The sequence below is a fragment of the Macaca fascicularis genome, chromosome 6 (genome assembly GCF_037993035.2).
Source record: "Macaca fascicularis isolate 582-1 chromosome 6, T2T-MFA8v1.1".
In the NCBI taxonomy this organism is placed as follows: Eukaryota; Metazoa; Chordata; class Mammalia; order Primates; family Cercopithecidae; genus Macaca; species Macaca fascicularis.
Window position 1 is genome coordinate 61,357,142 of NC_088380.1, and position 66,018 is coordinate 61,423,159.

The 66,018-nt window shown below is 38.3% G+C and overlaps 1 protein-coding gene across 5 annotated transcripts; it reads right to left on the bottom strand.

The window, feature by feature from the left end:
- Positions 1-2,998: 2,998 nt before the first annotated feature.
- Positions 2,999-60,670, bottom strand: IL6ST (interleukin 6 cytokine family signal transducer). 5 transcript variants are annotated; one of them, XM_045393723.3, is made up of 17 exons: positions 60,436-60,670; positions 49,161-49,248; positions 42,607-42,685; positions 35,961-36,266; positions 34,664-34,784; positions 30,622-30,788; positions 29,820-29,974; positions 26,947-27,106; positions 23,747-23,829; positions 22,567-22,777; positions 21,336-21,518; positions 18,849-18,950; positions 18,529-18,675; positions 18,058-18,198; positions 13,751-13,847; positions 8,944-9,025; positions 2,999-8,120 (listed from the first exon to the last, which is right to left on the bottom strand). In XM_045393723.3, the coding sequence occupies exons 3-17, from the start codon at positions 42,668-42,670 to the stop codon at positions 7,383-7,385; spliced, it is 2,757 nt and encodes a 918-aa protein (XP_045249658.2). In that variant the 5' UTR covers positions 42,671-42,685; positions 49,161-49,248; positions 60,436-60,670; the 3' UTR covers positions 2,999-7,382. The 5 variants fall into 5 exon arrangements, with proteins under 5 accessions (XP_045249658.2, XP_073849559.1, XP_073849560.1 ...); XM_073993458.1 differs by having other exon boundaries at positions 42,607-43,031; XM_073993459.1 differs by lacking the exon at positions 30,622-30,788.
- Positions 60,671-66,018: the final 5,348 nt, after the last annotated feature.

Below are 66,018 nucleotides of genomic sequence, written 5' to 3' on the forward strand. Positions count from 1 at the left end.
TAGGCAGCAGGCCCGGGGAAGTCTGCCGACAGAACCACCTGGGACTGGACCGTGGACTGAGCACCCAGGAAAGGCCCCTGCCAGAGATCCTCCTGTCACTAGTTGCCATGGGCTAGATTCCACCATTAGAGGAGTCTTTCTTTGGCCAGAAGAATGAGACTCTAGGGGTCATGTGAGGGTGCATTCTCAGGAAAGTGGGACACATTGACGTCTTTGCCAGGTGTTGCTCTATAGGGTCAGAGCAAATTTATGTGCTAGTAGGGGTGGGGAGCCGGCCGAGGAGTAAACCTTGAGGGCATAAGGAGAAACACTGCTCTGGGCTCAGTTAGGACACCTCAAGGTAGGCAGTGGCAGGGGGCTGCTTGAGGGCATGAGGTGCCTCATATTCACAAACAAGGGTGGTGGGGAGGGAGACGACGAGGGGAAGAGAACCTCAGAGGAGTTTGAAGGGCCTGGGAAGCAGATGTGCATTCTCCACAAGTTAGCCAGGGCATGACATCATCAAGGATTTTGCTTAAGTGGTTGGGTACAATTGGCGTACACATCAAAGAATGCGGACTTTGGATCAGGTTGGAGTTGGAACTCCACTGTTTGTCAACCACATGACCCTGGGCAAGTTATTCAACCTCTTGGAGCCTGCGTTTGTAAATGGTGCAGGTATTTACCTCATAAGTTTCTAGGATTTCATAACCCACAGTAAACACTTCATAGATGGCATGTATTTGCTCACCTTTGGACACCCTGCTCCGGCATGTGGCCCCCAGCAGGTGATCAGAAAGGTCTTCTGGTTCATTTGAAGAGGAGCGGTCCTGCACCCCCAGCAACAATGTCTAGTCTCGATTCTGACCGTGGCAGTTAGAGTTTCTTGGGGGTCCTTTCTAGGCACTAATGCTGGCTGGGTAGCCCTGGTGTTCATATGTCTAGATTGAACAACTGGCAAAATCCACACTGACCTGAAGAGTGGCTGACTTTTCATTCTCGGAATGCTTATGCAGAATTATGGTTTCTACTGTCAGAATCTCAGTGCCTTTTTATTTAAATATTCCCCTTCACGCCATGTATTTAAAAGCATTATCCCTCTCATAGAAGCTTATAGAGCCTATTTGCTAGAATTTTCTATGAATTCATTTAAAAGCTATCATTAGTCAACAGGCTGCTTCTGGCTACAGGCAAGACTGCAAGGAAAACCCTTTCCTACAAGGACAGGACCCAGATGTATACTTAATAGTTGTGTCTTGGACCTGTTACTAAGTGAAGAGTGTTCTAGGAAAGTAGGCCTGGACTGAGGTATTAGATTTCTAGTCAACAGGCCAGTCTCATTCAGTTCAAACCAGCACTCTGGGGGAGAAACCACTTGTGGCCACTGAATTACTCTGGCTAGCCTGTCTTAGGACCATCCACAGCCAGGGCTAATGAGACAGCTGAAGAGAGAGAAATACTTTACCTGAGGGTTTTTTTTTTTTGGGGGGGCTTTTATTTTTGTGTTTGTGGATTACCACCATATATCTCACCATGTTATCCCAGAAATACTCCAATTTCATACAGAATGCACAGATGTTTAAGTAAGAAGCCATTTAAGTGAGGGGATAACTCTCACTAAAAAAACTCAAAAATAAGAAATGACAATTCTAGATAAACTTTTTTGACATGTAAAATGACATAACCATAGTCACAGGGAATAGAAGAATCAGGTTTGAATGTCCACAGGTTTCTAAAACTAAGCTCTGGCTTCATATCTGTCGAAAATCTTGAGCGGTTGGGGAAAATAGCTGTATTTAAAAATAAATATTGAATTTTGAGTTGAAAGGTAGATTCTCCTCCCTCGATGGAGACAGAACTTTTAAGCTATGGAGAACCCAAGCAGCCTTTCCATGATCTAAGTTGTCCAAGAGCCAACCCCAATCAGCAGCAACAAGACTCGAGCTGTTCACCCTGATTCCGAGTTGGCTGAGCTTCATGCTGCTTTCACACATTCTTCTTTTTCTACCTCAGTTCCTCTTTGCTCGTATTCTGTTCACTCCATTAACTTGCCCAAGCACTGGACTTAAGTATGGAAGAGCCTATACATAGTTGTAATATGTTTCATATTTTGAAAGTGTAGAAGTTTGTATTAATTTAAAAAGAAAAAGCTTAAATGGAAAGTTAAGCAATCCTGAACAAGGAAACTGTTTCACTGCCTTTGGGCTAGGGAAAGAGGGTGCTCTCAAGGAATTACATATCTTTTCCAAAGCAGGATGGACTGTATCCATCACAAATTAGGATAAGATGAGCCACTCACACCTTAAAGAAATCAGGCTTGAGCCTACACAAGCCATAACCAAATAGAAGATTTTAAACAAAGGAGCACATAGCCCAAAGCTGACATATTATTTCTATAAACTGGTATATATGTGAAGGACTTACTGTTGGCTGGCTTGTGGGTTTTTTGACTCACTGCATTTTTTTAGATAAAATCACAATGTGAAGGCACATTAATAGTTGAGATTTTCTTTTCCTTCCAGGTGGACTTGCTGACTGATTCGTTTCATATAATACTTAGTAACCTCAAGAAGTAGCAGGAGGATGCCATGTATCAATCTCCTTCAAGTCTCACTGCAGCAAGGATGGAGACTCCAGCAGTGTGGGGTGGGCACAGACGGCCACAAGATGGCGTAGCACCTCCATACTTGGGCTCTTGACAACCAAGTAGATTTTTTTTTTTTTTTTTTTTTTTTAAAGTCCACTAGGAAGTAGGATGCTGCGATTTCATACCTCAGCTATTAAACAGTAAATCTGGAAAACTAGTGGATAAATCTGCCATCTCCATTCTATGTTATTAAGGCCAAGATAGTGTACTGGTTTTCTTTTAAATCACATTCCATTATGTCAAACATTTAAAATGTCACAAAACCCACATGAAGCACCTCATATATGCTAAGATGCTTATTTACCTAACACCACTAATGATAAATGCTGTTACAAATATGCGTAGTCAGATGATAGTAACCACATACAGAAAACAATTTGAACAAGAATTTATTTCTTAAACTTTACTTAAGGGATTAGAGCTGATACGTAATAGAACATTTAATATAACATTTGGAGTTATGTCAACATAAAAATAGCTGTGGTTACAATTAGCACATGCAATTCACTGCAAAGGTAAAAATACATGCTATACTCTAGACAAGCCTTCCAAATGCAGTTAAGAGTAGATGGAATAAAACAGCAAGTGAACATGAAAGGATTGCACTTAGAAGAAAGTGGGACACAGCTAGGATATAAAAGAGACATACCTAATGCTAATCACTGCATTGTCCTACTAGCAAATTGCACATTTATTTTTAGAGTATATTCAATACACATATACATTGAGACTAGAGAATTTTCAAATACCTACCTTTGAAATATCCCTTTGTTTCTAACACATCACATTATGGTATTAATGTAACAGCACTTAAAACCTGTAGTTATCATTCAAAGCTTGTGTTTAAGAGATAAAAGAGTATCATTCAGACAAAGCTTGTGTTCAAGAGATAAAAAAAATCTATCACTATTGGCCTTAAATGCATCTTATCACGATCCATCAACCTTAAAGAAATGGATAATGAAGTTAAACTAACCAGTTTGTACAAACTATTGACTGAGAAAAAGCCCTTAAAAATTTAGGAACAAATGAATAACAGAAGAGCTCACCCTGAGCTGCCACCTTTTAATTTTTAATATAATGTATATGAGAATATCATGCTAATGCACATACTAGTATCATGTATGATGGAGAAATAGGTTAATGCAAAAGATAATATGCTTGGCTTTGTGAAGTTTTGTTTTGACTTACATCTATCTGAATTCTGTTTGAGTCTGAAAAGGAACTGCTGCCAAGGACCAGTCCAAAGATTAGGCTGTAAGCCTGCTAGTTCATACCTTCTTTGAAATCGATGACAATGCCCAATTTTAGGCTAACCCTAAAACACGTGCCATTTTATGATTCCATATTCTTTTATTTTACAGAAAAGTACAAACTTTTTAGAAAGTAATCTTACCAGAGCAATATAATCTAACAATCCCTATAATAGAAAGCTATCCCAGTAAATTTTTTTGAACAATTGAACTTTTGTCTTATGTAGCTTATAACTTTGATATTTTATTCATCTCAACAAAATAAAACTTTATTGAAATAAAAGTGTATGGTTTAGGAATATGCTCTTAATAATAACTGAGCAAAATTAGAATGATGTGGACTATAACAGAATGAAGGAAGATCTCTCTACTTGATGTACTTGCTCAATGTTAGTAAACAAACATTTTAGGGAATTCTGTATGATTATTCTACTTCTACATTTACATGTCATGGTTTTAACTAGTTAAATGGGTAGAAAAAAGACATCTTTAATAATTGATTTCTATTTCTCAAACTAGATACTCTAAATATGAGCTTTGATAAATGTTTTGTAACATTTTTAAGTTGTAACATTTGTAATTATACTCCACTAACTTCACAGTAAGAGCTAGGGACACTGGATGACTTCATGTGGTAAAATCCCTTATCAAGGAACAAGGCTGAAATTAAATGAACAATTAGGTAGAGAAGAGAGATGAACACAGAATATGTGAATGAAATTTGCTTTTTTTCCTTGCTGCTGTTCGAGTGCTGACTGATCCATCATAAAAAAGGATAGGATTAAAATTTTAGGTCTTAATGGTACAAAGTGTGAAGTTTTATAGTTTTCTAATAATTATTCAGTATTATCCCTTTCAGAGGTGAGGGTAGGATACTACAGACATCAGTAACTGACAAGTTATAATATCAACACATGTAACATTTGGGTCCTTTTTCTATAACCCTGAAGGGAGCAACTGCAGTTGCAGAAGCAGTGAGTGAACTAGTTTTGTCCAGACAAGGTTCTCTGATGTGCTAGTGTTACTTTAAACACCACTTTTAGACTCTAAAGATTTAAAGTGATAAAGTCACTAACTTTATTAGATTAGTTTTTACATAAATAACCAGATTTGTTTCTTTGCCTACCTAAAGTACAATTTACATGCATCAACACACAGATTACTCTAAGACATGCTCGGGAAAGTAATTTTGAATGTAAAACAAGTTTTATAATTTATTTTCTCCTTAGGGCAGAAGATGTACATTATATATTAGTGCTCAAATGAATGTTCATTTCCGGAATGCATTTCTGGACAGTAATCATATACCCATTTAATATGTATCAAGTGTTCTTGGGGATGGGGGTATTCACTCACTGTACCATGTTTTATACAGGCTTTAACATGTACATTTGTTTGTATCATGGCCTTCAATGATCCTCCATTCTCATTCCCATAGATCAAGAGTTCACATTGTATAACTGACTCTGAAATGTACAAACCTCACACTAAAACATTCTTCATGACACTATTTGTTATAAGTTGCAGCTAAACATTACAGTCATGTGACTTATTTTGAGAAAATGGAAAATGTAATAGGTATAAATTTCCTGACACATATAGCAAGACAAATCCAGCCCAGCCTTTGATGACCAACTTAAACGGTGGCAATATCATTATCTTGTTGTGTAAATTTGGGTCTATCTCTACCTTTACTTCTCTGTGCCTGATTTTCCTCATCTACTTTGAATTAGTGACTCTATTAATCTAATTTTGTCTCAAGTGGGAAACTGAATATATCAGAAAAAAGCATTTTTTTTCATAAAGACGATCATATAATATGTGAAAGAACTTTGAAAGGATCAGGTGTTATATAAATGCAAGAATATAAAAGATAAACAGGAAGCCTAATGTGAATAATATTCTGAGAGTAAAAAGTGTAATTATATTTCAATTGTAAATGTATACCAAGTTTTCTTAGCTTTCTATTCTCCAATAACCTCTAGAAACTATTCTAAGCATGCCTGGTTTCTGTAACTTAAATATGGCATTAAAAATCTGTTTCCTTTGAATTCACTTGATAGCAGTAGTCAATCACTAATAATGCTTGCTAATTTCCTCTTACTTTCTTAAGAAAGCCCCTATATTTAGCCTCTGTCTCCATTAATGCCAAGTGGTGGTTAGGGGACAGCATAAGTACACTAGTGGCTTTAGCATTAAACTTGAGGCCTGGGTCACTTCTCCCTTGAAGAAAAAGGGTTTTAAAAATTCCTAAATCACAATGTAGAACTAAGTTCCACCCTACCTCAGAACTGCAGATATTAAAATACCATCTCTTTACTGTCTCTACAATAATGATATTTGCTAAGATCAAGATGTACATTTTTTGGGGTTCTGTTTTGTTTTGGTAAATATTGCCCAAGTCATCTTAGTTTGCTTCAAACATTCACTAAAAATAAAAAGTTTTAAATCTTTACCTACTTAAAAATTTTAAAAAGTACTCTAAACAAATTTAAGCTGAAGATATATACTATATAAAGTGCTTCATCTACCCAATTCTCTGAAGTCTTAAGGTCAATGATATGTGTGTATATATGTGTGTGTATATATATATAAACATCAGCAATTTAAGCCTTTAAAAATGCCATTTTTTTAGATGCTTTGTTTTTTTTTTCCTCTTTACTACCACTTTTTCCCCCTTTATTACTACAATTTAAGCCTTTAAAAATGGCAATTTTTTAGATGCTTGAGATAGTTTGGGGGATCCCTAGCTCTTATCATGGCACTCTGTTGAGTTTGTGAAATAGTTCTTCAAAGAGGTTGTCAATAATATGCAAATTTTTGAAAACTAGTGAGATTACTAATTATTGATGAATAAAAAATGAGTACTTTTAACCTGCCAAGTTAAAGCTCTAGAATTCCTTTTCTCCAGTAATAACTGGCAGCATCACTACCAATGGAAGGGACCTAAGGAATATTGTGTACATTGATATACACGAGGCTGCTCATTTTTTTTTGGCAGATTACAAAAGCTGGGCTCATATAGTTATGGCCTATGGATCTCTTTTTAAGTTATTTTAGCTGAAGTAGATGGTCTACACCTTGCTCCTCTTTTATATTAACTGTCCCTAAGCCACTTTGATGACTCATCAAAATCAGTATAGCTGTGCTCACTAAGCATATCACTGCTTATTATTTAAATACCTTGTTTTTTATGTAGCAAAACAAAAAGTTTTATAAATTTCAGATAAGCTTTCTATTTTTCTTCAGTGCAAACATCCTGAAACAGCACAAAATCATTCAGCTAGTCTGAGGATGAAGTCAGTTTATGTAGTGCTTAAAGTAGAATCCCAGATATTCTGGAATGGAAATAGCTCATGTGAAACTTCAGTTCATTTTTGTCCTTAAGGGCAAATGATCATCTTCAGAGAGTGAAGACTTTTTGAAATCTGAATTCACAGATAAAATAATTTTAGCTTGACTTTATAGGTACTGCTGAAGTTGCAGCAGGAACTACTAGTCCTTCACTGAGGCATGTAGCCACCTTGCCGTACAGTCTGTGGTAAGTAACTTTTAGGCATTCCTTCATCAATGGCAGCCTCCATCCCAATTGTTTCAAATCTTTCTACTTGTCCCTCAGTACCTGGACCAAAAGGATCTGCTGCAGAAACTTCCTGAAACATTTTCATTTCCCCAGATCCACAGGATTGTGAAATATGATCTGAAATCTGTTGTTTAAGTCTAACAAAATCTTCCTCATTGACTGATGAAACTTGCTTTGACCTTTCAAAATGTGAAATATCGGGACTGGATTCATGCTGACTGCAGTTCTGTTTGAAGTACTGTTGCCTGGGCAAAATGTCATCACTGCCATCTACATGATCTACTAATTGTAGATCTTCTGGCCGCTCCTCTGAATCTAACAAGGGTTGGGTAGACTCGGATCTTGAGAAGACTTGCACGGATGGAACTTGGTGTCTGTAGCCACTGTGCACCACAGTAGAATACTGGACAGTGCTCGAAGTGTTTTGTGAAGATTCATTTTCATCACTGCTAGAAATGCTTGGCCTAGAAGATGACATGCATGAAGAACCCCCAATACCACTGCTGTGTCCTTCAGTATTAATTTTTTCCTTTTTGAACAGGTCCAATGATTTCAGATCTTCTGGAAAAGGTTTTTTGTCATTTGCTTCTATTTCCACAACACTTACATCAGTGAAATTGCCATCTGAATACATTTGATCTTTTGAACTAAAGTTGTGCTAAGGAAGAGAGAAAATTGTATATGGCAAGTATTAGTTAAAGCCACAGAGTTAATGCATCTCTGAAACTTCCCAGTAACTCTCAGTGGTACAGAAATAACCTGCATTATGTCACTAAGTCACTGTCAACTACCCAAAATGCAGATACTGTAAAATGAGTCTAAGTAGTCTAAATCAATATTGTTGGTGCTACATTTTGATAAGCTAATGGTCTATAAATAGTATTTAATATTTCATGCCTAGACTAGGCAGCCTAGGATTAACCAGACAGAAAACTAGAAAACATTAAGGAAAATCAAATCTGAATGATGGAGATTTTGTAGAATATAAAAATACATAATACATTTTACTCTGTTAATATAAATTTTAAGGACTACTGGAGGATAATAAATACAAACGAGTTCCCCTTTGGGGCATATTTAAAATTCAGAGTTTAGAGTAGGTTCCCAGAGATCATTTCATCAGTGCTAAAATGATAGACTGTTGAACTTGGTCTTAATACTCAATCCAAAATGCTTGCCTTGAGGTAGTTACCATCACATAGCAGTTTCAGCACCTCAAGTTTTCAGTTTGCAAGTTCAACCAAACATCTGTAATGTTTACTAAACAATTTAAAATATCAGAACAAATACGCTATGATGGTGATACACCCCTAAAATGTGTCATACATATTAAATTTTGATTAAAATTTTCATTTATGTACCATTTTATTTTCATTTACTTTTTGACTCAGCTTGAATATCTTTTGGTACATCTGTAGATACTCAATATACCTACTAACATGTCGGTATATTATAAGCAACTCAGAAGCATTTTCTCTTACCCTTGGAGGAGTGTGAGGTGACCACTGGGCAATATGACTCTTTGAAGGATCTGGAACATTAGGCCAGATGTGTTTTTTAATTCTGAAGAGAAAAGAAAAATGGCCTATGTAAAACCACACATAATAAACGATGAACAGTCCCTATTTCTAAACATGTTCATCAAAAACTTACAAACCAAACCAATCACCTAAATGAACAAAAAATACCTACTCTACCCCAAACAAAAATTATTTTTCTTATAAGGATTGTAATGTATTCACAATGAATTAACAAGGCTAAATCTAATCAGTGTTCAATTTTTTTTTTTAACTCTCAAAATTCTGCAATTAAAACAACTTAAAATCTTTATCCAGGCCACATGTTGTGGTATTCCAATTAAAAGAATCCAGATAACAAATTAATGTTCCCACTGATACCAAATTATTTTTAATAAGAAAAGGCTAACAATATTTAAAATTCATTTAGGATATCCATATAATCAAAAACCTACTGAAATATGTCTTCCTTACAGTTAATACAGTTCCTAGCTCAAAGGCGTTCATAAGTGCACAGGAAATGGGTCATCTTGAGAATAAGTTCAAATATAAAAATCAAATTTTAAAAAGTGACTACTGAGAATGGTACTTCAAAGAGTGAGAGCCTACCAGACTGACTCTCCTGTAGGAAATACCTATAACATTTGGAAGTAATATAAAAAGCAGTAAAGCTGACAACCTAGACAAACCCATGAATGAATCCTCGAAAGACACAAATTACTAAAACAGACTGAAGAAAAAGAAAGCTATGATATATTTATAAAGAAATTGAATTTTAATTAGAAACCTTCCCACAAAATTCTGGGCAAAAGGAAATAATATTAACACTATACAAACTCTTCCAGAAAATAGAGAAGGTAACATGTTTCCATTCATTTTATGAGGCTAGTATTATCCTGATTTTAAAACCAGACAGACAAGGCACAAAGACAGACTAACTTCACTCAAGAACACAGACACGAAGAGTATTAAACTGAATACAGCAAAATCCAAGGAATGCAAGGATGATATATGAAAATCAATAAAATTCACCATATTCATGGAAGGAAGGAGAAAAACCATATCACCTCAACAGATTCAGAAAAAGCACTTGACCAAATTGTGACACCCATTCATGATAAAAATTGCTAGCAAAGGAACACAGAAATAAGAACTTACCCCTGGAAGTAGTAGTAAAGGGGAAAAAAACCCCACAAAGCAGCCGGGCATGGTGGCTCAGACCTGTAATTCCAGCACTTTGGGAGGCTGAGGCGGGTGGATTACCTGAGGTCAGGAGTTTGAGATCAGCCTGGCCAACATGGTGACACCCCGTCTCTACTAAAATAAAAATACAAAAAAAATTAGCCGGGCATGGTGGTGCATGCCATGTAATCCCAGCTACTCAGAGGCTGAGGCAGGAGAATCGCTTGAACCCAGAAGGTGGAGGTTGCAGTGAGCCAAGATTGTACCACTGCACCCCAGCCTGGGCAACAAGAGTAGCAGTCAGTCTCAAAAAAAAACAAAAAACAAAAAACAAAAAAAACCCCACAAAGCAAAAACTTCAACCTACAGCTAACATCACATGTGATGGTGAAAGACTAAATACTTTCACCTCTAAATTAGGAACAATGCAATGCTCTTATATGGTCTAGATATATGTACTAGAGGTCTTAGCCAGTAAGAACTAAAAGCATAAAGATTAGAACAACTATAATTACTCCCAAGAAGCATGAATGTGTATGTAGAAAATCCTAAAGAATCCAAAAAGCTACTAGTAAATGAATTTATCAAAGTCTCAGTATATATGATGAATATATTTTAAAAAATCAATTGCATTTCTACATACTAAGAATTAGAAAATATTTTAAAATATTCCACTTATAATAACAAAAAATACTTTTGTCATGAATTCAAAAAAAGTTATGTAAGGCCTGTCTACTGAAAACTACAAAACACTGCAAAAGTAAATTAAACAAAACCCAAATACATAAAGAAATAAACCAGGTTCACAGACTGAAAGACTCAATAGCGTTAAGATTGCAGTTCTCTCCTATAGATTCAATAAAATCTGATCTATAGATTCAACAAAATCCCAATCAAAACTATAGTTTTAAAAAAAATTGACAAGCTGAATTAAAATGTATATGAAAAAGCAAAGAAATCTAGCCAAAATAACTTCTTTTAAAAAAGAACATACTGGAAGAATTCTACCTATTTTCAAAATTTACTATAGAGCTATACTAATCAAGACAATGTGGTACTGGCAGTACTGGCATAAGAACGGACATATATACATTTATGAAACAGAACTGAGAGTATGGAAATAGATACAGACTTATAAGGACAATTGCTTTTGGCAAAGGTACCAAAGCAATTCAATGGGGAAAGACAGTCTTTTCAAAATAAATGACAATGGAATTAGACATCTGTAGGAACAAAATGAACCTTGACGCTGACCTCCCACCATGCACAAAAATAGCCTGAAATGGATTATAGACTAAGAGCTGAAACTATTGCACTTGTGGAAGAAAACATGAGAAAATATTTTGATACTGGGTTTGGCAGAGACTTCTCAAACAGGACACAAAACTCAGGAACCACAGAAAAAAACTGATAAAATGAACTTCATCAAAATAAAAAATTTATGCTTTTTTTTTTTTTTTCAGATGGAGTCTCACTCTGTCACTAAGGTTGGAGTGCAGTGATCTTGGCTCACTGCAACCTACGCCTCCTGGGTTTAAGCAATTCTCCTGCCTCAGCCTCCCAAGTACCTGGGACTACTGGTGTGTGCCACCATGCCCGGCTAAGTTTTTGTATTTTTAGCAGAGATGGGGTTTCACTGAGTTGGCCAGGATGGCCTTGATCTGACCTTGAGCCGCCAGCCTCAGCCCCCAACGTGCTGGGATTACAGGTGTAAAACTTCTGCTTTTCTAAAGCCACAGTTAAGACAAAAAGGCGGCCGGGTGTGGTGGCTCATGCCTGTAATCCCAGCACTTTGGGAGGCCAAGGCGGGCGGATCACAAGGTCAGGAGATCGAGACCATCCTGGCTAATATGGTGAAACCCTGTCTCTACCAAAAATACAAAACATTAGCCAGGTGTGGTGGCAGGCGCCTGCAGTCCCAGCTACCAGGGAGGCTGAGGCAGGAGAATGGCGTGAACTTGGGAGGCGGAGCTTGCAGTGAGCCGAGATCACGCCACTGCACTCCAGCCTGGGCAACAGAGCAAGACTCTATCTCAAAAAAAAAAAAAAAGACAAAAGAGCAAAGCATAGACTGGACAAAAGTCTGTAAAACGTATTTAATAATGTTGTAATCAGAACATATAAAGCACTTTTATAGCTCAATTGTAAACAAAATAACCAAATTTGAAAATGGGTAAAATATTTCAATAGACACATCACAAAAGAAAATATGTAAGTAACACATGAAAAGATCCATTACTAGTCATCAGAAAAATTAAAATTAAAATGATACAGTATTACACACTCACTAGAATGAAAGAAGTCTGACAGCACTAAGTGTTGGTAATAATATGGAATACCGTTGGCGGCAATCCAAGATGGTGTAGCCACTGTGAAAAAGTTTGGCAGTTTCTTATAAAGTTGAACATATACTTACCATATGACCCAGCACTCTCACTCCTAGTTATTTGTTCAAGATAAAGGAAAACACGCTCACAGTTTTGTATGTGAATATTCATAGCAACATTATTCATAATAGCTGAAAATTAGAAACAACCTAAACTTCCATAACAGATGAGTCTAAAAGTTTTGATGTATCCATACTACAGAATACTAGTCAGCAATAAAAAGGAAAAAGGTAGTCCAGGTGCGGTGACTCATGCCTGTAATCCCAGCACTTTGGGAAGCCAAGGTGGGTGAATCACTTGAGGTCAGGAGTTCGAGACCAGCCTGGCCAACATGGTGAAACTCCATCTCAACTGTAAACACAAAAATTAGCTGGGCATGGTGGCAAGTGCCTATAATCCCAGTTACTCAAGAGGCTGAGGCAGGAGAATCATTTGAACTCAGGAGGTGGAGGCTGCAGTGAGCCAAGATCATGCCATTGTACTCCAGCATGGGCAACAGAGTGAGACTCCATCTCAAAAAAAAAAAAAAAAGAGAGAGAGAAGTATATGCAACAACATGGATGAATCTCAAAAATATTACGTGAAAGACATACACAAAAGACTACATGCTACTTATTTGTATTTATATAAAATTCTTGGCTATGGCTCATGCCTGTAATCCCAGCACTTTGGGAGGCAGATAAGGGTGGATCACTTGAAATCAGGAGTTCGAGACCAGCCTGGCCAACATGGTGATACCCCATCTTTACTAAAAATACAAAAAATTAGCTGGGTGTGGTGGTAGACGCTTGTAACCCAGCTACTTGGGAGGCTGACGCTGGAGTCTGAATCAGGGAGGCAGAGGTTGTAGTGAGCTGAGATTGCACCGTTGTACTCTATCCTGGGCAACAAGAGTGAAACTCTGTCTCAAAATAGATAAATAAATAAAAATTCTAGAAAAGGCAAAACTATCGTTACAGAAAAGCAGATCAATGACTGCCTGGGGTTGGGTTGTGGAGAGGACAGATTATAAAGGAGAACAAGGAAGCTTTATAAAAGTGATGAAAATGTTCTATATTGTGATTGTGGTGGTAGTTATACGTCCGTATGTAATTACAAAAATTCATCAAACTGTACACTTAAAATGGATAAGTTTTATTGCATGTAAATTACAGCTCAATAGAGCTGGGAGAAAATGCAAAAATATGAATAAGGGTACTTACAGGTCTCGCTTATTAAAGCAGAACAGCACTCCCAGGAGAGTTGTCAATAGGAACGCTAAGCAAACAGGCACGACTATGGCTTCAATTTCTCCTTGAGCTTAAAAAAAAAAAAAAAAAAAAAAGGTGTGATGGGAAATAATTGTTGACACATGCACTAAGGAGATATAATACAACTTCCCAACCAGACTTGCTGTTGAAAAGATAAAATACAATCCTAATTATTTTTCAAGGTCTCTTCAGACTTGATGTTTTTTACCCTCTTCTCTCTTTGGTAAATCACATCCCAACCATTTATGTCTTTCAGTAACCTGGCCGCATAGCATAAAATGTTGGTTGGGGGATAAAAATGATCAGTGTATTGGGTAATCTACCGGGTAGGTTAGAGCTTTCAAACATAACCATTTGTAACATTTATGATCTGCATTCGGTAGAATCTTAGTAAAAGTTTATCTCTCAGTTCTAATATTGTATAACAGAGAAATTATGTCAGAACAAATATAAATACCGGGTAAAATGGAAAAGCTATAAAAACATAATTGAACTACACATTTAACCTTCTAAAAAAATAAAAATGCACTCTCAGAATTTTTAAGAGTTATTTACCATTTTTCAAAAAGATGACATATCTGATACAGGGCTAAGAATTTTAGGAGCTGCTCAACGGGCATGAGGAGTGGCACAAGTAGGAATAAACTAAAAAGTAAACAAGCCTAAGATCCCTAAATACCACACAAATCCTCATCTGCATTTAAAAGAGGACTTATTCATCAAATTAATCACTAATTGGGATAATTAATATTGGAGATTTTTTAAATGACTTTCCTGATGGTTGTTTCTGGTTAATTTTGAATTTTAATTAGTCTTTTACAGGAAAAATGTATGAAAGTAATATTGCAGCCATATACTACTCACTTAATTTTATCCTTCCACCACACATATCCCTTTGTAAGTAACTACTATCCTATGAAGCTCAGTAGAAATCAAGAAATCAGATAAATGCTTGAGAATAAACTATGGGTTGGCAAATATTAACTCTTTAAATGCTAAAGATTATATATATGGGTGGACATATATATATTTATGTGTGTATATATACTGATATATGTGTGTATATATATTGATATGTGTATGTATGTTTGTGTATATATATATACAAAATGCCAAATCTAATTTAGGCAGAAACTTTTATTTATTAAATATCTGCTTTTATGTTTTCAAGCCTGTGCCTTTGCTCATGCTGCTAAGATGCCACCTTCTTCCTATTTGTCCACATATTAACTCAAGGCTCAAGTATTTTCTTCTCCATAAAACCTTCTTTGAAGGTAAAATTATCCATTACTGGTATATTTACATTCCTACTCTATTTACTGTCTACATAGTTCACAGGTTCTCCTTTTTCTGATTTACTTATGCAAAATTTCTTCAACTAAGCTATAAGGTCCTCATTGGCAAGACTCATGCCATGTGAAGAAGCCATAATGGATCCATGAGACTATACATAGAGAACTGAAAAAAGTAGGTTATAAAGTAATACTAAGTATAATTTAATTTTTGGAAAAAATATATACAGAGAAGAGACTAAAAGGATATACAAATATGTTATTTTGGGGTAAGGGACTAGGACTAATTTTTCTTTCTACATTTTACTGTACAGTCTAAATTCTCTATAATGAACACTGTTATAATAAAAAAATGTTAGGCCGAGCATGGTGGTTCATGCCTGTAATCTGGCACTCTGGGAGGCTAAGGCAGGAGGACTGAGGTCAGGAGTTCAAAGCTAGCCTGGGCAAGATAATGAGATTTTATCTCTACCAAAAAATTGTTTTAAACTAGCCAGGTGTGGTGGTGCCTACCAGCAGTCTTAGCTACTTGGGAGGCTGAGGCAGGAGGATCGCTTGAGCCCAGGAATTTGAGGTTACAGTGAGCTGTGACTGCACCACTGCACTCCAGCCTGGGAGACAGAGCAAGACTCTGTCTCAAAAACAAACAAAAAATATATATACGGGTTTTTATGTGTGTGTGTGTATACACATACATATATACAGAGCTCTGTAGAGATGGCTGGTCTCCACAGAAATACGTAAAATATACATTTTTATTTTTTAATTTTTCTCAAGATTATGGTATAAAGTTTTATTTTAAATAACATATCTATTAACATGCCACCATATGGGACCAACCTTATCCCAGAAACTATATTCATTACTGGCCCTAACAGCAGAGCTCAGGATCTTTTTTTATCATTTATTTTATGTAGTCACTCATTCATTTATTCTCTCATTCAGCAAGTATTCAACCAACAAAGCACATGGAACTTACTACTTATTCAGTAGGTTGGCACTTGGGGGTGGGGGTTACAATTATGGTAAAATAAGGTAATTTTCTATAATGATTCAAAATGTAGTGGGAACAAGAAAGAATGTTGGTTAAGTTTGCTTTAGGGAAGATACAGAACAGCCAGATGATGAGGTGAAGACCTCACTGAGGGCAACGCACTAAGAAAAGAAAAGTTAGCACAAGGAGCTTGCAGTTGAAGTAAATGATGATGAAAGGGTACGCACAATCAATAGGACTTGACACTCAGCTTATGTGAGAGAAAAATACATTTATTGTAATCACATCTAAATTTCTGGCTTTGGCTAGGAGTTGGATAGTTGTGGCATAGAACGAGGGAGGGGAAATGTATTTGGGAAGGAAAGAGAGGATGGCTAAAGCCATGGACAGAATTTGAATAGGCAAGTAAGAAAACAGGGTCAAGTGCGGTGGCCCACGCCTGTAATCCCAGCACTTTGGGAGGCCGAGGCGGGTGGATCACGTGAAGTCAGGGGGTCGAGACCATCTTAGCCAACATGGTGAAAACCCATCTCTACAAAAATACAAAAAATTAGCCAGGCGTGATGGTTACTAACCCCAGCTACTTGGGAGGCTGAGGCAGGAGAATCACTTGAACCTGGGAGGTGGAGGTTGAAGTGAGCTGGGACTGCGCCACTGTACTACAGCCTAGGTGACAAGAGCAAAACTCTGTCTCGAAAAACAAAAACAGAAAATAGGGTCAAGAACAGAGCTCTGAGGAAAACAAACCATTTAAAAGTTAAAAGTAGATGCCAGCCACAGTAGCTCACGCCTGTAATCCCAGCACTTTGGGAGGCCGAGGCAGGCACAACACAAGGTCAGGAGATTGAGACCATCCTGGCTAACACGGTGAAACCCCATCTCTACTAAAATAATACAAAAAATTAGCCAGGCGTGGTGGCACGTACCTGTAGTCCCAGCTACTTGGGAGGCTGAGGCAGAAGAATCACTTGAACCTGGGAGGCGGAGGTTGCAGTGAGCCAAGATCGCACCACTGCACTCCAGCCTGGGTGACAGGCTTTTTTTTGGTCTCAAAAAAAAGAAGAGCAAAAAAGGAGAATGAGAAGAAAACAACAGAGAAAAAGGAGACTCAGGAGACTGTACTAGTAGAAAAAGTATGGTTAGAAAACCCAAGGGAGGAGGGAGTTTCAAGGATGGAAGGCCAACAGAGTCAAATGTTGAAAGAATAGAAAGGCTGGAGGCAGTGGCTTATGTCTGTAATCCCAGCACTTTAGGAGGCCAAGGCAGAAGGATCACTTGAGCCCAGGAGTTCGAGACCAGCCATCTCTACAAAAAAAAAACTAGCTGGATGTGGTGGCGCTGGTCCCAGCTACTTGAGAAACTGAGGTAGGAGGATCACTTGAGCCCAGGAGGTCAAGGCTGCAGTGTGCCATGTTCATGCCACTGCACTCCACTGTAGCTTGGGCGACAGAATAAGACCCTGCCTCCAAAAAAAAAAAGTAGAAAAAAGATGAAAACTAAAAAGCATGCAGTAGATATGACGATCAAGAGGTCTTCTGAGTGACACCAGAGAGGTTTCAGTGCAGGGGTAGGGCTGGACCCCTAATTTCAGTATGCTGAAGACTGAGAGGGAGGTATGGAAGTAAAGAATAAAGTGGACTAGTCCTTCAAGTAATCTGTCTATAAAAGAAAGAAATGAGGATAGAGAAGGAAAGAACACACCCAACCCAGTGAAAAAAATGAACCCACTTGGAAAGATATACGAATTCTTTTGGGATTTTCAGTATAGCTGAATACAGTCAGAAGTTGTTAATAAAATACCAAAAAGGTGAGAAATAACACTTTCTATAAAGAAACAACCAACCAAAGCCACATAATATAAAAATCATGATGACTCCAAAGATGTACTTTTTAACACAATTTTAAAACATAAACTAAGTTCATTTCTAATCTAAGTTTGAGAAAGAAAAAAACCAAACGTCATTATTTCTTACCAAACTTTGGGGTAGTAAAAGTGAATTCTGGACCATCCTTCCCACCTTCATCTGTGTATGCTGCCATTCGTACCATGTACAATGTGTCACTAGTCAAAGAGGACAATGTATATTCTGTGTGGGAAGAATCCACATTCACAGCTGGAAGAAATAAAGAACTGTGCTTCATTCAACCATTCAATGCTTTTGCTTAACTGGCCTATATTCGGTATTGTGAAAGTATTAAAGAAGCGAAGTATTTTTGTCAGAAAACAACGTTTATAATGTTCTGACATAATTTTATGTTCTAAAGCACAATGCAGTACTTTTTAAATAAATCCATGAAAACCACCATAAGGCAAATTCTCAGGTGTCTCCTGAGGCCAACATACTATAATAAGATGTATAACATAAGAAGAACAGACTTAAATTAGTACTTAAAAGCTTAAGGAAAAAATAACTGATTCTTAATAACTGATACAGTTTTATTACCAGTTTCATTTCCAATGATGGTTCTATAAAATATAGTATAATTTCTGATAAATCCATTCTGAACATCAACAGGAAGTTGGTCCCACTCTAAGACAGCTTCGTTTTTCCCTACTTTCTTTGTCCGAACAGTAGGTCCTTTGGAAGGTGCTGTAAGAAAGTAAACACATTTGCTAACTGAAAATCATTTAGAATCTAGTAAAATTTCCTTGTCATAAAATTATTTGAACATATGAGATACATCTTTATTCAAAAGTGATAAAATGTGTTTGTTAATACAAAGCCCTAAACTTTTTTTTTCAAAGAAGTGAGTTTGGACTTACGAGCTTGTTTAAGGTATGCCTTTATGGATTCAGGGCTTCCTGGTCCGTCAGCATATACTGGAGTAACTGTTATCAAATAGCATTTGCTCTCTGCTAAGTTCCCTAAAGCAAGAACAGCAGATTAAGCATGTTTTTCCATAATGAAAAAGTCAAGTTAAAACCACAATTTATTTTACATTGTAATTTCATGACCACTTAATTTTCTTTTAAAACTGCAGTTGTCTAAGTACGCATTGCCTTTTGTGTACCGGATTCAAGCTTAATCTCTGTAAAAGTATTGCCAATGCAGTGGATAAAAAAATATATTGTTAAGAATAATGATGGTATTTATATCTGTAATTTATAAAACAACGATCTCAGATTACTCTGGATCTTACAGAGTCTGACAATTTTTGTATGGCTTACCTACAAGAGAGAACAGCCTAAGGAGCAAGATGACTAAACTAGTAAGACCTAGGGGAAAGCACTAATGGCCCTAGTTTATCAGGTGAGTTGGAAAAAAGGGTATCTTAAAAAACTTCCTCGGCCGGGCACCGTGGCTCACGTCTGTAACCCCAGCACTTTAGGAGGCTTAGGTGAGTGGATCACTTCAGGTCAGGAGTTTGAGACCAGCGTGGCCAACATAGTGAAACCCCACCTTTATTGAAAATACAAAAATTAGCTGGACACGGTGGTGGTCCCAGCTGCTTGGGAGGCTGTGGCAGGAGAATCACTTGAACCCAGGAGACGGAGGTTGCAGTGAGCCAAGATCGTGCCACTGCACTCCAGGCTGGGCGGCAGAGTGACTCTGCCTCAAAAAAAACAAAAACAAAAACAAACTTCCTTTATTTTTATCTTTTTTAGCATGCACCACTAAAATTTTTTTTTATACAGTATATTATCTGTACATATTAGAAAATGTTTTACTGAAATTTATACCTTCAACAAGAATGTATATTCCTTAACTATTATGCATGAAGTTACTTGCTCCTTTATCTTCTTAAACAGTGATTCTATATACTACTCTAACGTGATGCTTTTAGGGTTACTGAGCAATATACGACTACCTACCCAAACTTAATGTCTCCACAACCTATGCTAGCTTCTATTTTTTTTGAGATGGAGTTTCATTCTTGTTGTTCAGGCTAGAGTGCAATGGCGCGATCCTGGCTCACTGCAACCTCCGCCTCCCAGGTTCAAGGGATTCTCCTGCGTCAGCCTCCCAAATAGCTGGGATTACAGGCATGTGCCACCATGCCCAGCTGATCTTGTTTTAGTAGAGATAGGGTTTATCCACGTTGGTCAGGCTGGTCTCAAACTCCTGACCTCAGGTGATCTGCCCGCCTCAGCCTCCCAAAGTGCTGGGATTACAGGTGTGAGCCTCCACACTGGCCGCTTCTTTAAAAAGTTTCTATTGGCTCTGAGCAGTGGCTCATGCCTGTAATACCAGCACTTTGGGAGGTTCATGTGAGAGAAATGCTTGAGGCCAGGTGTTGGAGATCAGTCTTTGCAACACAGTGAGATTCCCTCTCTACAAAAAAATAAAATAATTAGCTGAGTGTAGCATGTGCCTGTAGTCCCAGATACTCCAGAGGATGAGGCAGAAGGATCACTTCAGCCTGGGAGTTGAAGGCTGCAGTGAGCCATGATCATGCCACCATACTCCAGTCTAGGCAACAGAGTGAGACCCTGTATTTATTTTTTTAAAAAAAGTTTCTATAGTTATTTCCAGCCTGTTTCCTCCCTAAGCTCTACCACGTTTTTAATTTGATAAAGTCAGTAAACTAGAAAACCAAGCTTATTAAAACTGTATACTAATACTGTGTTATGACTAAAGTTCAAAAACTTTATGGCAGGAATCTCTCTGCTTAGGGCTTTTCTCTAACTAGCCATATTATTCACAGCTGAATTCTAATTATTAATTATCCTTCTTTATCAACAAAAGAACATAAACTGAATTTTTTTCTCTTCAAAGTTGTATCACTTTATAACCACTTAAGCAGCACCGTAACACACAGACTGGAGCGCTATGACTCATTACTTCTGTCCTTTGTTACTACTTCCAATTGAAAGACAAGGAAATCTGAGTTCTAGTTCTGCTTCCCCTATCTGACGGCTCTAAGACATTAAACAAGTCATCCAGATGCTCTAGGAAACTATTTTCTCATCTGAAGAATGAGGGTGTTCGGTACAGAGAACATACAACTATCAACAGCAAAGTTCGGACTATTATATTTCTCTATACTCTGTAGTTTTAGGAGTTTCCCCTTGACGATAAAATCATATTGGGGTACAAAAAGAAGAAAGTATTAACCCCACTCTGTTCATAAAGAGACTGTAATTCAGAGAGGTTAAGTATGACTTGCAGAAAGTCACACATCTAGTAAGTAGTGAGGCTATGATAAACTGGAAGCCTTTTCAATGGACCACAACACTATAAGCAAAATAAAAAGCTGCCTAAAGAGTTAGAAAAAGGATATCAACTTAAATGTTTCTAGTCAGGTATACCTCTTAAATGGGTGCGATGCACAGTACCATCTTCCTGTTGCCAGTCTGCGATACAGGGCGCTTTATCTGATAACACACACCACTCAAGTATATATTTCTTTACAGATTCCCTTGGAGTAGTCCATTCTACCCAAAGCATGTTATCTTTGGGGAATGCTTTAAGATCCATTACAGGGTGAGTAGCTTTAAAACAAAGTTTGAATATTTAAATAATAAGTATTCACAAATTTGAAATTTCCGTATTTTACAGTCATTTCCAAAACATGTGATTTATCAATTTTTGTAGCATATAACATATATTTCCTTGCATAAAAGCACTTTATTATAACTTACAGGTAAAGTAGTCAATTAATTTTTAAACTTAAATTTTGCTTCCCCGCTGGGCATTGTGGCTCATTCATGTAATTCCAATACTTTGGGAGGCCGAAGCGGGCAGATCACTTGATGTCAGGAGTTCGAAACCAGCCTGGCCAACATGGTGAAACCCCGTCTCTACTAAAAATACAAAATTAGCCAGGCATTGTGGTGCATGCCTTTAGTTCCAGCTACTTGGGAGGCTGGTGCACAAGAATCACTTGAAGCCAGGAGGCAGAGGCCGAGATTGTGCCATTGCACTCCAGCCTAGGCAAAAGGGCAAGACCGTCTCAAAAAGAAAAAAAAATTTGCTTTCCCTAAATTCTTCAAATGTTTTGTAAGTTTGTAATTGCAATTTTTCTTCTTTGAAAGCTACAAATAAAACTACAGATAAACATATTTCAGTCGTATGTATACAAAGTTCTCAAAATCTTGAAATAATATTTTAAAAACCAGGTAAGTAACCAGAATATGCTTAAATGAATGAAGTAGCTTACTGTGAAGTTTAAGTGAGCATGTAGTGATGGAAATGTTTCTTCCATCCTGATGAAATTTGTCTGCTGACTGATTCCTAAAAATGCAATCATTGGCTGGGTGTGGTGGCTTATGCCTGTAATCCCAGCACTTTGGGAGGCCAGGGGAGATTGCTTGAGCTCAGGAGTTTGACACCAGCCTGAGCAACCCGACAAAACCCAGTCTCTAAAATAAAGAAAATAATCATTATTTATAAAATTTTAAAAATTAAAAAATAAAACAGTGATTATCCCTGATACTGAGGAGACAGTCTTAGATAACTCATGTTTTTTATGGGAGCCCTGTCCATACCTAACCACCACTTTTCCATCCAAGAGTCAGGCTCCATCTCATAGATACAAACCTTGAAAGTCACAGGCAGGGATAGTTAAAACAGCTGCATCTGATTTGCCAACAAGATTTCTTGCTGTTAGGGTTGCTACATAGCGATCATTTGTGAGATTTACTGTCAGTTTTGTGTCATTAACTGTATAATTTTGTAAATGTGATTTCCATCTTGTGAGAGTCACTTCATAATCCAAGATTTTTCCATTGGCTTCAAAAGGAGGCAATGTCTGTAATAAAATAGTTTATTTTTAAAAACAATTTCATAAATCTTGAATAAAAATCAGTTTTTCTTCATATTCACAAATCGTGCCATCATGTCAAATCTCTAAATATTTAACTGCAAAGGATTCACAATCTCATTTTAAATTCGGTTCTGAAATAAAACTAGTACATACTAAATGAAGAGTAAAAGCATGACCTCAACTAAAAGAGGGTAAGTAGCATCATTCTGTTAGCTTTTGGTTCTGTATGCAATTCTGCACTGTGGCTACGTAGGCCTAAATTATTTATTTTATGCTTGAGTATTTTTCTACCTTCTTTTTTAGTATGATCTACTCATGCACTTATCAGCATACATTTTAATTATCACAAACTTTTATTATTTTCTGAGGTACTCCGGAAAATTCCAAAGTACAAAACAACATCCCTCTTCTTATAGAACTTACACTTTCACAGAACTGTAATTAAATACCTGTAAGGTATTATTTGTAGTTCATGAACCTGACTTCTACATAATATATATAAAGCATTACCTTTCTATTTAGTAAAAATAGTAATCAAATGCTTTGCTATTAAGATGAATAAAAATTTATTTAAAAGACCTCCACTCATAATACCATACAAAATACATTTATAAGGGCTGGGTGTGGTGGCTCACCACCTGTAATCCCAGCACTTTGGGAGGCCCACACAGGCAGAACACGAGGTCAAGAAATCAAGACCATCCTGGCCACCATGGTGAAACCCCATCTCTGCTAAAAACACAAAAATTAGCTGGGTGTGGTGGCGCGCACCTGTAGTCCCAGCTACTTGGGAGGCTGAGGCAGGAGAATCACTTGAACCCGGGAGGCGGAGGTTGAAGTGAGCCAAGATCACGCCACTAAACTCCCGCCTGGCAACAGAGTGAGACTCCGTCTCAAAAAGAAAAAAAAAAAAAGATTTACAAGAGATAAAGGACTATAAATGTGGTTTTTTACCTTCCACATGAGTTGTACAGTTCTATAGCCTTGAGCATGGGATGGATCTATTTTATACCAGAAACTTGGTGCTTTAGATGGTCCTAAAGAAAAGACATAAACTTCTTAAAATAAAAAGGTTTTAACAGTAAAATAAGATTCTGCAAATTATTTTTACTTTGTTCTTAGTACTCTTGCCCTTCAACTGCATGGTGTCTCTACCTCTTTATACCAGCATTTTCCCACCCCAGCATAACACACCGGGCTCTTCCTTTAGTCAGGGTGATAGCCTGATGATTCCAATTATACTGGAACTCTTTTCTAACCTCAAAATTGTAAAGGTAAAAATGTATCCTGAACAACAACTAAATACGCATCATTCTTTCTTATAACTTCATGCTCTTTATTCTGTTTGCGTACTGCACTGTATTCTTGTGTATTTATCTACTTGAATCTCCTGTACCAGCAGCCTTTTCCCAGCCTTCCTGGGTCTGCCTGTCCTCACTTCTGTTTTGTCATCTGTAATTGCCTCTTGATGATCAACACATCACTGCTTAGATTTTATTCAACTCCTCTCTTATTCTATTAAATACCAGGTCTTCTGATTATAAAAATTTTGTAAAATTAGTTTGTATGATTTTTAAAGAAAAAATGAACTTTTTGAAACAAAGTTTTTAACAGTGAAAAATAAAAATGAAACAAATATAAGTTGATACTACTTATCGCTGAAAATCAAACTGGAAAATTTACTTAAACACATTGCTTACCCCTAAATATTCATAGGAATAATAAAACAAATTAAGATAAATGTACTAAAATAAGTTTATTACTTTATGTAAGGATGATTGAGAGTGATGGGATGTAATAAAAACAAATGCATAGTATTGTTATGATAATCACTAACCATCTGAAAAAGCACTCCATAAAACAGTGTTTTTTTCCAGAGACAGTGTCTGGCTCTGTTGCCCAGGCTGGAGTGTAGTGGATGACTGTAGTGCACTATAACCTTCAGCTCCTAGGCTCAGGTGATCCTCCCACCTCAGCATCCCAAGTAGCTGGGGTGTGGCCACCATATCCAGCCAAAACATAAATTGTTAAATACCAGTAATTAAATTTGGTTTTAAAAATACCTGCAGTATTTATTTTTTAAAACTTTTATAGTAGCCATTAAATGTAGAGTAGTACATAATTTTTAGCAATAAGTAATATCAACTGACATTTCATTTTTACTTGCCATTGTTAAGCTTTTTATTGTAAAAAGTTTGTCTTTAAAAAATCAATGGCATTAACTGGTTTCTCAAAATTTTTATAAATATAATAGCAAGATATGGTAGTCAGTAGAATAAGAAAGGAGTTGAATAAAATCTAAGCAGTGAGGCTGGGTATAGTGGCTCGTGCTTGCAATCCCAGCACTTTGGGAGGCCGAGGCATGTGGTTCACTTCAGCTCAGTAGTTAAAGACCAGCCTGGGCACCAAGGAAAAACCTTGTCTCCACAAAAAAATGCAAAAATTTGCTGGGCATGGTGGCGCGTGCCTGTAGTCCCAGCGACGTTGGGGGCTAAGGCAGGAGGATCGCTTGAGCCTTGGAGGTTGAGGCTGCAGTGAGCCGTATTCATGCCACTGCACTCTAGCCTGGGCAACAGAGTAAGGCACTATTTCCAAAAAACAACAAAAAAATCTAGGTACTGATATGTTAATCATGAAGAGGCAATTACAGACAACAAAACAGAAAGGATAGGACAGGCAGACCAGGAAGGTTGGGAAAAAGGCTGCTGGCACAGAAGTTCAAATACATAAATTCATATGACTACAGTGCAGCACCCACACAGAATAAAGAACATGAAATTACAAAAAAAAAAAAAAAAAAAAAAATGAGCTGGAAATATTTCCTAACATAAAGAGAACCCAGAGACTTCATTCACTCATTGATTTGACAAAGATTATGTACATTTGTCCATTAAAAATGCACACAGGCACTAACCACAATATTGTAAGTATTTCATTAACTCCTCCCCATGTATCTCATTTTAAGGATTCCTGGTTAAGACAAAGCAATCTGGCTGAGGACTCCCAAAGCAGCAATAGCAAAATTGCTTTCTTTCTCAGCATTTATGAGTTAGAGAAAATTCTTAGGGGAGGAGGGTACTTTTCTGCCTTTGACATTCTCAAGTCACATGACCTAAACCTCTAGAAGAGCTGGAAGTAAAGGGATATAGGTGGTAGGGGACTTTTTTCAGCCACAGCTACTGCCACTGATAACTAAGAGATGAGTCTGTGATAGGAAGGTCTCAAAATGAAAAATCTATGCCACAGGATTATTTCTTGAACTTAGTAACATCAGCTGCTTTGCAGTGAAGATCTTACTTTAGACTGTACACTCTTTTTGTGCCTTTTAAATTCTATACCATATACATTATCTATAGGAGAAAAAGGGAAAATAAAAACTAACCAACCAAAATTCCAGGATCAACCGCTTCCCAGGGGCTTATCAAATGCTATTAGAAAAAAAATGAATAAAAGGTATAATACAAATATCTTTTTGATAGTGAGGATCTAAGGTATAGTTTGCTAGACTGTGTGATTTTAATGATTCAGGATGATTCTCTAGTTAGGAGTATCTCTGGAGAAGTCTCCTTGAGTAAAATGTTCTAGACTTATCAACAGTTAAGTCAACGGTTTTCTGATTATCTAAGTCACCATTCCATGATGACTTTTTTTTTTTTTGAGACGGAGTCTCGTTCTGTCACCCAGGCTGAAATGCAGTGGTGTGATCTTGGCTCACTGCAACCTCCGCCTCCCAGGTTCAAGCGATTCTCCTGCCTCAGCCTCCCGAGTACCTGGGACTACAGGCGCCCGCCACCACGCATGGCTAATTTTTGTATTTTTAATAGAGAAGGGGTTTCACCATATTGGCCAGGCTGGTCTCGAACTCCTGACCTTATGAGCTGCCCACCTCAGCCTCCCAAAGTACAGGGATTATAGGCGTGAGCCACCCCACCTGGCTTCCATGATAATTTAATTAGGTATCAAATAGACTTATACTATCAATGATCCATATTAAATTTTACATCTTAATGTCCTTAAAAATGAAAACATAAAATACTGCAGTTTGAATAAAATGATCACAAACCAAGAAGCAATGAGGCTATATTATTAAAACCAGAACCAATTCACAGATGGAATTCCAATAGCTTTACTTCTTCATATACTTATTTACTTACTATCTTCATAGGTGATCCCATTTGCTTCTTCACTCCAGTCACTCCAGTATCCCTTACCATCTTCCTTCATACAGCAAATCCTAAACACATATTCTGTAAAAGGTTTAAGGTCTTGGACAGTGAATGAAGATCGGGTGGATGCTGTATCTTCAGGGGGAATCTGAAAAAAAGCAAATCAACCAACAGAAAATCTCAATTAGTAAGGTCTTCTAAGTTGTGTTAAAATTTAGAAACTTTTTTTCTGCGGCACAGCCTTGCTCTGTTGCCCAGGTTGGAGTGCAGTCCTGTGATATTGGTTCACCACAACCTCTGCCTCCCAGGTTCACGCGATTCTCCTGCCTCTGCCTCTGAGTAGCTGGGATTGCAGGTACCCACCACCACTCCCAGCTATTTTTTGTATTTTTTAGTATCAACGAGATTTCACCATGTTGGCCAGGCTGGTCTGGAATTCCTGACCTCAAGCAATCCACCTGCCTCGGCCTCCCAAAGTGCTGGGATTATAGACGTGAGTCACTGCGCCCAGCCTAGAAACTATTTTTATTTATTTATTTTTGAGACAGAGTCTCCCTCTGTGGCCCAGGCTGGAGTGCAATGGCGTGATCTCAGCTCACTGCAACCTCTGCCTCCTGGGTTCAAGTGATTCTACTGCCTCAGCCTCCCGAAACTATTTTACTGAAACAAGACTAATACATTAAACTCAACCTCTGGAGAGAAATAAGTGTAAGTTAAAAAGCAGTCCAAATCAGTAAAGTTATTAAGTTTGAGGAGTATGGAAACATCTATTATCTTTCCTTTTTTCCCTTTATTTCTTCCACAGGGCCTATAGCTTAGGATTTCTGCAGGAAACAGATGGCACACTCCACTTAGAATAATTCAAGGAGGGCTTCATAAAGGGACTACGTGCAGAGTATATGGATCCTTAGAGAGTGCAGTTAGTACTCTGGTGCTTAGAGCTGTTTCCACCTCTAGGCCCAAAGGGATGAGGAGAAGTACCAGAACCTGAAAGAAGGTCAGCTAGAGAGGGCTGACTTGACAGGCAGTGACCTTAAGTTGAAAGACAGCCAGCCGGGTGCGGTGGCTCACACCTGTAATCCCAGCACTTTGGGAGACTGAGGTGGGTGGATCACCTGAGGTCAGGAGTTTGAGACTAACCTGGCCAACATGGTGAAACCCCATCTCTACTAAAAATACAAAAATTAGCTGGACATGGAGGTTACAGTGAACCAAGATCATGCCATTGCACTCTAGCCTGGGTGACAAGAGTGAAATTCCAACTCAAAAAAAAAAAGAAAAAAAAGACGGCCAGCTCCCAGGAAGAAGCGGGGAAAATCAACATGCCAATTTCACTGTTCTTCTATCTGTCTTCTCTCTTGCCTAGTCCCTTCCTTCCATTAACCAGTCACAAGGAAGCTACAAAGAATGGGAATCCACAGATGAAATCTATACAGGTCAGCATGACACAACAAAGAGAAGGGTACAGTATAGATGTGGATGGGCAAAAGGAAGATATCCAGCCCAAACAAGAAAAACAAAAGTTTTCCTGGCTTTTAAACTTGGCTTTCAGATAAAAAGAGGTGATTAAATATAGATAAATAACTGGTCATATCACTCTAATAATTTAATATTGGATACAAAATAAATGTCAGTCTTTTTTGTAGCACTGAATTAAGATTCTGTACTTAATATCACATTTTGAAGAACTTCAGGTATGTATATTCTCTGTACAACATGAAGCATTAATCCAATTTTGTTTTATTGCTTTTTCTGATTGTATTCTCAGCCCTTTAGATAAGTGGGGTAAGGAGACAAGTAGTAAAGTCATCAGCCCAATTCCCTTACAAGTTCACTGTGACCAGAGCAACAAAAGCAAAGACATACTGTTTGTGATAAATGGAATCAAAACAGAGAAGAGTATGGATAGCTGAATGCTATGGTGATAGCCTTTTTAAAAGCTCCAAGTATTTCTTTTGCCAGCAGCATCATCTATCCTTTTCAGTCCTACAAGTTCCCTACCAATCCCTTCCTCTACCTCAGTGGTTAACAAACTTTCTATAAAAAGGAAGATAAAATATTTACTAATATTTTAGGCTTGCGGGCCAGACAGTCTCTTTGTAACTACTCAACAATTCCACTGTAGAATAAAAATAGAGACAATATGTAAAGAAATGAGTGTGGCTGTGTTCCAATAAAACTTTATTTACAAAAACAAGTCACAGGCTGATTTTGGTGAACTACAGCACACCAATCCCTACACTAGCTACCTTATCCTTATAATCTCTTTATTTTTGCTCCTCCACTTAACTTGCTTCTTATTACTTGTATTGTTTGTATCTCATATCAAAAATGCCATTTCTAGGCTGGTAGTGGTAGCTCACATCTGTAACCCCAGCACTTTGGGAGGCCAAGGTAGGATAATCGCTTAAGGCTAGCAGTTTGAGACCATCCTGGGCAACATGGTGAGACTCCATCTCCACAAAAATATAATAATAATTTTAAAAAGCCAGGTGTGGTGGTGCACACCTGTAGTGAGACTAAGGCAGGAGGATCACTTAAGCTCAAGTTTGAAATTGCAGTGAGCCAGCGGCCTGGGCAAATGGACACCTTGTCTCTAGAAGAAAAAAAAGAAAAGCCATTTCCTATCACCCTATATCATTTTCATGTTTTACTTAAAGGCTACTGTATTTAGCAAAGCTGTATTTTCTATCTGGATATCTTCCTGATTCCCCTTGTTTGAAATAAAGACCCAGAAGAGGTGTCAAGCAAAATATTTCACATAACCAGAAACTTAAAGACATTTAGAAAATGACTGAACCTTTTTAAGATTAGAGGACTGAAAGAAGGACTATTTGAACAAACAGTAACTTTCAATTTACCTGGCTCCAAGTTGAGGCATCTTTGGTCCTATATTGAATGTTATATTTTAGTCTTATAACACTCTTAATACTTGGGTTGGTCCATGTCAATTTTAAGATACTAGACAGTTCCTCTGAGTTGATCACTGATAAATTATGTGGCGGATTGGGCTTCACTGAAAAATAAAATAAATCCTAAGGTTTACTATGTTTTACAATTTCATATAGAAACTCAAATATACTCTTTATATTGTCCTTCCTTTATTTTACAATATTCGTTTATCCTTACCAAATGAGCTAAATTCTCTGAAAATTATGCTATGCTATATACCTTATAATGGAAACAAAAAAGACTTCCAAGGAATCTTTAGTTTTCCTTGTTAGTTTACTACATTTGTTAATCTCTTCAGGTTCATATGTCAAAAGACAAATACCTATGATATCAAATTTTTAAAAAAGAGAATAAAAATGGAACATACATACTGTAATTACAATGGTGTAAGATGTTTGAGAACAGAAAATATTCAAAGTGAAAACAGCTGTTAAGTGTGGTTGGATTATGGATATTTTTCTTTTTCCCAATTCTATTTGATATTATTGATAAAATTACTTCATAAAAATCACTAAGATAAATAAATGCTTGTTTCTACATTAATTAAAATCTAAAATCTACATTAATTAAAATCTAAAATTTAAAATCTAAAAACTACATTAAAATCTAAAAATCTACATTAAAATCTAAAAAAATCTAAATATAAAAACTACTTTAATTTATAAACTACTACAGTGTCAAATAAACTCTCAAATTCAGGTTTATAACTACCTTTATATACAGGATCAAAATTGATATGATCTGATGTAACCTTCCCAAGGGCATTCTCTGCTTCTACCCAGACTTCAATGTTGACAAAATACACAGTAGAATAATCAACAGTGCATGAGGTGGGGGTGTCACGTTTTGCTTTGCAATCAGCAAACTTGTGTGTTGCCCTAAATACAAAAAAATTGAAGAATCAGTCATTAAAAACACATCTGAAAAAATCAGAGTGAAAAAAACTACTTGCAAAGAATTTGATGAGAGACTTAGATTGTTGTGGCAAACTTTGCAATAAATTGTTGATCACTAACAAAATTTCTTAAAAATTAACCTTTCTTTAAAATTGACTTTGATCTATATCTTAAGACATAAAATTTTCAAATTTGTAGTCTAAAAATATTGTGCTTTAAAATTTTAGGCTCCATCCCCACTGATTCCTCTCCAAAAATTATTTCCTTGTGATCCCAGTGCTGTTTTTTCTTTTTCCTAAAACAGAACCCTTACTGTACCAGAAATTTCTTTAAGCACAATATGCTAGGTGACAGGAGGTTAGGGGTAAGAATTTCTATCACCCCTGCGCCTTTAGTCTGAGAGCTAAAGTCTCTTGGCCTCTTTCTAGTCAAACTTAGGCAACTGCTTTCTGATTTCTATCACTATGGAAAGTTCCAAGCAATATTACTATATTTATTTTTAATTATATAAATTATGCCTCAATTAAAAATATTTATGTATAACACTCTTTTTAAAAATAGAAGGATAAACCAAACCCCAAATTGAACCAAAAGAAAAACAGTCAGCCTCTAAGGAGAAGAAGGAAATAAGGCAGAGGATTCAGGAATAGAATATAGACTTTTCTGAACATGTCTTAATACTATTAATATATTTGACTTTTTGGATTGTTTTATATAATTATTAAGAAAAATTCCTAAAAATCAAAAGCAAAATGAAACGTAAGAACTTGTGTACTGAGGATGTAGTATAACCACATAGAAAGGAACTATTCAAGTAACATTAAAACACAGTAATTTGACTACTACACATCCTTCATAGAGAAAAACAGTCTTAAAATCATTCTTAGTAATCATTTTGTTGGTGCTAATACTGGTGTTATTATTCTGCAGCTGCTGTATTAACCATAGGTTAAAGCAAATTAATAATTATGTTAGCGTTGTTGTGAACTATGTTTTTCAGTTCATAAGAAAGAAGATGTAGATGTCAGGTGAATGTAATTATGTAAAAACCTACAGTCCTAATTTTAAACTGAAAATATCAGTATGAATTCGTATTTTTAAAAGCTGTATTATATCTCATATCACAAAACATGTCCTAACTCTTTTGACTGAAAAAAATCTAAAAACTATGACAAACCAGTAGCGATGAATTCCTGTAGCACCCAGATTGTAGTCTATAAATATTATTTCACACTAAATGAAACCAGAGAGTTTTGGGAAAAGGTTGATTCCAGGTCTGGGTGAGGAAATACAAAAGATGAGCCTGTAAAAAAGCATGTTGTATCAGAGAGCTATTAAAGGCTAAGGAAGTTGTGTTAAGTGGTGGTGGGTGCCTATAATCCCAGCCACTTGGGAGGCAGTGAGCCAAGATCACGCCACTTCATTAGAGTCTGGTCAAAACAGCAAAACTCTGTCTCAGAAAAAAAAAAAAAAGGATGAACAAGCCAATTTGAATAACGTGCCACTGATCAAAGATGCGACAATCCATAATGAATTAAAACACAACAAATATGTTTAAATATAAATTCATAATGAGAAAGAAAAGCCCGTATTATCTACCTTTGGTACCTTTGGAGGATACTAGGTCATCAACTAATTATAAAACTGGTAATTAACGAAAAATATTAAACCTATCTTGCTTCTCTTATCTGAACTGTACTTCAGGGTAAACCACAGCTGATAAAGGCAAGTTTCTCTTTAAGTATTTCAGCTAAAACAAACAAAACACAGAATACCACAGTTTTGTAATTTACATACAAATTATAATCAGGATGACTGCTCAAAGCTGTAAGGTAAATACTAGTGGGAAAACAATATGGTTAAATTTTGGAAACATTCTGTTGAGTTATAAAACTTTTCACAAAAGAGTATATACTATATGATCCCATTTATATGAAACATTCTGTAGCAGGAAAAAATCTATGGTGAAGAATATCAGACAGGTAGTTGCTCATGGGGTGGGGCAGTTGCTGAGACTGGCTGGGAAGGAGCAGGAGGGAACTTTCTGGGTGTGTTAGTAACGTTCTATGTCTTGATACTGATTTGAGTTACACAGGTGTCTGTACTTGTCAAAACTCACTGAATGACACACTAAGATCTGTGTTTTCACTACATGTAAACTTTATCTGAAAACTATACTGAACTCTAGTTCATGTAAATACCAAAGTGATTAAGAATGAGGTATATTAATGACTGTAACTCACTATGAAATACTGAAGTGATTAAGGGTGAGGTATATTAATGACTGCAACTCACTATGAAATACATAAAAAAGAGATCGATTGAGAGATGGAGAGAAGGATGCACAGATAAATAGGTGATAAAGCAAATACAGTAAAATGTTAATTGTAGAATCTAGGTGATGGGTATGCAAGAGTGTTCACTGTAAAATTCTTTCAGTTTATCTGTTTGGAAAAAACAAATGGGAAACTTAGTAAAATAAAGGAATAAGGCTGACAACACCCAAAACCACTGCTCAATCTTAATATCAGAAAAAAGAAAAACAGTGAAACATTATCTGGTCGTTCCTGATAGAAGTACATATCACTCCTACAAAATATTTTTTTGGGGGGGAAAAAATCAAACCCAAATCTGATGAAATTTGTAGATCTAACAGCAATTTTTTGGAAAGAAAAAGACAAGGGGGTCAGGTGTGGTGGCCACGTCTGTAATCCCAACACTTTGGGAGGCGGAGGCGGTCAGATCACAAGGTCAGAAGTTCGAGACCAGCCTGAACAACATGGTGAAACCCGTCTCCATTAAAAATACAAAAAAAAAGTTAGCTGGGCATGGTGGCACACGCTACTCAGGAGGCTGAGGCAGGAGAATTGTTTGAACCTGGGAAGCTGAGGTTGCACTGAGCGGAGATCACGCCACTATACTCCAGCCTGGGTGACACAGCAAGACTCCATTTCAAAAAAAAAAAAAAAAAAAAGACAAGGGAATATGTTAAACAATATACAATGTATAACAGTTTAACAACTGAATTGTAAGGAAAAAGAATAGAACCTATAGTTTAAGAGACACATGACATAAATTCACATACACACATATTTATGAAATGAAACAATGGGGGAAATCAACACTAACTGAAAATGTAATATTTTATATTTGAGTGTAACAATGGTATGTTGTTACACTTTTTTTAAAATGTCCTTATCTTTTAGAGATGTGTACTGAAGTATTTTTGGATGAAATGATATGATATGTCTGCGATTCTCTCTTCAAGACAATATGGGCAAAGAGTACCTTTGAAATAAGACTGGTCATGAGCTGACCAGTGTTGAAGCTGAATGATGGGTACGTATGGGTATTTATTATGCTATTCTTTCTACTTTATTTATCTGTTTGTATATTTAGAGATGAAGCCTCATTCTGTTACCCAGGCTGGACTGTAGTGGCGTGATCTTGGCTCAGTGCAACCTCCACCTCCTGGATTCAAGTGATTCTCCTGCCTCAACCTCTGAGTCACTGGGAATACAGGAACCTACCACCATACCTGGCTAATTTTTGTATTTCTGGTAGAGATGGGGTTTTGCCCTGTTGGCCAGGCTGGTCTTGAACTCCTGACCTCAAGTGATCTGCCCGCCTCAGCCTCCCAAAGTGCTGGTATTACAGGCGTGAGCCACCATGCCTTGGGGATTACAGACGTGAGCCACCGCGCCTGGCCTCTTCTTTTAGATTTATTTGAAATGTTACAAAATAAAAATTTAAATGTTTTAAAATAGCATTTAATATTATTACTTGGTAAAATAAAAATTCCAGCAAAAATGACTAACTTAATAAATCTAACATGAAACAAATTTAAAATAACATACCATTCAGATTTTAAAGTGAAGTTTGTCTCCAAGTGTGTTTCCCTTCCACGATTCCACTCACACCTCATTTTCTTTCCCTCATTCACAATGCAACTCAAATTTTTAGGTTTTTCTGGAGGCACTAAAAGGGATTAATTAACATCTTTCAGAAAGCTTTGTATCCACAAATATTATGCAATTTATATACTACCCAAGGCATTTGTCATCTAGATTAGATGAAAAAAATCAAACCCAAGCAAAAAGTATGAACACAATGAAAGGCTGATGAAAATTTCTTTTCTATCCCAACTCTTACACTTCTTTTTAGGTAGTAATACATATACATCCATCCTAACTGTCATCAACTGGTTTGCTTCACATTAATTTTCTACGTAAAATCAACTTTCATTTATAACTGGAAAAAATATCAACTGATTTCTCCATTAAGTGTATTTTTAAAAGTAATATTTACATATGTTTGTAAGAGGCAATTAAGTAGAAGTCAAAATGATTCATTTGTATTTCTCTTCTTATTGCTTTCCCAAACTCTGCTGGAAGAAAAGCAAATGCCAAAACAGTCAAGTCTGGGTGATCCACAAATTAGATAACCCACTTTTGGATCACAGTAAGTTTATTTTGTTTACTTTGTTACTCCAAGGCCAGGCACAGTGGCTCACGCCTGTAATCTCAGCACTTTGGGAGTCTGAGGCAGGTGGATCACCTGAGGTCAGGAGTTTGAGACCAGCCTGGCCAACATGGCGAAACCCCATCTCTACTAAAAATATGAAAAATTAGCCAGGCGTGGTGGCTCATGCCTGTAGTCCCAGCTACTTGGGAGGCTGAGGCAGGAGGATTGCTTGAACCTTGGAGGTGGAGGTTGCAGTGAGCTGAGATCACACTACTGCACTCCAGCCTGGGTGACAGAGTGAGACTCTGTCACCAAAAAAAAAAAAAAAGAAAAAAAGAAAAAAAGGATTTACTCCAGTATTTGTTCACTTTCTTCAGGTAGCTGCTTTACATGTGCATTTTCTCAGCAATTAAGGGATACTGAGAATTACCATCATTACGTCAATTCAACAATACTTTCTTGTGGTGGGGGGTCTCATGTCAAATATTTCTCTAGTAAACTGAAACTGCTTCACTTTCAGGAAAGACAGGAGACTTGTAGTTCCTACTTCTAAGCTTATTTTTTAAAAACCAAACATGTCCAAGTCACTAAGTCCACAATTACTACATTTTATAAAGAGGAAAGGACAACATTAAAGATGCAGTTCAATAGTCATGACAAAGTCTGAAATAAGACAAAAACAAAACTTACAGCCTGAAATTATTGTGATTCCATAAACATTCTGTTCAAGCTGTCCAAATGTAAGGATGTTGCAAGTGAGCTGAATATTTAATGAAGATATATCTGTAAAGGTGACACTGGAGGCTGTTCTGTTTATGATAGTATATTGCTCCTTAGGAATAGTAAAATGGTTTGTTTTCCAGACAATGTAATTAGCATTTACATGAAAATAATCCATACATTTTTCCTTTAGCACACAAACTGCAGTGAAATTAGAATGAAGTTGTACAACTGGAGATTCAGGACTGATATAACCACATGGATCTAGAAGTTCACCTAAAAAGGAACAAGAGAAAATATATAAATGGACTGAATTTTTCTGGTACAAAATGATTATCTAGCTGGTAGCACTCAATATAGAGTCAGTCCCTCAACCTTCACTAAAATATCCCTAAAGACACAGAAAAAGACAATATACAACTGAAAATTAATATGGTTAGAATTTAATGCCTGAGTTTGTAAAGAAATACAAAAATTATAAGGATAATAGAGCTGAATTAAGAAAAACCCATGCTTTATAGCTCATGGTATAAACTATTTCTTTAAGAAACACAGACTGCCTGCAGCATTATTCATACTTGCCCCACAACCTATCCTGTCCCTCCATTTAGACCCCAGGTCTAAACTGAACTCTCCAGAAAACAGGCAGTGGTAGTCTCCTCTACAGTCCTGAATGCTATTGTGGAGTACAGTTGGGGGTCACAGACCGACAGTATACATTGTCCACACATCAAAACTCAGACAACAAAGGAAACAGCAAGGGACCAATACAAAACAGGAAGAATAGAACAAGATGGCCAAATAGTTTAGTTTTAAGAATAAATGCATGGGCCCGGGTGTGGTGGTTTACGTCTATAATCTCAGCACTTTTGGGAGGCCGAGGCAAGAGGATCGCTTGAGTTCAGGAGTTTGAAACCAGCCTGGGCAACATAGGGAGACGCCATCTGTACTAAAAATAAAAAAAAATTAGAAGAGTATGGTGGTGCACGCCTATAGCCCGCGCTATTCGGGAGGATGAAGTGGGATGATGGTGTGAACCCAAGGGGTCAAGGTTGTAGTGAGCCACTGCACTCCACCCTGGACAACGGAGTGAAAATAAATGCATGGGATGAGATCCCCTATTTAAAAACAAAGAATCAGCCTGACCAACATGGTAAAACGCCATCTCTACTAAAAATACAAAAATTAGCCGAGTGTCGGGGTGGGCACCCGTAATCCCAGCTGCTTGGGAGGCTGAGGCATGAGAATCACTTGAACCTGGGAAGTGGAGGTTGCAGTGAGCTGAGATCATGCCACTGCACTCCAGCCTGGGAGACAAGAGTGAGACCCAGTCTCAAAGAAAACAAAACAAAGCAAACAAAACACAAAGAATCACATCAGGTAAAAAAAAAATTAAACACAACTATACACTTTACCTATCACCTACTCCACGTTGATGACATCTCAATCCCCATCTGTAAGCACTAAACCCCCATGCCCATTAGACATATATCTTCAACAGCCCATTAGACATATATCTACCTGAGCTATCCCATAGCTATTTTTAAATGAGCATGTCCAAAACTATATGTATTATAATCTTTTCAAACTTACTATTTTTTATTTTTATTTCTCTGCCTCTGCTAACACTACCACTCCCATCCAGACATCTAGGCCAGATACTCTGTAGTCATCTTCCAACATCTCTCATCAGCCTCCTCTAACCTCCAACTTAACAATATTGCACTTTGTTGGTTCTATATGCTTAATAAGCATCCAACCTCTTCTTTCCAATGCTACTTTGACTGCTGAAGCACAGGGCACTGTATTATATCAGTCTGACCTCCTTCCAGTTTATCTTACATACTATTGCCATGGTTACTGTTCTAAAATAATTATGACATTTTCTACTTTAAATTATTTAGTGCCTACCTATTATCAAGACAAAAGTTCCAACTATTTGATATGGTTTCATTCTTTTTCTCTAGCTTCAATGTCCACAATTTTAAGGTGGCTTTCCTCAATGAATCCTATTTGCTGTAGGGTTCCTGGGTAGTTACCCATGAAGTTTTTTTGAGATTAAAAATTACTAGCCTGGGCAACATGGCAAAACCCCATCTCTACAAAAAAAATACAAGTATTAGCCAGGCATGGTGCACATGGCTGTAGTCCCAGCTACTTGGGGGTGAGGGTTGGGTGTTGAGGCAGGAGGATTGCTTGAGCCCAGGAGGTCAAGGCTGCAGTGAGCCCAGGAAAAATTAAAAACAGTTTTTGCAGTCGAAATTGTATCCCCAAATGGAATCCCAGGACCTCTCATAAAGCTGGTAAAACCCAGAGCTGGAATGTGTATTTCTTTGTTTCAAACTTATAATGTGGCCTGTTTATATCATCTTGCTGTTATTTATACATGTCTACTGTAAATCTTAGTGCATATATTACTCTCAGTTTCCAATAGTATGGTCCTTCATCTAGTGGAGAATCTCTACTAAGTTACTCTGTGATACTGGGTCAGAACTTACAACTCCCTAGACATCACTTTATTCTTTGGCAAAATCACTTGTTAAACTTTCTTTAAAGTAATTATAGGGACGTTAAATATAAAATATACTCTAGAGTACTAAAAACATAAGATATAATTAGAGACTCAATATGATTAATTTTTACACACAGAATAAGAGAAATATTAAAAATGGGCAAATGGGTTGGGCACGGTGGCTCACACCTGTAATCCCAGCACTTTGGGAGACCGAGGCAGGCAGATCACGAGGTCAGGAGGTCAAGGCCATTGCGGCTAACATGGTGAAACCCCGTCTCTACTGAAAATACAAAAAATTAGCCAGGCGTTGTGGTGGGCACTTGTAGTCTCAGCTACTTGGGAGGCTGAGGCAGGAGAATGGCATGAACCCAGAAGGCGGAGCTTGCAGTGAGCCGAGATCACACCACTGCACTCCAGCCAGAGTGAGACTCCATCTCAAAAAAAAAAAAAAAAACGGCAAATGTTCCGTTTTTCAAAGTGAGACACAGCTTCACTAAAACCATCCCATGCCAAATTAATTCCATTTTATAGGGCTACCAGGCTGAGATTAAATTGTAAAAAGAAAGTATTTTAATTAAGAAAGGTATCTGACAAAGTTATTTTGAATGTTTATAGGGCAAGATGAAGAAGTGTGAATTAGAATACACTATAACTGAGTTGGACGCAGTGGCTCACATCTCTAATCCCAGCACTTTGGGAGGCCGAGGTGGACGGATCACCTGAGGTAAGGAGTTCTAGACCAGCCTGATCAACATGGTGAAACCCCGTCTCTACTAAAAATACAAAAGTTACCCGGGTGTGGTGACCCGCACCTGTAATCCTAGCTACTCAGGGGGCTGAGGCAGGAGAATTGCTTGAACCTGGGGGGGCGGAGGCTGCAGTGAGCTGAGATTGCGCCACTGCACTCCAGCCTGGGCGACAAAACAAGATTCCATCTCAAAAAAAAAAAAAGAGAAAAAAGAAAAAAAAGGAAAAAGAATATACTGTAACTGATATTACAATGAACATTAAGATATTACTATTTTGCTACTTTTATAGGTTCATACTCATATTTATATTTGATTACTCATATATAAAAATATGGACTAAGAAAAAAGTCAATCAGAGGGTAGTCTTAAGTAGAATATGCTGAAGTGCATGCCCTCAATTCTTGGAGAAGACTGTATTTTAAGAATGGCCACACCTACATATTTATCCCATCCCACATATTCTTCTTACAATGTCACGCATACTCTTTTCATGAAGAGGTGGGGACTGCATTTCCCCAACCACATCAGATCTGTATGGGTGCCTTGTGTTCACTCCAGCCAATGGAGTGCGCTATGAGACTTCAGAGGCTAGATCATTAAAAGAATACAGACTCCAATTAGCTTTCTTTCTCTCTCCTGGGATATCTGCCTTTAGAACCCAGTCACACATTGTAAGAAAGCCAAGGCCATAAAAAGAGGCCACGTATGGTGTTTTGGACAATGGCCCCAGCAAAGCCCTCAGCCTGCAGATACCATCAACAACAGATATATAAGCGAAGGAGTCTGCAGATGACTCCAGCTCCCAGTTTGAATATTGCAGCTGAGGCCCCAGACATTGTACAACAAAGACGAATAAGTCTGATTGTGCCTGCCTATCTATAGTCCTGTCCTACACAAACCATGAGAGATATTATTATCATTTTAAGCCTTGAAGATTTGGAGTATTTGTGAGGGACCAACAGGTAACTAATGCAGTCCTGTTATTTTCAACATTTTAATTCACAACTTGGGAAAAGACAGACACACGTGCTTATCAAATTAGCAGAGGACAGGACTACAAACAGCTGCTGACACTTCAGATGAAAATGTTGGGATTCAAAACTATGTTGAAAGAGTAGAACAACAGGCTAAAACTTATAAAATGAAATTAGCAACCAAGGAAATATACCCTATTTAGGTAATAAGAAACATACATAGGGTGAGGGAGAACTAGTTTAAGAGTAACTCATGAAAAAACCACCTGAGAATTTTCACTGATCACTAGCTTAACATGAAACAAGGGTATATCTCAGCTACCACATAGTTACATAACTTTACAAAAATGATGTTCACATCAAAGTAAGTACGAAAGCCACTGTAGTCAGACTGGTTTTGGTATATTACATTTATTTTTTTCATAAAGAACCTTTTATTCAAAGACAACAAAAACCTTTATAATAAATATGCAGTAACTATCATTTTTATAATGCTTATTGTAGGCCAAGCACTGTCCACGTTTCCTCTATATTAACTTATTTTTAGTTGTTTTTTGAGACAGGGTCTCACTATGCCACCCAGACTGGAGTGCAGTGGCACAATCTCCACACACTGCAACCTCTGCCTCCTGGGTTCAAGTGACTCCCCCACCTCAGCCTCCCAAGTAGCTGAGACTTTCAGGCATGTGCTACCAAGCCCAGAATTTTTTTTTTTTTTTTTTTTTTGAGACAGGGTTTCACTGTCACCCAGACTGGAGTGCAGTGGTGCGATCTTGGCTCATGGCAACCTCCACCTCCCAGGCTCAAGCGATTCTCCTGTTTCAGCCTCCTGAGTATCTGGGATTACAGGCGTGTGCCACTACCGCCTGGCTAATTTTTGTATTTTTAGTAGATATGGGGTTTCACCGTGTTGGCAAGGCTAGTCTTGAACTCCTAACCTCAAATGATCCACCCAACTCGGCCTCCCAAAGTGCTTGGATTACTGGCATGAGCCACCATGCCTGGCCTCTATATTAACTTCTTGAACCCTCACTAATAATCCTAGGAGGTAGTGACCATTATTATCACCATTTCATAGATCAGGAAATTGAGGCACAGAAAATGACTGACCAAGGTCCTATAGCTAGTAAGGGGGAGAGCGGGAATAGTATTATTTATATACACACACACACACACACACGTACAGGTAAGTATTTTTCACGAGACAGGGTCTTGCTCTGTTACCCAGGATAGAGTGCAATGGCATGACCATGGCTCACTGTGACCTCGAGGTCCAGGGCTCATGATTCTCCTGGCTCAGCCTCCAGAGTAGTTGGGACTAGAGGCGTGACATGGTTTGAATCTGTGCCCCCACCCAAATCTCATGTCATATCATAATTCCCAGCGTTGGAGGTGGGGCCTGGTGGAGAGGTGATTAAATCATAGGGGTGGATTTCTCACTTGATACTGCCTCGAGATTGTAGATGAGGAATGAGTTCTTGTGAGCTCTGGTCATTTAAAAGTGTGTAGCACCTTCCCTTTCTCTCTCTCTTCCTCCTGTTCTCACCATGTGAGATGCCTCACTACCCCTTTGCCTTCTGCCATGATTGGCTACTTCCCAAAGCCTCCCAGAAGCAGATGCCACCATGCTTCCTGTACAGCCTGCAGAACTGTGAGTCAATTAAACCTTTTCTTTATAAATTACCCAGTCTCAGGTCTTTCTTTATAGCAGTTTGAAAATGGACTAACACTTGGCTAATTTAAAAAAAAAAAAAAGAGATGGGGCCTTGCTTTGTTGCCCAAGCCGGTCTTGAATTCCTGGACTCAAGTTATTTTCCTGCCTATGCCTCCCTAAGTTCTGGGATTACAGGTGTAAGCCACCATGCCCAGCCAGTATTCTATTTTAAATGTAATACAGGCAACTAAGTGAAGAATCAGTAGGGTAATCAGCATGCACAGGGTTAAAAGCCAGATCCTATAGAATGACTGGATATCTGGGTAACTGTAGTTTGGGGACGAGGACTTAAGAGACGCAAGAAAGCAGCCCTTCAATACTTAAAGAGCATGTAGTATGAATGATGTAAAATTTAATAAGATTTAACTAATTTTCTCCTGTTTACTGAAAAACAGAACAACCCACACACTTTTTTCCTTCCCCATTTTAAAGTTATTAGTATTGATACACAGCATTTAAGATTACTGAATGACTGTTAACAACTCAAATTATACAAAAACATTATTGAGAATATTTTTATTAAAATCAATTTAAGATATTATTCTCTCAATTATCCTAGAATATATGAACATAATAATTAAACATAAGCTTAATTATATAATAATATAAAAATATATATACCTAATTTGTGAAGTTAGAAGATAGGGTATTTCATGAACCTTACCTATTGATTCAGTGGTGAGAAAAATAAACAAGGCTTGCACTACCCAAGTCTGCAACGTCAACATCTTGTGCGGATATTTCTGCAACAGACACATGTAATATTACTTTTAATGTTTTTTCTCTTATATACACATAATTTAAGATACAATCTCGTTTCCATGCTGTAGCTATGTTTCTAAAAGGTGGTAACATTCTTACGCGAATGTAGAAAACTTGTCTTCACATTATTTTTCTTTATTCCCACTGAAGTTATGGCTACGGAAAATACTACTAGAAAACATAATCTATACTTTAAGGTTAATTAAAAGAGATATCTTGTTTCTTATGTGAAGTCCTGTATTAGTAAATAACTATGAGGTTAAGAACTTCAGAGTGACACATTTCTACATGGCAAAACTCACCATAATATGTCTCCTTAAAAGATACCTGACAAATGGAAAAAGAAGTCTGTAATTCATAGCACAGTCAAAAATTTTCCCTGATATATAAAGAATGCCTACAAATCACTAAAAAATTCTATCACCTAATAGAACAACAGGCAAAAAGATTTGAATAGTTTATAGAAAAGGAAATACAAGTAAATCAAGCATACGAAAAGATACTTTCAACCTCACTCAAAATGAGAGATTAAAAATTGTAACTATTCAGATAGGAATGCAAAATGATACAGACACTCTGGTAAACAATTTGGTAGTTTGTTACCTAGTTAAAAGCACACCATAAGACTTGGTATTTCCACTCCAAAGAGTGTACTCCCCAAAATAAAAACATATGCCCACACCAAGACTTATACTCAAATGTTCACGGCAGCTTTATTCTTAAGTCGCAAACTGGAAACAATCCAAATGCCCACCAAATGCTGAATGTATAAACACACATCCAAACAGTGGTAGAGGCATAGAATACTAATCAGCAAACAAACAAACAAAAAGAGTATGAACTAGTGATAAACGCAGTAGTATAAATGAATCTCAAAAGCATTACACTGAATAAACGAAGCCAGACACAACAGGCTATATATTGTATAACTCTATTTACAGGAAATCCTTTTTTTTTTTTAAGAGATGGGGGTCTTACTATGTTGCCCAGGCTGTCTCAAACTCCTGGGCTCGAGTGACCCTCCTGCCTCGGCCTCCCAAAGTGCTAGGATTACAGGCATGAGTCATTGTGCCACTGTGCCTCGGAAATTCTTGATACGGCAAAACTAAGGTGACAGAAAGCAGATCCAGGGTTGCCTAGGGCTGAGGTAGAGGCGGCACATGTAAAGGGGCATAAAGGAAATCTGGAGTGATAAAAATAGTCTATGACTTGATTGTGGTGGTAACTATAAGACTCTATACATTTGGCAGGGAGCAGGGGCTCACGCCTGTAATCCCAGCACTTTGGGAGGCAGAGGTGGGCAGATCACTTGAGGTCAGCAGTTCAAGACCAGCCTGGCCAACATGGTGAAACCCCATCTCTACTAAAAATACAAAAATTAGCTGGGCATGGTGGCAGTTGTCTGTGATGCCAGCTACTCTGGAGGCTGAGGCAGGAGAATCGTTTGAACCCGTGAAGCAGAGGTTTCAGTAAACCTAGATCACGCCACTGGACTCCAGTGTGGGCAACAGAGCAAGACTCCTGTCTCTCTCTCTCTCTCACACACACACACACACACACACACACACACACACACACACACACACACACACAAATGAGCCAGGTGTGGTAGTGTATGCCTGTAGTCCCAGCTACTCATGAGGCTTGAGGCAGAAGAATTGCTTGAACCTGGGAGGCAGAGGCTGCAGTGAGCTGAGATCGCACCACTGCACTCCAGCCTGGGCAACAAAGAGAGACTCTATTTTAAAAAAAAAAGACTACATTTGTCAAAATTCACTGAATCCTGTGTCAACTATTTCAAAGGCACTGAGATTTTACCTTTCTTTCAAGCTAACAAATCAGCCTACCACAGTGTCATGGATACTGGCAAAAGGCATGACATTTTTGAGTCAGAGACAAAGGACTGTATTACTCATAACAGTAGTCAGAGTATCAGCATTTTCTTGTGCCAGCTGCTTGAGTCCCAACTGCCACAGGGCGTTGTGAAGTCAGATGACACCTGAACAGACTATCTCACAGGAAAGACAGACAGACCTTAAGTAACCCCAGACTTGAAAAATGTGCAGGAAGCATATCTGCCGTTTACTCTAGAGGGAGACATTATCTCTATCTTTGAAGACTGTAAGTAAACCTGTCCTTTGCTTCATGGCTCTGAAAGTCTACCTTCCAACATTCTTTAAAAGGTTAAGTTGGCCGGGCATGGTGGCTCACGCCTATAATCTCAGCGCTTTAGGAGGCTGAGGCAGGTGGATCACGAGGTCAGGAGTTCAAGACCAGCCTGACCAACATGGTGAAACCCCGTCTCTACTAAAAATACAAAAATTAGCCAGGCGTGGTTGTAATCCCAGCTCCTTAGGAGGCTGAGGCAGAGAACTGCTTGAACCCGGGAGGCGGAGGTTACACTGAGCTGAGGTCACGCCACTTAACTCCAGCCTAGGCAACAGAGCAAGACTCCGTCTCAAAACAAAGTTCAGAAAAAAGGCAGCCATCAGGGTTTTTGCTGATAAGGAATGCAGAAATGTTAGACTCGTCGGTTTCCTATCAAGTTGTAACTAAAAAATGGTGAATTTTATTGTTTATAAATTAGACCTTAAAAACAAACAAAATCTGCCCAGATACGGTAGAGCCAAAAGAAATGAGTGCTTAATACCTCCAAAGACATGTACAAGAATGTTTACAGAAGTTTTATTCAAAATAGATGAAAAATAAAATCAACCAAATATCTATTTAAACACTAGGACGAATTATGGTATATTCAAGTAAATGAATCACAGCAATGAAAAAGAGTAACAGATACATGCATCATGGATGAATCGCACATATAATACAGAATGAAAGAAATCAGACAGGCTGGACGCAGTGGCCCACACCTGTACTATCAGAACTTTGGGAGGCTGGTGGGAAGGACTGCTTGAGGCAAGGAGTTTGAGGCCAGTCTGAACAAAATAGTGAGACCCTGACTCTACAAAAAAATTTAAAAAGAGAAAAAGGCAAGAAAGTATGCTCTGCATGATTTATTTTATGGAAGTTCAAAAAGAGGCAAAAGTCTACCATGTTTGGTGAGAGGTCAGAGCCGTTGTTTTCGTGAGGAAGTGTATTTTTATAAAAGGGGACATTCTGGGTACCGACCATGTTCTTTATCTTGATCTGGACAGTGATAAACTCACTGAGCTGTACACTTATGAGTTCTATTTTACAGTATGTAAAAAAAGGTAAACAAATCAAAAATCATCCCAATACCATTCTTACATATTATTGTTGGTAAAATATAAAAACCCAAAAGGTATCAACAGGGTGTTATGAAACTAAGCAATAAAAGTATTGTTACACACTACAGGTTATAGTGTAAATTGGCATAGGCTTCCCAATACATTGTGCACTTTAAAAACTGTCAGTTTTGTTGTTTGTAAATTAGACTTCACTTAAAAACAAAGAAAAAAGCTCTACCCAAACAAGGCAGAGAGCCAGTTTGGCAGTATCAATCAAAATTAAAACACACATATTTGAATCTAATGATTCTACTTTATCCTATAGATATGAATAAAATAACACAGGTACAAAGTTATTCACTGCATTGTTTTTAATAGTAAAAGACTGAAAAAACCTAATTATGATGGGACACTAAATTATGGTATACCAAAACCAAGTAAATGTAAATACTTGTAGTCATTAAAAAAAAAAAAAAAAAAGAGGACGCTCTATATGTACAGAAACATAAAGTTATCTAAAATACACTGTTACATTGTTAAGGTACAGAACAATGCATATGCTGTTATTTGCGGGCAAAATAACACACAAGAAAACAAAACACACATTCGTTTCTTTATATATGCATACACTATCTCTAGGAGGATAAACGTTCAAATACTGGCTGTGACAGGGTATTTGAGAGATCAGGGTGGGAGGGAGACTTTCCACCATATACTCTGCAGCCTTCGAATGTTGACCACGTGAATCTTTAGTACTTATGCAAAAAATAAATTTAAATTAAAAAATACTTAATGTTGGCTAGGTGCAGTGGCTCGTGCCTGTAATCCCAGCCTTTGGGGAGGCCGAGATGGGTGGATCATCTGAGGTCAGGAGTTCTAGACCAGCCTGGCCTACATGGTGAACCCCGTCTCTACTGAAAATACAAAAATGAGCTGGGCAGGCGCCTATAATCCTAGCTACTTGGGAGGCTGAGGCAGGAGAATCGCTTGAACCCGGGAAGCGGAGGTTGCAGTAAACAGAGATGGCGCCACTGCACTCCAGCCTGGGCAACAGAGTGAAACTCTGTCTCAAAAAATAAATAAAATAAATAAATACTTAATGTTGAAACTATTGGGTACTATGCTCACTAACTGGGTGACAGTTCAATCGTACTCCAAACCTCAGCATCACACAATATACTCATGTAAGCTGCACATGTACTCTCTGAACCTAAAAGAAAAGCTAAAATTATTAAAGACAAAATACTTAATGTGTAATTTTTTTCTTCTAAATAAAACTATTAACTCTTCTTGAGAAATGGCTTCCTAGTTCTACACTTGGAACACAATATTGCTTTATTAAATATACATACTAACTTGATTTTATGCACTCCCTAATCATGTAACAGCTTGCCAGCATGCCCAGCTAATTTTTTAAAAAATTTTCTGTAAAGACGGGGGTCTTACTATGTTGCCCAGGCAGGTCCCAAACTCCTGGCCTAAAGTGATCCTCCTTCTTTGGCCACCTGAAGTGTTGGGATTACAGGTGCGAGCCACTGTGCTAAACCAAATGTACTATATTCTTGCAACAAAGCTGCTCCAGAACAAGAGGTCCATGAAGAATTTATGATTACTTCAAAGCAATTAGATTTGTTTGAGTAGTACCATGGAACACAAGTAAAGGGAACTAGGCAAAGGTAGATTTCACATTTCACATTTAGAAAGTAATCTTTCCTAATTTTTAAAAGATTGTCATGGAGAGGTGATGAAGAAACATCTATTATGGGACTTGATTTCATAGTCCAAACCTAAGAGATGAAGACACAGTAACACTATATAAAATATTTTATGCAATACAGTTAACTTCACTTGGGGCTTGTTTAAAAATTGACAGAATTATGGCCGGGTGCGGTGGCTCATGCCTGTAATCCCAGCACTTTGGGAGGCCGAGGCAGGCGGATCACAAGGTCAGGAGTTCAGGACCAGCCTAACCAATATGGTGAAACCCCGTCTGTAATAAAAATACAAAAATTAGCCGGGCACGGTGGCGTGTGTCTGTAGTCCTAGCTACTCAGGAGGCTGAGGCAGGAGAATCACTTGAACCTAGGAGGTGGAGGTTGCAGTAAGCCAAGATCACGCCACTGCACTACAGCCTGGGCGACAGAGTGAGACTTCATCTCAAAAAAAAAAAAAAAAAGACAGAATTGACAGTACTTTGCTTACTTTTTCCCTCCTTTCCTTCTGTTGACACCAATACTTAATTTAAAATTCTATTAATAGCACTATTGCCTCACCTCTTGCAGAGTTTTCTAGGCATATATTATAACCATACATTGTATACACTATCTTTCCTTGAAATCTGCAGGTTACTTGAGAAGCTTCTATGAAGCCAAAACCTAACTAGTAACCATAAATACAGGAAAGATTATTTCTGAAAACCAAATGCTGTAATCATTCCTCAACTATGGTGATATAACATGGTAGTGTGCAGAAAGGAGCTAGACGATGTATAACAAGTATTGCTACTTTTAATGTTAGAGAAACAAAGTTTATAAATGATTTATTTAAAATAGAACAAATTCAAGATTATCCCTATAGTTGTTCATTCGCGTTTCATTTCCATATATTTTCTCAAGTGGGAGAAAAAGCAGTAGAGTTACAATTGATAAATATTTAATGGTTTTTATAAAACCTTATAAATTATTTTTGTCACCTATGGATTGTGATTTTTTTTTTCATTTTCTAACTTAACCTAAGGATGAAATAAAAAGCATGAATATACTTAGATTTACATTGCAGGTGAAAATTACATTGTATGTCAATATAAACTTTATTACTATGGTAACATTACTATTACAATTGTAGAATAGTATATGAACTAAAATTGCCAAATAGAAAGGCCAAATAATGCTTGCTGAATGAGTAAGTTGAGTGGGGATCAAGATGAAGAAAATTTCTATATATCTTTCACGGTACAGTGTTACTGTGAATGAATTGCCAGAAATTGGTAATACCTACACTAAATTAACTAATTATTAGTTTTTAAATTATCCAATTATCCACATTCTGTTCTCTTCCATTAGTATCAATTATGAGTTCATAACAATTAACACTAAGATACTATTTTATATTACACAAAATGTTTTCAAATAAATTATTTTACTTTAGTCTCCTAATATCCTAAAGAATTAGGTGAGTAGGGCAGGGATTATTTATTGGAACTTTACAAAACAAAAAATCAAAAATTCAGACAAGACCAATTACTTACCCAAATCACAAAATCACTAAGTGAAGGAGTAGGGATTTGAAGCTAAGTCTTCTGCTTCTAAATGTCATGCTTTTTCCATTGGGTTTCACTGTAAAGAGAGGAGAGTCTTGTTCAGAAGGCTGGCTTTGATAATTTTATTACATAATATGTATACTTTTAAAATCCCCATCTGCTCTTAGGCTTTCAGGTTTGCAGTAAGTATCCCACTTTAGATATGTTCTGAGCTTCAGAATAAAATAAACCCATAAACACTTGTATAAGAGTATTCAAATATCCTAGTGCTTTTTTTTTTTTTTTTTTTTTTTGAGACAGTGTCTCACTCCCATCACCCAGGCTCCAGTGCAGTAGCACAATCACAGCTGACTGCAGCTTCAACTTCCTGGGCTCAGGTAATTCTCCCACCTCAGCCTCCCAAGTAGCTGGGACTATGCGTGGCACCATCATGCTTAGCTAATTTTTTAATTTTTAGTAGAGATAGTGTTTTGCCATGTTGCCCAGGCTGAGCTCAAGCGGATGTGACCATCTCGGCCTCCCAAAGTGTTGGGATTACAGATATAAGCCACCACGCCCAGCCATACTGCTATGATTTGATATATACTTACAAACATTATTGGCTCACCCACACCTAATGCAAACTTCCCTGATGTCTACGTAATGTCACAGAAACATGAAAGGAACATTTATGACAGAAGGAGTTCTTTAACAATCACATCTTTTTTCTTCTACTAGCACTAAATTAAGCCTGCTAACAACTATTCTATGTAACCAGAGATAAAAATTCATTTTAAGATTTGTTCACTTGAATTCTAGCTTAAGTACTAGTGCTCCTCTTTGAAGTAACTTGAAACTTAGGCAAGGAGTTGAATCTTCCATTATTGTTTCATACACATTAAGCCTTTGATATAACTTAATAACACATAAGGAATTAAATTTATTAAAATATTTTTTAAATGTCTAACGAAAAGAAATTGAAAAAATGCCATGTGAAAGTGCACTATAATCCCACCAAGAGATAACCACTATGAACATTTTGGTGGATATTCTTGCAAAATTTTCTGTACATGTATTATATAACTTTATATTGTATAAATATACACTTTCCTATTTTACAAAGATGAAATCATATTAAGTGAGAAATGTTTTATAACGTTTTTCACTTAACACTATATAGTGGACATCTTCCTAAGTAAATATTAATATATATGGAATAATTCCTTGTAGCCTTTGCTCAAATTCACCTCCTCATAGAGATCTTCCCTAACCACCCCGTGTTGCCTACACCCCTTTCCTGTTTGTTTGTTTGTTTTTTTCCTACAACACTTAACACCTTCTAAAACAGGCTAGCAAACATTTTCTATAAAGGGCCAGATAATAAATATTTCAGGCTTCACGGGCTTTAAGTTCTCTCTTGCAATTAGTTAACTCCATTATTAAAGTGCAAAAGCAGCCATACACAATATGTAAATATTAAGTGGGCATAGCTATATTCCCATGCAATTTTATTTACAAAAATGGCCGCAGCTGTATTTGGCTTATGGGCTATAGTTTGCCAACCCCTGTTCTAAATACAATACAATTAACTTGATTTTCTTGTTGTTTGTTACGGGCTGAATTGTTCCCCCAAAAAGATAAGTTGAAGTCTTAACCCCAGTACCACAAAATGTTACTCTATGGGCAGATTTAATTGGATGTTATATTGGAGGATAATAGGCCTTTAGTACAATATGACTGGTGTCTTTAAAGAGACAGAGCCAGGAAGAATACCATGTGAATACAGAGGCAGACATCGGAGTTATGCAGCTGCAAGCTAAGGAATGTCAAGGACTGATGGCTACCACCAGAAGCTAGGAGAGGCAAAGGAAGATTCACAGAAACATGAAAGAGTTTCTGTGTTACATTAAGTCCTAGCCTCCAAAACCTTGAGAGAATAAATTTGTTACTTTGAGTCACCCAATCTGTGGTACAGGTTGAACATCCCAAATCTGAAAACTGAAATGCTCTAATTCCAAAACGTTTTGCACTCTGGCATTTTGGATTTCAGATTTTAGGATTTGGGATGCTCAACTGTAAGTATATAATGCAAATATAACACAATCTGAAAAAAAAATCCAAAATTCAATATACTTCTGTTACTATTTCAGATAAGGGATACTGTAACAAAGGGATGCTCTATCACAGCAGATCCTAGGAAACTAACACACAGTCTATGTCCCCAAAATAAAAGGTAAGTGAAGGGTGGAATGGCTAGGCCCTATGGCAGGTGTGTGCTTGGCTATATCTTCTTTGGTGATGTGTCTGTTCAAACATATTGATCAACTGGGTTTCCTGTTTTCTTATTAAGTTTTGAAAGTTCTAAGAAGATACTCTGGCCTTTATTAGAAAATGGATTATTGCATTCTTTACTTGTATGCTTGCCTTTTCATTCTTTTAACAGTGTCTTTTGAAGAACAGGAGGTTTAATTTTAATAAAGTTCAATTCATCAATTTGTGTTTTTGATGTATCTAAGAAGTCTTTGCTTAATCTAAAATCACAAAGGGCCCGGTGCGGTAGCTCACACTCGTAATCCCAGCGCTTTGGGAAGCCGAGGTGGGTAGATCACCTGAGTTCAGAAGTTTGAGACCAGCCTGGGTATATGGTGAAACCCTGTCTCTACTAAAATATTTAAAAAATTAGCCAGACATGGTGGTGCACATCTGTAGTCCCAGCTACACAGGAAGCTGAGGCAGGAGAGTTGCTTGAACCCGGGAGGCAGAGGAGGATGCAGTGAGCAGACATAGCACGACTACACTCTAGCCTGGGTGACAAAGTGAGACTCCTTCTCAAAAAAAATAAAATATAAAAAATAAAAATAAAGTCAAAAAGGTTTTTTCCTATGTTTTATAGTTTTAGAGTCATTTAGGTCTCAATTATTTTAAGTTAATATTTATGTATGGTGTCAAGCTGAAATTTTATTTTATATATATATGGATAATTATTTCAAAACTATTTGTTGAAAAAACTATCCTTTCTCAAGTGAATTGCCTTTGCGCCTTTGTTAAAAATCAGCTGTTCACATAGGTGTGGGTTTATTTGGGTACTCTCAATTCCAGGGTGGGCAAGCTTTTCATGTATGAGCGACGGGGTAAATATTCTAGGTTTGTGAGCCATAAGGTCTCTACTGGAGCTACCAATCTACTGTTATGACACAAAAGCAACCATAGAATGTACATAAACAAACAGGGGTGGTTGTGTTCTAACAGTACTTTACGAAAACAGAAGGTAGGTTGACTCCTACTCCATTTGTTCCACTGATCAATTTGCTTATTTAAATGCTACCACCACACTGTCATGATGACTGTAGCCTTATAAATCTTGAAATCAATATGCTGTGTGCACTTAAAAAGCACTGCTGTTGCTGGTAGAGTGTTACATAAATGGCCATCACGTGAATTTGGTTGATAGTGTTCAAATCTTAGATATCCTTACTGATTTTCTGACTATCATTGTTCAAAAGGGATAATGAAATCCCTGAGTATAACTGTGTATTTATTTCTCCTTGCAGTTTTTACCCTGTGTGTTTTGAAACTATGTTATTTGGTAGATCCTCTTGATAAATTGACCCCTTTATCATTAGGAAATACCCTTCTTTACCACTAGCAATATTCTCTCAAATCTACTTTGACATTACTATAGCCAATTGTGTCTTATTTTGATTAGTGTTATCATGATATATCCTCTCCCATTCTTTTTTGTTTAATCTGTATGTTTCTTCATATTTAAGTGGCACAGGTAGGGGGGAGGCTGCATGTGATTGTAGCCAATCTGATAATCTCTGCTTTTCAATTGGATGTTTAGACCATTTACATTTAATATAATTTGTGATATGATTAGGTTTAAAGCTATCAGCTTCATATTTGTTTTCTACTTGATTGTTCTTTGTTCCTATTTACTTTTCTGCACTTATTTTTGTTCATTATTTTTTATTTTCTTTTCCTTGTTAGCATTATAATAAGCTATAATTCTTTGTTTTCTTATTGGTTGCTTTAGGTTTATAGTGTACATCTTTAACTTCTCACAATCTATCTTCAAGTAATATTATGTCACCTCATGCATAGTATACAATAGTATACTTCCATTTCTCCCCTCAGACCTTTGTGTTATTTTAGCATACATTTTACTTTTGCATATATTAAAACTTCACATTGGTGGCTCCCACCTGTAATCCCATCACTCTGGGAGGCCAAGGCAGGAGGATCACTTGAGCCCAGAAGTTTAAGACCAGCTTGGGCAATATAGTAAGACTGCCGCTTCTACAAAAAATAAAAAGTTAGACAGTTGTGGTGGTGCATGCCTATTGTCCCAGCTACTTAGGAGGCTGAAGTGAGAGGACTGCTTGAGTCTGGGAGGTCGAGGCTGTAGTGAGCTGTGGTTGCACTACTGCATTCCAGCCTGGGTGACAGAGTGAGACTGTCACATATTTACTCATGTGGTTACCATTTCTAGAGCTTTTAATTTCTTTTTATAGATCCATATTTTCATCTGGTATCACTTTCCTTGGCCTGAAAAACTGCCTTTAACATTTTTTTGTAGTGTGGGTAGAGAAAAGCCTAAATAGATTTGAAAACAAAACCAAAGTGTGAATGCTAAGAAGTATTTAGCCTAAAATAACAAGCACAGTTCCAAGTGAGAAAAGATACTGCTAATTACTATATTAACGGATCAAAGGAAAATGACAGAGTCATTCCAACAGATGTTTGAAAAGCATCTGATAACACTCAACATTCAACAACTGTTCATTTAAAACTTAAAAATAACAACAAAGTGTCAGAAAACTAAGACTGAAAGAGACCATCCTTACCTTGGTGAAGGATAACAAAGAAGATACAGGAACTGTAGTACCAGATTGCCTGTTCAAATTTCAGGCCCTATATTTTAACATCTTAGGCAAGTTTTTAAATAGCCTTCACTTTTATTTCCTTTATCTGTAAAAATGGGGTACCACCACCATCTACCCATCTTGGAATGTTATGATTAAATAACTCAATATACATAAAGCACTTAGAATCATTTGGCTCATTGTAACTACTCAATAAAAGGTTAACAGCTGTTATTATTAGTGCAGCTTTTGCTGTTGCTGCCACAGGTACTACTACAAGAAACCCATAAGGCCAGGCATGGTGGCTCACGCCTGTAATCCCAGCACTTTGGGAGGCTGAGGCGGGTGGATCACAAGGTCAGACCAGCCTGGCCAATATGGTGAAACCCTGTCTCTACTAAAAATACAAAAATGAGCTGGTCATGGTGGTGGGCATCTATAGTCCCAGCTACTTGGGAGGCTGAGGCAGAATTGCTTGAACCCAGGAGGCAGAGGTTGCAGTAAGCTGAGATTGCACCATCACACTCCAGCCTGGGTGACAGAGTGAGACTCTGCCTCCAAAAAAAAAAAAAAAAGGAAGAAAGAAACCTATAATAAGCATCTATAGGTTTACAGATAAAAATCAGAAGCATTCCTATTAATGTCAGGATTCAGACAAGATGCTTGAAGTCATCACTTATTCACCACTGCTCCAAAGGGCTTAAGCAAAAATATAATAAATAAGATCTAAAAACGGAAAATAAACTGTGAATGATATGATCATCTATCAAGAAAGAGTGAGAATCACATGACAAACTATTAGGACTATTAAGAATTTAACACAGTAGTCAAACAAAACATCATCAAAAAATAGCTCTCCAGCTGGCGCGGTGGCTCATGCCTATAATCCCAGCACTGCGGGAGGCCGAGGCAGGCAGATCACCTGAGATTGGGAGTTCCAGACCAGCCTGACTAACATGGAGTCCGTCTTTCCTAAAAATAAAAATTAGTCGGGAGTGGTGGTACATGCCTGTAACCCCAGCTACTCAGGAGGCTGAGGCAGCAGAATCACTTGAACTCAGGAGGAGGAAGTTGCAATGAGCCGAGATGTCGCCATTTTACTCCAGCCCAGGCAGCAAGAGCAAAACTCCGTCTCCAAAAAAAAAAAAAAAAAAAAAGCTCTCCTACATACCAGTAATAACTAATTAGAAAATGTAACAGAAGGCTGGATGCAGTGGCTCACGCCTGTAATCCCAGCACTTTGCGAGGCCGAGGTAGGTAGATTTCTTCAGCCCAGGAGTTCAGACCAGCCTAAGCAACATGGCAAAACCCCATCTCTATAAAAAATTAAAAAAAAAAAAATTAGCCGGGCATGGTGACGCATGCCTGTAATCCCAGCTACTCAAGAAGTTGAGGTGGGAGGATCACTTGAGCCTGGGCTACAGAGGCTGCAGTAAACTAAGCAGCCAAGATTGTGCCATTGTACTCCAGCCCAGGTGACAGTGCAAGACTCTGTCTCAAAAAAGAGGTCTCGCAAAAAAAAAAAAAAAAAAAGTCTAAAGGTAAACATAGCACTGATTGGCAAATGAATAGACAATTAAATCAATGGTACAAAACAACAGTTGTGAAAGGCTTCAGAAACACTTGTGATATACATAGTCAAAATGGCTACAGTCTCTTTTTTTTTTTTAACTGTGGCTATCTGGTATATCTTAGTAAGATTTAATAAGAAATTAGTTAGTTGATTGACTGTGAATAAGAGCTACATCAGTTTCTTTTTTTTTTTTTTTTTTTTTTGAGACGGAGTCTCGCTCAGTCACCCAGGCTGGGGTGCAGTGGCCGATCTCAGCTCACTGCAAGCTCCGCCTCCCGTGTTCATGCCGTTCTCCTGCCTCAGCCTCCCGTGTAGCTGGGACTACAGGCGCCCGCCACCGCGCCCGGCTAAGTTTTGTATTTTTAGTAGAGACGAGGTTTCGCCGTGTTAGTCAGGATGGTCTCGATCTCCTGACCTCGTGATCCGCCCATCTCAGCCTCCCAAAGTGCTGGGATTACAGGCGTGAGCCACCTCGCCCGGCCAGAGCTACATCAGTTTCTATGTAACCAAATAATGTAGTTGAATTCTTTCCTTTATCCTCTTTCTTGTCTCCTTTACTGAATTCTCTGCTAGCTTTTATCTCCGGGCTATGAAGGCAGCAAAAGATAAAAGTATTGGGCATCAACTTTTCTTTTTAAATACCAACTTCTTTGAAGACATATGACTTCAACTACTACCTTCAAACAAAATAATTTCAAGAATTCCGGCTTGGATCTTTCTTTTAATTCCAGTTACATTTCATCTTCTTATTCTGTCTCCGAGTCTTATCAATTTAAGAGGTCTAAAACCAATACACACAGATACATGCTCATGAACACATATACACATAAATGCCCACACTTTTCTTTTAACACTTTAAGTTCTAGGGTACACGTGCACAACGTGCAGGGTTGTTACATATGTATACATGTGCCATATCGGTGTGCTGCACCCATTAACTCATCACTTATATTAGGTATATCTCCTAATGCTATCCCTCCCCCATCTCCCAACCCCACGACAGGCTGGTGTGTGATGTTGCCCACCCTGTGTCCAAGTGTTCTCACTGTTCAATTCCCACCTATGAGTGAGAACATGCGGTGTTTGGTTTTCTGTCCTTGCGATAGTTTGCTCAGAATGATGGTTTCCAGCTTCATCCATGTCCCTACAAAGGACATGAACTCATCCTTTTTTATGGCTGCATAGTATTCCATGGTGTATATGTGCCAATTTTCTTAATCCAGTCTATCATTGATGGACATTTGGGTTGGTTCCAAGTCTTTGCAATTGTGTATAGTGCCGCAATAAACATACGTGTGCATGTGTCTTTATAGCATAATGATTTATAATCCTTTGGGTATATGCCCAGTAATGGGATGAATGCCCACACACTTTAAAAAGTCACAAGGACTTACCGTTTTTCCCTATCTACAAACAACTTATCCTCTTCAACTGCCTAAGTCAGTGGAGTCCATCATTTCTCTCACTTATCCCGTACATTTTAGCTTTTCTCAGTTACAAATCTTATCCTGTCTTCTTTCCCATAATATCTTTTCCACCCGTCTCTTCTTTTTACCCTCTACCACAAACTAACCTAATTTGGACATTGATCAACTCACTAATTTCATCTGTGTTCCTGCTTCCGGTTGTTTTCCCCCCTCCCAAGCATTCTCAAAATTGTTGGTGGATCACTCTCTCTAAAACATAACTAAACCTGTCATTCTTTTCCTCAACAGCTTTTTAAAGGGTGAATAATAATGCCAAATATTTTAACTATTTAAGAACCTAAAATTTTGGGTTTGGTGTGCCTATCCAATCTATCTTTTCCAATATTCAAGTTTCTCTATTCTAAAAAAAAAACAAAAACAAAAAACCTTTCCTCTGACTTCTCCCTCGAGCTACCTTACTACTATACTTCTAGAGAGAACTGCTTGCAATTGCAAGCAATCTAGCTTTTACTCCAATCATGCTGAAATCATTCTTGTAGCTTCCAAATTGCAAAGCAAATATTTAAGCTCCTCATTTTGCTTGACCACACCACGCCATTTATAATTTGGTCTTATCTTTCATCACTCCCTACTAACCATCCCTGTAGACTCAGCAAACCACTAGACTTCCTCTAACATACCTTGTTCTTTCAGTTTGTGCTTCTACATGTATTATTCCTTGCCTCTACAATGCCTTTCCTGACTGCTGTGCACTACAAACTGCTTATGAAATATCATCTTTTCTATGGAATTTCCCCCCACTTCATAAACATCTTTGCTCTCAGTGTACTCTCACATCGTTCCCTAATAGGATTCAGAACGCTGCACAGTAATTGTTTCACGTATCTTGATATCCTCAGAATCTAACATAGTTTGAGGCATCTAGCGGACAATTAAGGGTGGGTTTTTAAAGACTTTCTGGTATGATCTTATTATTCTATCTACTCACTGTTACTCAAGTATACTGGATGAAGGGGCAGGATGTATCATGGTTAAGAGGTCAGATTCTGAAGCCAGGCTATGTATGACCTTTAGATCTACCACTTAGCTGGGCAAATTAATTAACCTTCTTGTGCCTGGGTTTCTCTAGGTGTAAAAAGAGGATTATTATCCTATTATTATTAGACTTACTTCATAATATTATGAAGATTAAATGCCTTAATATGGGCAAAGTGCTCAAAATAGTGACTGGCACAACATAAGCACTAAATATATATCACCTGTTTTAATTAATAGACCTTAGTTATTGCTGATTCTTTCCACAAGTTAGTCCTATATTATGTCTATATTCTCCATTCTATATTATGTCCTCCATGTGCTATATTGTAAATGGGCTCTCTTCATTTTTCCCTTTATCCAAATCTTACCCAGGTTTCAAGGCCAACTTCTGGTAAATCCTTTGCTCATTCCAATCCTTAAATGTTCATTCCAATCCTTAAACGATCATTCCCTAATTTTAACATCTACAGGATTTTCTGCATCACTCTGCATTTAATTAAAACTGCTTTGATTCCTTGTAGTTTTTCTCGTATAAGTTTGTCAATTCAATTGTTAGAAACTCTTTGAAGGTCCTGATTACATCTCCTGCACCTTTGTGAGTTGCTATAGCAGGTAGTAATTGCTTAGTATTTGCTGTGTAAAATAATAAAGCACAATAGGAACCTCAACTCTGATCGTTCTGCCTTTGCAATCAAAGAAAGGGAGACGGCTGTGAGAACATTCCATGCTTCTCCAGGAGCCAAGCTGCAAATATATTAGGGCCAGAGAATTCTGACTCCCATTAAAATGAGCAGCTCTGAAAGAGGGAGGGGGGGAACCCTTCCTGCCACTGTAGAAGATTTATGGGTAGCCCTTAAGTTCCCAACCCAAATTGTGGCACTGGGTTTTTTATGAGAAATGTGTCAACATGACAAAATGATTCAGAGCACAGGATTTGGAGTCACACAGATCTAGGTTTCAGAGGGACTCCTGTTTCCTTCTCTATAAAGGGAACATTTTAACACCTACTTCACAGGTATTTAACTTTCATCCTAACACTGAACTGAAGTGCAAAGCCTTGGAAACAAATTTAAATAAACTGAAAACACTGCAATTCACAAATAAAAGTGAGAACATTTTTAGTTACATAAGAATATATTATATTAAATTAGGTGGCGGGAGTATTTATAATAATCTAAATGGCCTGTGAGAAAATTAAACTGGCATTGTCAATAATACATACTTGAGAAAAAAAAATCCCACTACAAAGTTTGTCCTTTTTGACATTTTCTCCTTCCTGTAATTTTTTCTTTCACTCAAGATCAAAAATGTTCAAGATTATCCCCAAAGATAAATAGTTGGGCAAGTTGGTTCTATAAATGTAGTATTTCAGTTCATAGTTCAAAAATACTTCAAAATAGGAATTAACATGAATTTAAGAAATTAACACAAGACAGCTAAACTGATGATCTGAGTTCGTAATTTCAAATTAAGATTTGTTCCAACTTGAAGCTGGCAGTCATACAGTTTAAACGGTTTGTTAACAGCACTGACAAAAGCAAATACCACAATCTTTCAGAAAATTCACCCTGAAATTCTAATAACTAGTTATTTTAAGGCAGTATAATTGTTGGTATACTTCACGAAATGCGTTTCCTTCTGAAGGCAAAAAAAAAAAAAAAAAAAAAAAAAAAAAAAGTGACAAGTCTTATTTTTAACCTGTAATTTTTTTTTTTTTCAGTTTCGGATTATGAAATAAAATGCTGTTCATCCACTGAAGGACAGACCCTTGCTTCCTGGACTATCTTCAAGCTTAGGTCGCAGGAGCTAAAATTTTAAAAACAGATTTGTTCTCCTCGGGATACAGTGGGATGTGGAATTCGTTAGGAATGACAATTATTAATAGAAGAGATCAAAAGAAGGAAAGAAATGTTAATAATGTTTACAAGCATTGTGAACTTTCAACAATGTTGAAACGTTACGATTTCAAGATTTTTTTCATCTGGAAGGGAAATCCACCTCGAGAATAAAGACAAGTGCGGAGGGATAGAATTTCAGGGGAGATGTAAAGGGGATTGGGAAAAACGTGGGATCTGGTAACAAAAAGGGGGGTTTGTTCTTGAAGGGCGTTCTGCGGGGCGGGCGTTAAGAGGGGTGCGTGCGTGCGCGTGGGTGAGGTTTGTACTCAGGGCTGAGATAATCGAGGTGACAAAGTTGTGGAAGTAGAATTCAGAGGTGCGGGAGCAGGGAGGGGAAGGAATGTGGGGATTTCCAGGCTGGGCTGACAAGTTCCGGGCGCTGCTCACAGGAGGAAGGGAGGTCTCCTCGAGTGCCAAATAGCCCGTCCGCAAACACCAACCCTCTCCCTCCAGCTACGCGGCCCAGACCCGGTCCCTCCTCACCTCAGGCCGCGCCGCCTCGACCCTCCGCGTCTCCACAGCGCACGAAACCCTTGGCGCCAGGCTGGGCCAGAGCCGTCGGCCTGGCAGGCGCGGCCCCCGGTTCAGCTACACCGGGGCGGCCCAGCGCGGCTCCGCGGGCCTTTTGGCTGCTCGCCCCGGCTCCGGAACGCTCGCGGATCCTTCTCCGCAGAGGTAGCGCGCCGCCCCAGTCCCGCGGCGGGGCGGGGCGCTCCCCAATCCCGCCCAGCTGCGTCCCCCGCCGGCCCCCTTTGCGCCTCGCCCCCAACCGGGACCTAGGCGCTGATTGGCCCCTGAGAGACCCTTTGCGCCCAGGCATTGGTCCAGCGGCCGCCCGTCGACGAGGGGGCGGGACTCCGAGGGGTAGCGATTCCCGTAACGCGGCTCCCCGCGTCCCGGATTCCGGTGGCTGCGCCCGCGTCGCCTCTCCCAGACTAGATCGAAGGGTTCCCCCCACCTCCCCTCTGTGGGCGGAAAGAGCGGAATGTTCCATTTTTCTGTGGAATAACGGGGTCATGAACTGAAGCCCGGGTGCTGCCCGCTGCCCGCTGCCCCCGCCCTCCCTTCTCGCCAGGGCGCCTGCGGCCTCTCTTCGCGGCCTTCCCCTAGGGACTCGGAGCGGCGAGGGACAGCCTGGCTCCCTTGGGGACGGGGGAGGCGTGGGAGCCTCTTGGGGAAAGTGAAGAGCTCGGTGGCCGTGACTCCGCACGAGACTGCGGCAGATTGTGGCGGCGGCTTCGCTCCAAGACTTATGTAAACGAACCTTGCCACAGTACTTTTTTAAATTAGTAAATGAGTTTGGGTGCGATTGATCAGTGAGCCCCAGAGCTGCTGGCCTACCAAGCGACTGGTGTTTCTTTGCGGTTTATACCTCCCTGTTTATGGTAAAAAATACCGGGTAAAAACCTATTCATCCCCCCTCCCCACCCCGCCTCCGCCCCCCTCTTTCCCTCAGAAAATGGACCTAAAGGCTCACGATGTTTGTTTCTCCCAAAGGAAGACGAGAATCTCGAGTTAAAAGATAAGGCGTGTGCATGCGTGCGTATGGGGTGTGTGAGTGGGTGTCTGTAAAAGTAAAGAAACACCCAAAGGTAGAGGCTTTTGTGGAAGAATGAGAGGATATAAGAAGGAAATAATGGTTTAATGAACTTGAATTATATCTATAAATGCACAATTATAAAGTTTTTCATTATATTGAGGATTCAGATAGAGTAAAACGTAGATCGAATTATAATCTCTTAGTTGTTGATCAGGTAATTTATAAAAGGGAAAAGCGGGCCTGCTAACAGAGTCGCAGGCAAACTAGATGGTGCTACAGCTGATGTGTTCAGCTCTTGCTGCTCCCTGTCATCCTATATCTAACCTATAGATTGTTACCAGATTGTATTATGGCTTTGCCATTTAGAGGGGTGTTTATTTTAAAACAAACTTTTATAAAAATTTGTTAAATTGAAAATTTTGTATAGATCCAGGAAACTTGATTTTTTTGTTGTTACTGTTCAGTCTCATTCTGTCACCCAGGCTGGAGTGCAGTGGCTGGATCATGGCTCAGCGCACGTTCAAATTCCTGGGCTCCAGCGATCCTCCCACCTCAACCTCCCAAGTAGCTCAGACTTCAGGTGCCCCTACAATACCTGGCCAATTTTTTAAATTTTTGGAGAGACAAGATTTTGGTATGCCGCCCCAGCTGATCTTGAACCCCTGGCAACAAACGATCCCCTGGCCTTGGTGGCCTCCCAAAGTGCAGAGATAACAGGTGTGGTGCAAAGATGAATTTAGGGGAAAATGTATAGTGGTTAAATGTACTCTCTGGTTCTAGATTGCCTAGGTTTAAATGCTGATGCTGCTATTTCCCATCTCTGTGACCTTGGGCAAGTCTTTTTAAGTTTCTTCATCTGCAAAATGAGAATAACAATACCAACCTTATGGGATTGTTACAAGGATTAAATGAGTTAAAATACATAAAATGTTTAGCACATAATAGGTGCTCTGTAGGTATCAGCTATAATCGTCATTGAATGTCTACTTGGTCAACGCTTCTGAAATCTTTTAGTATCACAACATATATTAAAAATGATATTTCGCTGGACAGGGGAGGGCAGGTACACAGAAGTGGATTGATATGTCACAACACACCAGTCTGCCTTGGCACCATTAGGAAAACAAATGACTGAGTTAGTGCTTTTATGGGTGTCTTTTTATTGGCTCAGCTCAGGTCCTCCTCCCAAGAAACTCACATTTTATGGGAGTGGTTAAAGTCTGAGGACAAAAGGATGAATCAATATTGGAGAAGTATTTTTCAGAACAACAGGACAGGAGACCTCTGTTGTGTTGGAATTACATGACTTTGCAGACATCTCTGTAGAGCACTGGCCTTGAAATTACCAATTTCAGATTAAGGATTTGTTATTAGAAAGCCTTGTCAAAATGCAAATTACAGTAAGTAGAGGAAAGTGGTATATTAATGGAGAACTCTCCATTTGTGTCCTGTGACCATTTGGGATTTTAGATATGTCAAGAGCAGGCTGGGTGCAGTGGCTCACACCTGTAATCCCAGCACTTTGGGAGGCTGAGGCAGGCAGATCACTTGAGGCCAGCCAGGAATTCAAGACCAGCCTGGCCAGCATGGTGAAACCCCGACTCTATTAAAAATACAAAAATTAGTCAGGCATGGTGGTGGGTACCTGTAATCCCAGTTACTTGGGAGGCTGAGACACAAGAATCACTTGAACCCAGGAGGAAGAAGTTGCCGTGAGCTGAGATGGTGCCACTGCACTCCAGCCTGGGTGACAGAGCAAGAATCCTTTTCAAAAAAAAAAAGAGCAGAGATTGGGGAACCTGTACAGTGAGAAAGTAACATGAAGGCACCGAAATTACAATTACTTGGGAGTAAGTGAGCAAAGCTTAGGAAGTTGTGCCATGGAACAAAGGTGATAAATGTCAAAGACACACTTTGCCTGCATTTCTATTTCCCTAAATCTGGCACTGACTAGGAGATCTCTTTACTTGCTTGTCTGTGCCCAGTTATGTTTCTGAAACTCTGTGTCAGCCCTGGAATTATCCTCATGTTCTGCATCAACTTAATGATTGAGCATCCATGTTCATGACTCATTAGCACTCTGATCTCACAATTTCTCATGCTTTTCTTTTCCAATCATCTTCAACCTTACTCTGTATCAGCAACCCACAGATGGAGCCACACCCTCAACCTAGTCATCAATTAAATTACTTCCCCTCCAAAGTGTTGGATTGTGAGTTTCCCTCTCTACCTACAGCCACTTACCCCCATCTACCTCTATTTTGTGTTCACTCCCACTGAATCCATAATTTGTCCTCAATGTGTCTTTCTTCTCATAGTTTATCAGCTGTTTCCTATCTTCTTTTATCATACTTATCAGTAAGAACATTTTTTTTTTTTTTAAGACAGAGTTTTGCTGTTGTTGCCCAGGCTGGAGTGCAATGGTGCAATCTTGGCTCACCGCAACCTCCGCCTCCTGGGTTCAAGAGATTCTCCTGCCTCAGCCTCCCGAGTAGCTGGGATTACAGGTGCTCACCACCATGCCCGGCTAATTTTTGTACTTTTAGTAAAGACGGGGTTTCACCAAATTGGCCAGGCTGATCTCAACTCCTTAAAGTGCTGGGATTACAGGCGTGAGCCACCGCCCCCCAAGAACCCTTTTATCAACCATTTTAACTGCACTCTATTATCTTGAGTTCCCTTGACCTTCAGCTATGTTTACCTTATAAGGCTATTTCCTAACTATTTCCTTTTTCCTTGAGCTATCAGCCCCACCCTAACATTTATTCTTAGTACAGAATCTTGTTTTACTCCCTTAAAATCAAGACCATCATTTGTGAGCATGCTTAACTTTTCTCCAACTTAGGAAGCAAGTATATATTTATCCTCTTTCTCTTTTCCCCATTCAGAGGAAAAAAAGGCTCCTTTACTTTTAAAAGGTTAATTCCTCCTCCTCTATTCTTCGTACTACTACTAAATTTAGTCCCCTAGTTTTATGTTTTTGATTATTAACACTAAATGTCTTTGAAATGTTTAAAAATTAAATATTAACTCAGTCGTGAATTGAGGACAGCCTCTCTGCATGTGTTAAAACCTTTGTAACCTGATAGCACCTAATTCACCAAAATTAAAAATAATTAAATGGGCCAGGCGCGGTGGCTCAAGCCTGTAATCCCAGCATTTTGGGAGGTCGAGGCGGGCAGATCACAAGGTCAGGAGATTGAGACCATCCTGGCTAACACGGTGAAACCCCGTCTGTACTAAAAAATACAAAAAATTAGCTGGGTGTGTTGGCGGGTGCCTGTACTCCCAGCTACTTGGTAGGCTGAGGCAGGAGAATGGTGTGAACCCGGGAGGCAGAGCTTGCAGTGAGCCACGATCGCGCCACTGCACTCCAGCCTGGGCGACAGAGCGAGACTCCATCTAAAAAAAAAAAAGGAAATAAGCACTGCTCTGTAAAGGTTAAACACAGAGGAAGGGATCTAGCTCAGAGATCTCCATACTCTACTTCTAGGGAAAACCCTGGTCAAATAGCCGTGGGCTGGTCAATGATCTTGAGTTACTCTTTCAGAGGGAAACTTGGCTTCAGAGAAGGAAAGGCCAGTGCAAGACATGTGAGCAGCAGTTAGGTGCATCCTATTCCCAGACACACACAGGATAAGGAAGTCAGGTATTGGGACTGTAGCTTTGGAATGGACTATACTTGCTTCAGAATATTATCATGGGGAGTTTGAGAAGCAAGGGCTTTCCTTTGTTGATTCTCCTTTCACCAATCTTCCTGGAAAGAATATTCTGCAGTTACAAAATAGGTTCCTTGGCTGCAAGTCTAATACTTATGCTAAAACCAAATAGATAAAAAAGTATCAACATTAATTTTTAAAAATATATTGTGTAAGCTTGTATAGCTAAGAATTCCCAGCCCCCTACATAGGGTCTGAAGAAAGATCTAGTACTAATTGTATTAAATAATGGTTTAGGCAAATGTGTATCTGTCTCCTTAAGAGAGGAAGGCAGTCCCTACTGAAAAGTAAAAATGAAATGGATATACTTCCTGAGAGGGCTAGAATTTTCTGAAAATTGTCCCCTCTGATTTTTCACAGTATTTAGGGAATGGCCATCTTCCGTAATTAACAAATAAATAAATGAAATTTTATGTCAGGGTCAAATGAAACTGGAAACAAAGCTTATCTGGTGATATGTCAAATTATGAAAGTCATTATTTGGATGTAAAGATATATGACAGACTTTTAGGGGAAATGCTATGACCTCCTGCTTCTTGGTATTCCTTGTGTGATTTCCTCCTCTTGAGTGTGAAGGGATGTATGTCATTGGGTTATATAAGATAATGCCCATCTTGCTGGTGTCTCTCACTCTCTTGTGGCTCTGAAAAATCAAGCTGCCTGCCATGTTTGAGCTTCGTTATGGAAAGACCCACATGTTAAGGAACTGAGGGCAGCCTCTGCCAGCAGCTAGCTTTGAAACTGAATCGCTCGGCCAGGCGCAGTGGCTCATACCTTTATTCCCTGGACTTTTGGAGGCCAAGGTGG

Bases quoted from the DNA above. Each gene is read 5' to 3' on its own strand.
- IL6ST (XM_073993458.1), bottom strand. From the start codon at position 42,700: ATGTGTCTGTTGCAGAAATATCCGCACAAGATGTTGACGTTGCAGACT. The intron at 21,519-22,566 runs GTTTGTATCTAT...TTTGTTTTAAAG, and splicing joins CCCTGCCTGTGACTTTCAAG to CTACTCACCCTGTAATGGAT. The intron at 8,121-8,943 runs GTAAGAGAAAAT...TCTCTTCCTTAG, and splicing joins CACCTCACACTCCTCCAAGG to CACAACTTTAGTTCAAAAGA.